Below are 72,089 nucleotides of genomic sequence, written 5' to 3' on the forward strand. Positions count from 1 at the left end.
CGATATATTTAATTGAAAATATTAGATATCATGCAATTGTAAAACTCACTTGTAAAGGGATCTTCGAGGAAAGATTGAGGCATCTTTGAAACTTGATATTCGAGGAAGCCATACCCATTCCATAGTAATTCTAGTGATGCCAACATTTCTATTTTTTGCGGTTTTAATTGTCAAATGCTCTCTTCTTGTTTTTTTTCTTTGTTTTTTCTTTTGCATTGAGATTAATTCTTTCCCTTATTAGGTGTTAGGCATAATATCAATACCTGAATCGATTTTTGAACCTTTTTTTGTAGCATTTCCTTAAATTTGAACCTATGTAATATTAAAGGAGGAAAAAAAATACTTTTGGAACTAACGTCTCAAAGGTAACTAACTAAGTATAATTCTGTAAACAAATATTTTCTTCTTAAAAAAAATCTTCATCCGTAGAAATGGATTTCTCGTAACTAATATTTCTTCACAGAAAATTCATAGGTCAAATGAAGAACCTAAAGGTGGATTCATGGTTGTGAATTTCATTTGAAGTTCATCTTTTAGTTTATTCCATTAGCCTAGTCTTTTTGTAAAACAACATTTGATGTTGAAAGTTTATAAATATGTAATTTTATTTGCTTTTTTTGTTTTATAGAATCAATTTGTTGGTTAAACTTGCAATTAATGATGATAAGAAAAAGCATATAGTTATAACGGGCACTTGTATAATTATGATATTGTATGATAACATGGGCCACAAAATTTAAGGTGGATATCAAATTTACTGTAGAGGGTCAAACCCAGGGAGCGGAAACCCAAGAAGCAGGAATGAATGAGCATGGAAAAATCCAGTGAGGTTCTGGTCATGTGTGGCCTTTAAAGAATCTTCACCTCTATAATTCCAACCCCTTTTAACACATGGTTAGAAGGTAGCTTGTGGACTGTTGCTTACGGAAGTTTCAGGTTGTGTTGGGGCGTATGTTGTCGGGGACACTTATAGTGTATTTTAATAGGGTGTCCTAAAAACAAATCATCTCTACCGAGGTGAAAAGTCAAGAGTGAGTCCAAACAGAGTGTCCAAAATGTTGGCAGATTCAATTCTATGCGAAATAAATTGATTGCAGAGTGAGTGATTGTTGAGTTTCCTCTGCTTCGCAAAACTAATGATAAGGAGCTGTAATGGAGTTAAAATCCAGCATGAATATATTGACGAAAACTCTACTGGAAAGACACAGTAGGCAGTGACAGTTCATGAGATAGTGTCAAATTTGGCAACATTAACCTATACGAGCAGTGGACTGATGCAAGTTTGAACTTGGATGATGGACAATCCAAGGCAGGAAGCAAACACAGTAGATTCGGCTGCATAGAATGATAGTTACGCGGCAATGTAGTGAGTTGTTACGACAATTATGATCATGGCTTCAAGGGGGGAATAGGTGTCCAGATCATAGGGGCATGACTGCTGAACATGGGAGCATGATTGGGATTGCTCCTCAAAACACTAAGATCATGGGATCATGGGTCAAAACCAACCACTAAGTTCATAGAAAGAAGGGGGAGAAATCACTCGCAGTACATGGCTTTACCTCCTCCCCACTAAAGCTGACACTAAACGTAACATAGAATCCTTTGCCAACTTAGTTGAAAACCAATTTAATTGCAAGATTAAAATTCTGCGAAGTGATAATGAGGGGAATTCCACATGAAAGATTTCTTTCATACCAAAGGAATCATTCACCAAACTAGCTGTGTCGAAACACCCCAATAAAATGGGATTGTAGAATGCAAACACCAGCACCTACTTAATGTTGCCCGAGCTTTAAGATGTCAGGCCAATCTTCCCCTTCAATACTGGAGTGATTGTGTCTTAACTGCCACATACTTCATTAATCACACACTTAGCCCCTTGCTTAAAAACAAAACACCCTTTGAACTCTTATTCAATAAATCACCCACTTATGCCCATTTAAGGGTATTTGGTTCTCTTTGTTTTGCTTCCACTCTCTCCCACCAAAGAAAGAAATTTGAATCCCATGATCGCATATCTGTTTTTCTTGGATACCCTTTTGGCATAAAAGGCTACAAATTGCTTGATCTCCAATCCAATACCATTTTTATATCTAGAGACGTCACCTTTCATGAATCAACTTTCCCATTTCACTCCTTACCTCACCTCTCCACTAATGCATCTAACAGCACAACATGTGTTTTCACTAAACCATTACCTGACACTCTTGATTTTCCTATCATCTCTTCTCCATTTACACCCGATGATTTATCTCCTTCCAACATACCTCACATAACTTCACCAGCACTAAATGACTCTGTCATCTCCACAACAGACCCCTCATTTGATTCTCCATCTCACACTCCTGTTATTCTACCTTGTTCCTCTCTTGATTCAGCCCCTCGCAGAACCACCAGGGTCAGAAGAGCACCACAATATTTACAAGACTTCCATTGTAACTAGTCCTCACTTGTTGTGCCTTCTTAATCATTGTCCAAGTCTGAGACTTCAAACACCGGTAATCTCTACTCATTGGCAAACTTTATTTCTTATAAAAAATGTTCCCCATTATTCACTGCTTTTTCTAGCTCTATCTTCATTCATACTAACCCCATCACATACAACCAAGCCATGAAACATCCTGGCTGGTGCAAAGCCATGAGTGATGAATTGCTTGCCTTGGAACAAAATAACACCTGGATCATCACTGACTTACCTCATGGCAAGTCAACCATTGACTGCAAATATATTTACAAGACTAAATTTCATGCTGATGGTACTAATGAGAGATTGAAAGCCAAACTTGTAGCCAAGGGTTTTATGCAGAAGGCAGGTATTGATTATACAGAGACTTGTTCTCCTGTCATAAAGCTTGTTACTGTCAAGGTCTTACTCTTTATTGCAGCAATCAAAGGATGGTGTCTCTTACAATTTGACGTCAACAACGTATTTCTTCAGGGTGACTTGAAAGAAGAAATATATATGCGCAGGCCGCCTGGTTATTCTGTAGGACGCACCAATCAAGTCTGCAAGCTTCTCAGAAGTTTATATGGACTCAAGCAAGCCTCACGCTTCTCTATTTCTCTCATTGCCTTTGGTTTTACACAATCCAAAACTGATTATAGCCTATTTACTAAGGTGGATAACAATTCATTTATTGCCTTACTAGTTTATGTTTATGATATAATTGTTGCTGGAAATTGTTCATCGTCCATCGAATCCGTTAAATCCTTCCTACACAACCAATTTAAATCAAAGACCTTGGCTGCTTATGCTACTTTCTTGGCTTAGAAGTTGTTAGATCCTCAAAAGGTATTCATTTATGTCAGAGAAAATATGCTTTAGACATTCTGGATGATTCAGGAACCTTGGCCAGCAAACTCCTCAAGCTGCCTCTTGAGCAGAACTTTAAGCTCAGCAAGACTTCTGGAGATCCTTTATCAGACCCCCAGCTCATATCGTCGTTTTATTAGAGGCCTTTTGTATCTCACAATCACTAGGCCGGATATTTGTTATCCTGTCTAGGTCCTCAATCAATAGATGGATACACCTACCAGCATACATCTAGCCACAACTTATCGCGTTCTTCATTACATTAAATCTGCACTTGGACAAGGTATTTTATTATCTTCTTCTTCACAGATTTAACTCAAAGCCTTATATGACTCTGATTGGGCTTCCTGCCCTGACACTAGAAGATCAGTCACGGGTTATTGCATATTCCTTGGAGACTCTCTTATTTCTTAGAAGTCCAAGAAACAATCTGTTGTCTCTTGCTCCTCAACTGAGGCAGAATACCGTTCTATGGCTTCCACTTGCTCAAAACTCACTTAGCTTCGATATCTCCTTCAGGATTTCTGTATTTCTCATCCTTAAGCTACTCAACTTTACTGTGATAACCAAGCTGCTCTTCACATAGCTGCAAACCCAGTTTTTCACGAACGGACAAAACATATTGAATTGGATTGCCATCTCATCCATGACAAAATACAGGAAGGTCTTATCACCACTACTCATGTTGCTTCTCAAAGTCAACTAGCGGACATCTTTACCAAAGCTCTTCCTTCTTCTATTTTTCAACAGCATTTGTTCAACATGGGAATAGTTAATCTCTATTCTCCATCTTGTGGGGGGATATTAGAGACCACATCAACAGCATGCCATTTAGCATGCACCAAGCAACAACCTGTAACAAAATTGCAACAGAATAGCCAGCACCACGCCAGCAAAATAACAGCAGCACAACATGCTGCAACCGAATGAATTATTTGTAATTATTCCTTTTTTGTTTTTTGCTTATTTAGTTGAGGGCCTTTTATCATAAGAAAATAGACAAAATAGTTTATTAGATAAACTGTGTATAAATAATATTGTACACGATTATTCTTTTTAAGCATAATACTAGAGGTTCCCTTATCCTTCGTGCAAAAGCTCTCTCTCTTGTCTTTTATTTCTTCCTCCAATTTGTTACATGGAGAGATTTCAAATAACCTGATAGATATGAAGTGAATGAATATCAATACAATGTTAAGGATTCTCTTACATTGCCAATTTGAAGCTACACAACAAAAGCTTATTATTCCTACCAAAAAATTATTATAACAATTTTAAAAGAAGCTTTTAGCATTCAATGCAAATTGAATTTCGAAATCAACATGATTGTATTATTATTAGTTTTTTTCTTGCAAGAAGAAAAGGGAAAATCTCAAGGTTCTCTGTCATCATTGTCCCCTGGCACATAGCTTATTCTACATTCAACACTCAACCGTAACATAATTTTGAAAGAAATATAAGCTTACCATTTTCAACTGCCTATTATTGCCAAAATATTCAATTGTAATTATTAATTCCAATTCTTTTAGCATAGATAATCTCTCTATTTAATTATTTAGACCTGAAAAACCCAAACAATTGGCATAAAACATGTTCTCAACAAATTGAATCCAATTATGCTCGCACATGGGTACAGAAGAGCTTGCTAATGCCTTAAAGAGCTACGGACATTCAAGAACTAAAATGTAAGTTTTTTTTTTCCAGCATCATTTTTTATCTTCTAATTATATAGTGTTTTGAGCCTACTCTCTATTTGCATATACATAAACAATTAATTACTGTATTTTCAAAATTTAATACTCATTCCAAACACTTTTGGATGTTGTTTGTACAGGGTTTTGATTTCTCACTAATTCACAGCATGGTTTGCTAATGGGGTTTGTAGCAATTTGTACTTAATGCTTGAAGTCTGCAGGAAATTTTTGTGCATGAAAAAGGTTAGTTCTCTATTCTGTGTTTATCCTGGCTAATGACAGAAAGACAGTATTGTCACATGACTTCTTAACTGTTTCATTGTCTGAAATTTCTGTTAAGATTTATTCCTTTCAGCTCTCTTAGAGATTCTGCTTTATGTTTGGTGATAATTTTTGCATCAAATCACTTCAAAATAACTTTCCAAGGTATGCTAGGTCGATGTATGTCTCACATAGACAGAAAATTATGCAGATCAGATCATTATATGCTGGAAAATTACAAAATGATTTTTGTGATCGCAACCACATATCAAACTGCTATATATTACTATAATATAGATCATCATGATTTAAAGATTTTGTTCATAAATCATTAATAGGATATTTAAGTGCCGGAGCTGGAGGGGCCAAAGTGTACAAGTACTGTGTTTGATAGGCATCAGGATGTTATGCAATTCTTTCCTGGCTATACAAACTAGGTTGTCATATTTATATCGAATTATAATATCTTGAACAGTTGTATAGAATACATATTAATGAATAAAATGCGTGTAGATTGCCTAGTTGTTTTTGTGTAACCAACATTATGTGTGCATGATTTTTAGTACTTCGTCTATCAAATATGACAGTATTTTCTTCTCTTGTGATCACAGAATTCAGGCATTCAAAACTTTCAGAGGCCTGATATTTTAATATATTCGGACATGAATTTTCCCTTGAAAGGTTTCTGCTCTTATTGATCTTACTACAAAATGTCTAACAGGAAATAAAGATCCAACACTAATTAAGCAGTAACTGATTTTTTTCACTCTCTGTTATATCTTGTAGTTTGAGCAAATGCCTCCAAAAGAGAAACCAAAGGAGGGCTACACCCTTAAGGTGACATCACCTGATATTGGTGGAAGGACAGTCATAGGCAGTGACAAGCTTACTCTAGTTGAACAAAGACAGTTTCTTTATGTCAGAATTGTGAGAGCCAATGGCTTGCCAGTGAACAACATGACTGTCACTTGTGTCCCTTTTGTCGAGCTAAAGAATGGAAACTACAAGCGAATAACTAGATGCTTTGAACAGACCTCAAACCCAGAATGGAATGAAGTCTATGCTTTCACAAGAGATCGCCTTTGGGGTGGGAGATTAGAGATCCTGGTAAGGGATAAAGAATCTGCGGTTAATGAGATTATTGGCTGTCTTTCCTTTGATTTGGGCGATAATCCTACGCGGTTTCCACCAGATAGTCCATTGGCAGCACGGTGGTATAAATTGGAGGATCGCAATGGGGTTAAGGTTGCAGGAGAGTTGATGTTAGCTACATGGATAGGGAATCAAGCTGACGACGCATTTTCTGTTGCTTGGCATTCTGATGCAGCAGCAGTTAGCGGGAAAAGCGTGACAAACATTCGTTCTAATGTTTACCTCTCCCCTGTGCTTTGGTATTTAAGAATTCAAGTGATTGCAGCAAAGGATTTGGCACCTGCAGACAAGAACAGGAAACCAGAAGCTAACATCAAGGCTGTTCTTGGGAACTTGGTTTTGAGGACTACAGTTTCAAACGATAAGAATCCGGATCCTACTTGGAATGAGGAAGTGATGTTTGTTGCAGCAGAGCCATTTGATGATCATTTAATTTTAAGTGTGGAGGACAAGATGGGAGCTAATAAGGAGGTATGTTTAGGGAGGTCTGTGATTCCTTTGCACCAAGTGGAGAAGAGGTTGATTCCTCAAGGCATCGGTGCTCAGTGTATTAATCTCGAGAAGTATGTTGCGGAGGGTGAGGAGAAGACAGAAGTGAAGTTTGCCAGGAGACTTCATCTGAGGATCTTTTTAGATGGTTTATATCATGTTTTTGATGAACCAACTTACGACAGCAGTGATTTGAGGGCAACATCTTCCAAGCTACGGCCAGAGAAAATTGGGGTCTTGGAGCTAGGTATCCTAAAAGCTGAAGGGTTGCTACCACCGAAGTCCAAGGATGGTCGTGGAACTACCAATGCTTATTGTGTAGCGTAACACGGGCGGAAGTGGGTTAGGACAAGTACTATAGTAGACAGTTATGCTCCAAAGTGGAATGAGCAATACTACTGGGATGTTTATGATCCATATACAGTTGTTACCATTGGAGTTTTTGATAACTGTCATTTACAGGCAGGGGACACGAACGATGGGACGGGTGATCCAAGACTTGGCAAAGTAAGGATTCGGTTGGTTATAACCATGAAGGGTGTAGCTTAATTGGTCAGATCCTAAGTTTGTTCTTTAGAGGTCACCAGTTTGAGTGCCACAAACTTCAGGGTCACTGGAAGTTTACATAGTCGTTAACTTTATGGTCTCGGTGGATTAGTCGAGGTACGCGTAAACTAACCCGAATACTTACAGTTAAAAATAAAAAAAGACGATTCGGTTGACTACTCTCGAAACTGGTAGGATTTATACACATTCCTGCCCGCTTTTAGTCTTGCAACCTAATGGATTGAAGAAAATGGGAGAGCTTCATTTGGCTGTGAAATTTAGTGGCAACAATTGGATCAACTTGTTTCATACTTACTCACAACCTATGCTTCCTATGATGCATTACCTTCAACCATTATCAGTCTATCAGCTTGATAGTTTAAGACACCAAGCTACTTATATTCTCTCTTCGAGGCTTGGCCGTGCCGACCCACCTCTAAGGAGGGAGGTTGTGGAGTACATGCTTGATACAGGTGAAAATAGATGGAGCTTGAGAAGAGCAAAGGCAAATTGTGAGAGAGTCATGACATGTTTGAGTGGAATCGTTGTTCTTTGGAGGGAGTTTGATCAAATACGCCATTGGAAAATTTGGGGCAAAAAATGAGGGTAATTAAATTGTGAATGGCTTCTCCTGCAACCATTCAAATCCAGCCACTGTGTGTGTGAGTAAACAGGGGAGGGTTTTGTCGATTTTATTTGATTTCCACTCTGTTAATCCTAGACTACCGGTCGATATTTCAAAACCCTTGTAATTCCTCTGTGTTAAACTTCTTGTTTTGACATCACTCGTGTTATGTTAGTGTTTTTTAAATTTCTTGTTATATTGTCTCCTATTCTCCTTCTGATTGCTTGTTTTTGGCATTCTGTCTGATTGCTTGTTTGTTGGTTCATAAAGTTCAGTTCAAGTACTTGGTTCTTGTTACAGGGACTCTTATGCAATGAGGCCTCCAAGACTTCGTGTTGGCATTCCTTCCATTCCTCAAAATTTCCTCTGGAGATTGCCTGCTAAAACAGATAGCATGCTGTAAGGAAAACATTGTTATGATGTTCTGTGGGCCAATTTTTTTTTCTTCTTCTAACATTTCATAACGTCGTTAACAAGCTCAGGTGCTGCATTGTTGCATGAAGCAGAGGGCACTAACCTCTGCTTATTGACAATGGGTTTTCAAAGTCTTAATTTAGGTGTTGGTATGCTTCCTTTATCTATAGGCACTTCCACCTCACATTGTTCTCCCTCCGTATTTCTCTTGCTGACAATATTCTTTCTGGTCTCTACGTTCAACACCAATAAAAATCACTGGGAAGCAGCAGCTTCAAAAACTGATAAAGAAGCTACCACAAAAAATCTCAGTTGTGCAAGACTGTTCACCATGGAAAGCCAGTAGGAATACATTACTGTGATGAAATTTTTGCCAGGAGCAACCGGTGAAGTGCTTACAGCGAAACGTTGCTCATTGATATGAATGTAACTTCTAATACTTCCAATATATTTTCCTTAAAATAGAATCCTTCGTTGGATTATGCAAGTACTGAAAATAAATTATTTAGATATGGAACTTGAAGAATAACATAACACTATCCGCTCCAGCAATGAAGAGCAACGCTAAGCAGTCCTGCAACATTACTGGATAAGCACTGTTTTAAGAAACCGATTTTGCTCCCGCACAGGTAAATTCATCATCAAAACCAGAGTCTAGAACATGACCTTTTCATGTATGAGATTATTAATAACTTAGAGAACATCAGGAAACAAATAAGGCAGATGTAGTATTTTCTTTCAGATTTCTTTTCTAGAAAACAATTATATATTATAGACAACAATCTCGAAAAAAAAAATCTTTTTCAATACCTTATAAAAATCTTCAATTTTGCCAAAATTTTAGCTACAAACTCTGAAAGTATTAGCTCATCCGTGCCCAGTCAAGTTTGAAGGGTATATAAATCCCCATCACACATCTTATGAAAACACATAATCCTATAGGAACATTTTTCTTATCATATGCAATCTAACATTCCAACAATCCAAGAGAACTTAAACTAGATAAAGACTAGAAACCAAGAAACAGGGTGATTCTTTGACCATTGTAAATGACACCAGTTGAGCAACTTGATATCCCAAAATTCAAGATATGTAATTAAAAAATTATTTAGTGTTTGGGACGGTAGTTAATAATATAGTATGTTTATTTTGGTGGACACAGACGTGATAGAAAACATTTTCTCCAAAGTGATCCAAACATCATGAGAGGTTTTGAGACCAACAAATTGTTGAAGAACAGATTCGAACAAGGGTGTTTAAAATCAGCTGATCTTTTTCCAAACAAAAAATCATAGGTAGGATTTCGTGAAGGGGCATTGGTCGGGGGAGTTTAAAGATTTTGGTGGAGCGAGAGAGATGCCATTGACGAAGCCATAAAGTTTTTGGTAATGAAGGTCGGGAAAAAAAAGTTAAGTTTTCCATGAGTTTGAGAATAATATAGTGGGTGAGAGGACTTGGGGCAGGGGAAAATTGAGACATCGTGGAGGAGGTAGTAGAGAAGGAGGTTGACATGGTTGAAAAAGAGATCTTTTTTATGTTGGAGAACGTCGAATCAGAGAATCTCTTTCAAGGACAAGACTTCTTGTGGTGAGAAGAGAGAACAGAAACCACGATGGGTGTTAAGAAGGGTCTTTCTCTTTTAAGCTGTCAACAGGTAATAAACAAGCTTAATTTATTCTAAACAACATTATTAAGAGATTTGTAAAATCCTAAAATATCATGGCTTCATAATTATGTTGATTTTTATATTGATCTGCTCTACTTTATCCAAATTCTGTAGATTTTCAGGCCTCGAAGTTAATGGAGTTAATGGGTCGGTCTAAAAAATTCTTAGCCCGGTCTATATAAGCAAAATCCATGATGAAGAACACTAGACAATACGTGCAAGACGAATTCTTCTTCTTCCCTAAAGCAGACGCCTAATCACTTTTGATAAACATCCTCTAGAGTTATATCTTTTGATATCCATCCCAGGAATCATTTGGTTGCTCCTAAATCTTTTGTATCAATAATCCTATCATGGATATACAATAGTAAATACCCAGGTGAATCGTTATACAATTTATTGAAAATAAACACACTGGTTATACTTCCTTTTATTATATCCATTATTAATTATAAAGATGTCGAACCACTTACAACATATTCAGATGGCAGACTAATGTTAGGTTTCCCCCACACTTTTCCGACACAACAAAAACAATAATTTAATTATTTTTTTAGGTATTTTAAGGATTATATTAGACAATCTAGAATCATTTAACGTGTAAAAAAAAATTACCTAAAAATCAAATTTTCTTTTTAAGATTTGATCAACTTTTGAAAAGTTGAGTTGTCACAAACTATAAATCATCCAAGTGTCCAGCCTATAACAATAATCCATACAAACCACTAGTAAGAAATTTTTTAAAACCCTTTTATGAGAGAGAAATTGTTATTTCTTAAGTACTACTCTTTTTTTTCTCTACCCCGCCTATATGTACAAGTGGAGTATGTACAATACATTTTATTTTAGAAAAGTGAGGCATAACATTCTATTTATATGGAAAATTTAATAACCCTGTAAATGACAAAATATCATTTTGCCCCCTGAAAAATATCACAAAATTTTATTTCAAGATAATTTTAGAAATTTATTCAGTAAAATCCTCATTCTCTTACACTTGATTATGTTTAATTTATGACCAATAGTTCTTAATATACTTGACCTATTAAATTCCTAATAAATTTACTCAAATATAAATCATAATCCTAAATAAACTAGGATTAAATAAATTAAATAATTTAATTTTTTATTAATTCAACAATTGATTGATCTATATTTGAAGATTGATTATACCGTTTAGTAATGTGTCATGATCCCTCAAATATTAATAAAGTCATATGTGGTTTGACTTAATCTTTTAGTGAGGAGTTTCTTAGTGTAGTTATTATCTTTTCATTAAGAATGTTCTGAATTACATATTATAACATGAAGTGTGTCTGTTCTATCAAATCATGTTTGTTCTTAATACCATAATTATTAATTCTTTGAATAAGATTTAAAACTCTTTTTAAATTTCATTCTACCTTGCGCAAGGATTTCACAATCAATACTACATGAGAACATATGAAATATTTTTTCTAATTTATTTAGTGTGGTAAATCCTTTCTTCATCACTCAAATACCTTCATATAGTTCATGATATACCAAATAGTTACTCATTTGTTACCATTGATTAGAACAACAAGTAGTAAGGATTAAAACAGGATGGCCACCAATCTTGCTTTCCATGAGCATACCAAGCATATCGAAGTTGATTGTGATTCTATTCGAGAAGTCGTGGATACTAAAGTTATTTATCTTCTACATATCTTTGCTGACCTTCGAATCATTGATGTGTTTATTTCTAGTTGGAAAAGTGATGCTTCTTCATCACTCAACGTCAATTTAAGGAAGGAATTGTTAGTGTGGACCATCTCATTAGAATCAATAATTTCCATATAAATATTAGCTATTTATGTCAAGAAAATAGTTGTCAATATTTATGTAATTATAGTGTAAATAACTTTCTATAATTAGGGTGATATTATAGTTGTTAGTAGCTGATTTTATAGAATGTAAATTAAAATTATTTCTATTTAATGAAAGCGACCCTCATGGAGAATAGTCATTCAACCAATATGACAAGAAACTATTGATAGAAATTCTTTGTTATAGTTTTCATCAAAAATCAGCAATGAAAAGTTATTTGTTGGTGTTTTCATTGCTATTTTTCAACTTAATGTGTTTGGTATTGTGGTAGCTTTTGTGGTTGTGGTTTGAAAAAAATTGTTTTATAAAAAGTACTTTTGGTTGAGGTTGGTTTGGTATTTATATATGTTTGGTTAAAACTGTGGTTGAAATTGAGGTTGAACAAAAAGTAGTTTAATTTGTTTGGTTAAAAATGTTTTTCAAATTAAGGTTATAAAATAATTTTTAAAAATATATATTAATATTGATGGTTTTTAATTTAAATATTGTAGATTTAACTACTGTTATTACATCATGAAATAAATAATACTTTATATAAAATAATTTTTATTGTTCCATTAAACTATCTATAATTTCATCACATATGAAATACATCCGACAAGAACTACAGTTTTCTTGGTTTCTTAAGAGCGCAACAACATCAGGTAAAATATAATCAGAAACAAAATTGGGATTGCGATCAAATTCTGCAAATGCTATGTCATCAAGTGATCTCCGTCTAATTTATGTAGTGATACTTTAAAATGTTAAACACTAGTTTTTCGAATAAAACACAATTAAAAATAAAAAAAATTAATTTAATTTTTTTTTATTTTACTTGGTCAGACTCAGTTCAATGTATTTAACTCTGGACCGAACCGATAAACACTAGTTTTTCGAATAAAACATAATTAAAAATAAAAACTAAAACTTATTTTTTTATTTTACGGGGTCGGACCCGGTTTAATGCATTTAGCTCTGGACCAAACCCGATCCAGTCCGGCCGAAACAGTGAAGAATGACTTCACTGTTCATTTAAGTGAACAGTGAAAAGTGAATTAAGAGTGGAGAGTGATTCACTCTCCACGGGAAAAAGAGGAAAGTAGCCTTGACCTGCTTTTAACGACTCTGCATTTTAAATGTAATTAATGGTGGGGTCCATAAACAGTAAATCAAGTTTTGCCATCAATTTCTAGTTGAAAAGGTGATGTTTTTTAATCACTCAACATCAATTTAAAGATAGTTATTGTTAGTGTGGACCACCTCATTAGAATTAATTATTTTCATATAAATATTAGTTATTTATATCAAGAAAATAGTTGTCAATATTTATGTAATTATAATGTAAATAACTTTTTATAATTAGGGTGATATTATAGTTAGTAGCAGATGATTTAATGGAATGTAAATCAAAATTATTTTTATTTAATAAAAGCAAATAATAGTCATTCAACCAATTTGACAAAAAACTATTGATAGAAATTCTTTATTATAATTTTCATCAAAAATCAGCAATGAAATGTTATCTAAATTCTTTAATGCATATTTCCATATAAATTAATGATACCTTCATAAATTAGGGAATTTAGATTATAAGAGAATTGAAATGAAATAAAGTTTAGAAGAAGAATTAAAATAAAAACTAAATGTTGCAGTGAAAGTAATTTTATACTATTAATTTGATGCAAATCGGATCATAAATTATTTATATATATAATTAACAAGTGTCCGCAACGTGTCTTTCTCTCTCTTTTTCTTCACAGTAACTTTATCCTTGACTTCTCCAGAACAACCATTATTCCAACTTTTCTGCCATTTGTTTTTTCAATTGAAATTGTAATTTAGTATATTTTTAAAATGCAATTAACTTGAAAATATTAAATTAATATTTTTTAATGTTTTTAGATAATTTTAACATGCTAGCATTAAAATAATAAAAAGTAAAAAAATTAGATTCTTCTTTTAACATTATAATAATTAATTCATTGATAAAAATAAAGTAAGATCTTTATTCTGAATTTATTTATTGGATTTTTTTATTCAATTTATGAAAGTATATATTCTAAAATACATCATTTTCGGTTTAAAAACCGCATAATTGCACAAAGGCTTGTACTAGTAGTTAAAATTATTCACGTGTATAACCATATATTAATTCATTTGAAGATTCTAGAATATATTTCTAAATATTTTCACCCCAAACTTGTAAAAATTTTCCATATTTATCATTAATTGGGCTACGAGTCTACATTATACCATTTACATTCGTTGAGACTTTCCAAATTCAGACGCATTTTTAATACCAAATTTAAATAGGCTACTTCAAATTTCATTAAATTATATACTAGATGTTGTTGTTGTCGAAGATGAATCTTGTGTTCTTAAAGCTTTATTGTTCATCATTTATGCAATTAGGATGTATGGAATATAACTCCTAAGATTCCAACAACAACATCTTGATTTAGATACACTTCTAGATCAAGGTCTTTGACATCAAAGAATATGAAACTCAAATATCTCTCAACAATATGAACCTAAGCTTTAGATTTGAGAGGAAAACCAAAACATAAAATGAAAATAAAACACTAAAATATGAGGTGATGAAGAGTGTGTAAAAATCTAAAAAAAAAACTTGATTTATACTCTTCATCCACCCCTTTTTTTTATAGTGAGTTTTGGAAACTAAAAGGTTGACATATTAATTTTTACCATTATCAATTATTGATTAGCCATTATAAATCAAGAAATCAAATCTAGAAAAACAATAGTTCTTTCAGTGAAAAAACCAAGGGTTTTTTAAGTTTAATTTCTTATTCACTTATAATTTGTTTATTTAAAACAAATTTCCAACAAAAAATATTCTTCATTTTACTCTCTTATATTAAACCTTGAGACTAGCATCTAAAAAGAATTTTTTTTTTTTTTTAACATACCAGACTGACACAAGGTTGTATTCATAAGATAAATTCGAAAAAAAACTTGATTTTAGTAAACATGTAAGTTGATTTAAATATACTAGTTCTTATCATCGATTCAAATAAAAATAAAAATAAAATATTTAACTAAGTAATTATAAGTTTAAATTCTATTAACTATATATAAATTATTATTGAGAGCTCAACAACCGGTTTAAAAATTTGAATTGAGATGCTTTTAATATTTAATTCATTGATAAAAATAAGGTAAGTCCTTTATTCTGTATTTATTTATTGGATTTTCTTTTATTAAATTTATATAAGTACATCCTTCCGCTACCTTTTTATAATGAAAATTATTCTGGAGATACAACATCTTAAAATTAGTTTCCATCAATGATAAAAAAAAAAAAAAAGTTTCTCAATTCTCTCCGAATTTAAAATTTATTGTTTTTGGTAAAATGCTAGGGTGAGAAAAAAATATTTAAATGTCGACAATTTAATATTGGATGGGGAAAACTTTTATACTTCGCGTATTCCTCTTTTTTTTCTCCGATTCACAATATCCATCACAAAAAGAAAAAAAACGGGTGCAAATATGTGGTCGCAGATTCATTAAACGGTGCAAAAAAAAAAAAGAATGGTTCATGATAAAAGACAATCACTCCTTTATTTCTTGAAACTTTAATTTTATTTTGATATAAACTGAATAAATAAAAAAATATGCAAAATTATTGTATTCTCTTGTCCCTATCTACAAATCTAAATCTACAAAGTTCGCAGAAAATATCAAACCCAAATAGTCCTAGGATTTTTCAATTTATCAACGGAATATTTCGTCGGGGATTAGATATTGAATTTGTGGTAATAAAATTAAGAAATCTAGAAAACTATGAGAGGAAAAAAATCTGATTCACCTCATCTTTGTAAAAAGCCTCAACTTCTTGCACCAAACTTGCCAAATTAATCCTCGATTCAAGCAAAAAGTTGAAATTAAAACAGTTTATTCTTTAATAATCAATAAACAATTTAAGATACGAAAAATTAGGTGAAAAACAGGAGAAAAAAAACATAAAAATACAAAAACATCGGCATGGGTTGGCCTCGGTGAATGATGGTGATAGAATTTGGAGGAAGTGACGTGTGTTCGTTGGTGTTTCTCTCATCCATAACCTTATAATGAGAGAGATTTAAAATTACTTTATTTTGTGTAAAATATTTTATATGAAAAATATTTAGTGATGTTTGATAAATAAAAATAAAAAATATAGTAATAATGAAATAATGATAAAGCAGTGTTGAGACGAAACAATGATAATGATGAAATGATGATAGTAACGAGAAAATAAAATAGTAAAAATAATAAAAATAATGATGATAATAATGATGATGATAAAGACATTATAACAAAGAGATAATCCGGGATAATTAAATTATCTATCAAATCTCTATTAAAAATTCAACTTTAACGTTTCTTGACCTCCTAGTACTTCATGCTTAACATATATCCTTCATTTTTCCTAACCGGCCCCCATCTAAAAGCCGACCTGCAGGTTGCTTTCAAATTTCAAACATCGATCAATCCATGATTCCCATCGCATTGAATTATTTGCGGGCCTATGCATTTAGTGCTTCAAACCACCTGCGAAGTTTGCATCTTTGATCTATTTGGCATCAATGTTTCATGCTCCATATACAGCACAAAAGACCTGCCCTAGGACAGCAGATGGGGACCAATTTATTACATTGCTCGATAATGCACATCGTGGTCCTTCCTTTGATAGCTAGAAATTATAGCCAAGCACAAGAGCATGGTGCCCACTTTACTGAAATCATGTTGGCTACAGCAAAATGTGAGGTGGAAAAACAAGGGGGGGGAGGGAAAAGAGGAGAAGAATTAGATGCCAAAGGATATAATAGTATGGGAGTCGTACCATGAGCATCTACTCGTGATAGACAACTTTGAAAAATCGATCTGGATTTTTTTCACCTTTGAATAATACCCTAACAATGCAAAAATTCACTTTGTTTGATGGGAGTAACTTTCAAACTGTTGTTGGATGCTAATATTTGATATGAAAAAGTATTAAATTTATAAAAAAAATTTAGTATTTTTATATGATATATTTTGATGTACTAATATCAAAAATAAATTAAAAAAAAAACTTATTTTAAAATATTTTCAAGCCAAAAACTATTTTGAAAAGTATTCTTTTTTGTTTATAGAAATGAAGAATATTATAAATAAAGCGTTCTCATTAAGAAGATGGGGGCTACAAGATAAGAAAGATTACTGGGGAGATTTTGAAAAATATTCTGTACAACAATTTCAAATATATACTCAGATATTTTTTATTTTACACACTACAACATTATCCAGTTTTACCGACGGATTAATTCCGTCGGTGACAGCAATGCAATCCGTCAGTGAAAACAATACCGACGGTCTCACCGACGGTACAATTCACTATTTGATATTTTTTTTCTTCAATTGAAGATAAATTATAATATAAAAATTAATTGAAATTTTAAAATTTTTTATCTTTGATAAATAGTTAAGAATCAATAATGGACAAACAAATTAAATGAGATAGATAGAGTCAACCTCTGAATTTTCTCACATGAAAGATCTTATCCTAGCAAACAAAAAAAATAGACAACTTTTTTTCATGAGTATATAATAATTAACAACATGATTAAAAAAATAAACTGAAATTAAGCTACAACACCCCCCCTGCTGAAATTTCTTTAGCATGCCTATCTCTAAAAAAAGCCCTCCTTAAGATTCAATCCCCTTTCCTTCTCTTTTTTCTTTTAGGATTAGAAAAGTTCTAAATTTTTGTTTACTTATTTAATAAAAGTCCAATAAAAATAAGATCTAGGTTTGATTATTTTATGCGTAGATCTGAATTACTATCTAGATCTATGTTTAATAGATGTTTATTTTGTGTATTTATCCCTCTTGTCGAGGTTTTTTATTCCAACTTATTAGGGTTTTAGTCACTTTGAATAAACATTTTTTTTATTGTTCTAATTGATAATTAGAGAATTTTGATACTAGTTTGTGGATATTAATCTTTCATTCATATAACATGATAGTGTAAGATGTTTTCTCTCGTTCACTTATCACCATTTAAATTCATGTATAAATTAACATATGATGCAATAAATCCTTCTAAGGATAATCCAAGTTTATGAGTTTTAAAAAATTTAGCTTATCATATAAACTGATGAAAGTATAAGCTACTTTACATATGAGACTTCATTATTGATGTTTCTAACAACATTTTTATTAAATACTTTTCAAATAATAATTTTTTTTTTTTTTTTACTATTATAAGATGAAAACAATGATGTATCTGAATGTTTTTCAGTTTCCTTTTACTTATAAACATGATTTTTAAACTTTAACAAGAGTTTATCAAGAATAAGTCTTGAATTACGATTTAGATAAGTTAATTTAAGTTAACTCAATTTTTTATATATATAAAAAAATAAAAATAACTCTATATTAAAAAAAATTAAAAAATCAATGAATTTTGATCCAATTTTAACTAAAAAATTTTCCAAATCACAAATCAATCTAATTTTTTAACCAATGAATTATGTTACTATTTAATTTCCCTTAAAAAAAAAAAAAATAGCCAGGCCTTTCAGCATCAGATGCCAAAGGATATAATAGCATGCGAGTCGTACAGTAAGCATCTAATCGTGATTGACAACTTTGAAAAATCGATGGATCATCTGGATTTTTTTCCCCTTTGAATAATACCCTAACAATGCAAAAATTCACATTGTTCAGACAAAGACGTTTTTTATTCTTCAATTAACTATTTGATTTTTTTTCTTGAATGGAAGATAAATTATGATATCAATGATCACAATTATTAAAATGTGTTTGAGAACGCGGTGCAAACCACGTTTTATCAAAATTTAATTTTTTTTTACTAAAAATAATTTTTTTTATACGTTTTTTATGGGCTGATCTAAAAAATAATTTTAAAAAAATAAAAAAAAACATCATTTTAATGTATTTCGACACGAAAAACACTTTGAAAAACAACCGCAACAACTCTCTCAAACAGAAACATGAACAGTCATATATATTTCCTTTTCAACATGATAATGGAAATCCAATAATCAAACTCTATATATCTATGAAAAGTTATTCTCCAATGACTTTGCTCTAACAAAATTGATAGGATTTGATTTGTGTCTAGCGGCTACATCTGTAGTATTCTATCTTCCCACTTTTTATGATTGTTTTTCATTGAAGGATGTTTCAAGATATTTATCTATTTTCAAAATGAAGCACTTTAAAAGATATGGTTTTTCACCTTTATCCTCAGTTGTTTAATCAAATACAATATTATTTCCAGATTTCAGGATGTCTACATTTTCCAGTACATTATTAACAAAATATTAAAACATGCATGTGGGGAAAGGTTCCCCCACCACTATTTGACCGAGAGTGTCGCTAAACTTTTTTTTTTTAATTTTACCAAATGATGGAGAATTTAAGTTGATTTGTTAGAAAATTGTAAGATTAAAACATAGGGTATTAAAGTGAAAAAAATGACAAAAATGATTAGCTTTTTTGAACTTTTGGAAAAATATTAATTGTAGTCCTCAAACTTTTTGACTTATGAATATTGGGTCCCTCTAATTTTTTAAATTTTAAAAAAAATCAATTTTAATCCAAAATTTCATTTTATTTTTATTTTTCAATCCCTGCTTTAAGAGAAGGAAGAGAAAGTCATCGGATTTTGATGTTAGAAAGAAAAAATCCTTGTTTTACTGATTCTGACTATCAAAATGGTTGATCTTGATGTCAAAGGGTTCTATTTAGTGAAAAGAGTTTTACTTAGGTATTTTTTACCTTTAAATAGTCTAAAAACATATATAAGCTCAGGAAGATTTTTTATTTTGGATTTATTTTGAATTTTTGTGTGGTATTTGAGTTTTTGTAGTGCATGTATGGGTTTATCATAGTATCTATGGTGTTTTCATGGTGTTTTGGGTAAAATATATATAAGACCTGATTTTCTAGTGACCCTTGATCGCTGGAAACTAGACTAATAGACGATGTTTCATCCACCCCCTACCATTAACAAAATAAAAAGCCTAGCACACAAGCTAGGCCATTTTATGGGTCAGACACGTGGGTAGGCCGACACACCTAGCTTGTTTCATCATTATCATCATCATTTAATGTGTTGTTAACCCCTTAAAATAAAAATTAAAAAAAAGATACACCATTTCATCGCTTATGTTTTTAAAATGTTTTTTTTTTATTTGACTTGATTTTTTTATGAAACATAAAAAAATTAGGGTTATCTTTTATTTTAGTCCCACATGCAACCTTTTTTTTTGTAAAAGAGCAAATTGTTGTTTGATAAAAAAAATAGCATACACATGGTTGGCATATAATTAAATGAAACATAATTTTAAAAACAAAATAAATTAAGTTCCATGAGGAGCATAATCTAAATTATAGATTTGGCAGGTTAATCTTTATTAACTAGTATTTTTTTTTATTTTTTAAATTAAATATTTTTATTTCTAATTTTATTCTTTAACTTCTCTTTTTCATTTACAATTAAAAAATGCTTGGAAAGAGCCCATCTATTTTTTTAAAACCAAAAACAAATACTAAACTCGCGATGAAATACAGATCAAATGGCTAGTAGTTTTGATAACGTTTGTATAATAGACAGAGGAATAAATAATTTGTTGATAAATAATGATAAAATGATCAATAATGGACAAACAAATTAAATAAGATAGAGGGAGTCAACCTCTGAATTTTCTCACATGTAATTAAGTTCTTATCCTCGCTAACAAAAAAATTAGACAACTTTTCTTTTATGAATATATAATAATTAACATGTTAAAAAATAAACTGAAATTAAGCTAGAACACTCTCCCCTCCTTTTCTTCAAAGCCTTGAAATTTCTTTAGCACGCCTATCTCTAAAAAAAAGCCCACCATAAGATTCAATCCCCTTAATTTCCTTCTTTTTTTTTTTTTTTTCTCTTGGGATTAGAAAAGTTCTAAATTTTTGTTTAGCTGTTTAATAAAAGTCCAATCGAAATAAGATCTAGGTTTGATGATCATTTTATGTGTAGATGTAGATTACTATCTAGATGTATGTTTAATGGTGTTTATTTTGTGTATTTATTCCCTCTGTGGGGGTCTAATTGTATTCCACCTTATTAGGGTTTTAGTCACTTTAAATAAACATTTTTTTTATTGTTCTAGTTGATTCACTACAACATTTAATAGTTTTACCAACAAAATTTTTCCGTCGGCGTAAAACACATATTCCGTCAATAATTAATTTACCAATGAAATCACTGACGGAAATGCTCCGTCGGTGAATCTTTCATCGGTAATTTTTTGTCCGTCGGTAAATCCATTGGTAATAAAAAAATATTATTACCAACGGATTTACTGACGGAACAGACGTATAGAAAAATTACTCTCTTTATTCTGTCGGTATATCACTCACTACTAGAAATTCGCTAAATACCAACGGATTTACCGACGGAATAGTTCTGTCGGTATTTTGAGGTCGAAATTACCGACGGAAAATTTCCGTCTGTAATTACCGACGGAAACTTTTCCATCCGTAATTCAGTCGGTAACTACCGACGGAAAATTTCCGTCGGTAGTTACCGACTGAAGTACGGACGAAAAAGTTTCTGAATTTAAAAAAAAGGCGGGTCGCTGACGTGGAGGTTTTGGCAGGTTATTTTTTTCCAACGGAATCACCGACGGATTCAAAACGACAGCCCGTATAGTGCCCGTACAGTGATGTGACCGGTTCGCCGTTTAAATTGCCGATGGAATCACCGAGGGATTTGAAATGGCAGATCCGTACGGTGACGTGTCTATGTTTCCGTCAGAATCACCGACGTAATAACCGACGGAGTTTCCGTCGGTGAAACCGTCGGAAAAAGTTAATATATGACAGCTCTGCCGACCCTCTCCTCCCCTATTTCTCCTTCTTCTTCCTCATCCCAACTCTCCCCATCTGCAAACAACCAGCCCCCCCTCCCCCCCAAAAAAAAATCTTCCTCATATCAGCACAATAAGTTATATTTCTTGAAGTTTTGTGGTCACAGCATCCATGTTCTGATTTACCGACGGATTTTATCAATTTTTGTAAGTAATTCTATCTTTTTAAATTTTAACATTTAATTAAATGTCAATTTTATTGTTTTTTTAGTATATGTATTTTGTTAGTAGATGTACATGTTTTATTGTTATTTCTCAAACAAACTTGTAGTATATGAATGTATAATTTTATACCTGTTATGGTTTGTTTTAGATTTTGTAAGATTGTATTTGTTTGTAAATTGTTATTTCTTTATGGAATTACCGAATTACATGTGCTATTTTGAAATAATTAATAGCTTGCTTAATGGGCCCGTTTAAAGTTTTATCAATGGTACTATTGCGGAGTGGTAATTTTTGTAAATTTATATATTTTAATTCGTATGGACGTTGATAAATGATAATGAATATTTAATATTTATGAGAAGTTGTGATTGGTTTGTTGGATAATCTCGAGGTAAAGTAATATTTTTGCAAGTTTATTTACCTAACCTAGTTAATTAATACATGATGTCATCATAATTTTATAGAGGTTCGATATAAGTCATGGATGATCGTTCATGGATGTATCGAGATTCACCCCAAGGATTGCGGAGGATGGATTATTGTAACGGGGTTCAGGGTTTTATTAATTTCGCAACATCTATTCTCAGAAATTTTACTAGAGGCGGTATTAGGTGTCCATGCAGGAAGTGTGAAAATAAAAAGTATCTGCATCAAGATGTTGTAATGATGCATCTTCTACACAAAGGGTTTATGGAGAATTACTAGTGTTGGTATGCACATGGAGAAGTATTTGTTAGCGAGAGTGAGAGGAGAATGGAAGAAACGGTGGTTGGGTCTACTTCTAGTGCTAGCAACGTGCATGAAGCGGTAAATGACAACACTAATCCTTACAGAAATATGGTTATGGATGCAATGAGAATGAATCAAGGTAATGGCAGTCAATGTCCAATCGTAGAAGAAGAACCTAATGCAGATGCAGCTAGGTTTTTTGATTTGTTGAAAGATTTTGACGAACCATTATGGGATGGCTGCACGAACCACAGTAAATTATCGGTCGTAGCACAGGTGTTCACCATCAAGTCAGATCACGGGTTGAGTGAGGCCGGGTATGACAAGATTATTGAATGGGAAGAAGCATTTTACCTGAAGGGAACAGGCTGAAAGAGAACTTCTATGCTACGAAGTCCATGATGAAACCCCTCAGTTTAGGATACCAAAAAATTGACATGTGCCCTAACTTCTGCATGTTATACTACCTTGAAAATGCTGAGATGACCGAGTGCATGACATGCGGGCATTCCCGTTACAAACCTAGAACTGGCAGGGGAAAGACTCTAGTGGCATATAAAAAACTTAGATACTTCCCGATCACACCTAGACTGCAGAGGTTATTCATGTCACCAAGGACTGCTGAGCACATGACATGGCACCAAGCACACCATGCGGTTGATGGAGTGATGGTTCATCCTTCTGACGGCGAAGCGTGGAAACGCTTTAACAGTGTTCATCCTCACTTTTCAGCTGAATCAAGGAATGTGCGTCTTGGGTTGTGTACAGACGGATTCAACCATTTGGGTCATTTGCTGCTCCTTATTCTTGTTGGCCGGTCATACTCACAGTTTATAACTTGCCACCAGGAATGTGTATGAGGTCGGAGTTCATGTTTTTATCTACTGTCATAACCGGTCCAAGAAGCTCGGGGCGGAATATAGATGTTTGTCTTCGACCGTTGATTGATGAGTTGGCGCAGTTGTGGTCCTCCGGAGCTCTGACTTATGATATATCGAGGAAATAAAATTTCCTTATGAGGGCGGCATTGATGTGGACTATTAATGATTTTCCAGCTTATGGAATACTTTCTGGTTGGAGCACGCATGAGAAACTCGCATGTCCATACTGCATGAAAAACAACAAGGCATTCACGCTAGCAAATGGAGGTAAAGCTTCTTTTTTGACTGTCACCGTCGCTTCTTGCCACTTCATCACAGGTACAGAAAGAACAGAAAAGATTTCTTTGTTGGCAGAGTTGAAAAAGATGTTGCATCCCCGCGTCTTTCTGGTGAAGAATTACATGATGTTATCTCAGAGTACGGTGACATTGTGTTTGGCCTTCAATCAGGTAAGCAAAAGATTCTGGTTTTGGTTTGACCCATAATTGGGTAAAGTGAAGTATCTTTTTTGAGCTTCCTTATTGGAAGACCAATCTGCTCCGCCATAACCTTGACGTCATGCACATCAAAAAGAACATGTTTGAGAATATTTTCAACACCGTCATGGATGTGAAGGGGAAGACAAAGGACAACATCAAGGCTAGATTGGATATAGCTTTATACTGTAACCGTAAAAATATGGAGTTGGTTTATGATGAGTCACGGGTCGCAAAACCAAGAGCAAGCTTCGTGTTAGAGAAAAACACACAACTACTAGTCTACAAATGGCTTAAGAGTCTGCGTTTTCCGGATGGACATGCATCGAACATATCAAGGCTGGTTAATATAGAGGACTGCAGATTGTATGGAATGAAGAGTCATGACTGCCACGTGTTTATGCAAACACTCATCCCATTAGCTTTTCGTGATTTGTTGCCAAAGGGAATATGGGATGCACTCACGGAGATCAGTCATTTCTTCAGAGATATATGCTCTAGCAAGTTGAATGTTGATCACATTGAGAGGCTTCAAACGAATATCATCGAGACACTATGCAAACTTGAGATGATATTCCCTCCATCATTTTTTGACTCAATGGAGCATCTCCCTATACATCTACCGTTCGAGGCAAAAGCTGGAGGACCGGTCCAATATAGATGGATGTACCCATTCGAATGGTTAGATATTACAGTTGCAATGTAATTCATATATAAAAGTATTTTATATGTTTTTCTTAATTGAAAATACTTGATTAATATTTCAATACAGGTACTTGTTTAATCTCAAGAAAAAGGTTAAGAACAAGGCGCATGTTGAGGCTTCGATATGTGAGGCCTATATTGTTGAGGAGATCTCAACATTTATCTCGTACTATTTCGAACCTCATCTGAGAACGAGAATCAATCGCGTTCCACAGCATGATGATGGCGGTGAAGTGTCTTCCAGTGGGAACTTGTCAATATTCTCCAATACTGGACGACCCACACCTAAAAATGTCGTAAGAGGAAGATATTTGTCGGAAATAGAGTTCAAACAAGCACACAACTATGTTCTATTTAACTGTGATGAGCTGAGACCTTTTATTCAGTAAGTTTATACTAATTAAACTTTGTTAGTAATATACTATTAATTATATATTGTAATATCATACACTCATTATCACTTGCAGGCAACATCGTCAATATTTGCTCTCCAATAACTCACAGCTGACCGAATCCCAGATCTTTCAATTACAAGATGAGTAGTTTGCCACGTGGTTCAGAACACATGTAAGCACTATCACAAACTCATTCTAACTTGCAAAATTATTGTACGTATGCATGTCATTACGAGATTCTCGTTCATTTACTGTTTATTGATGTACATTACATACAAGGTTTATCAAATGGGAAGGAGTGCACCTAAGTCATTGTCTTCACTAAGCCTGGGGCCTGAAAGAAAATGTAAGTGCTACAACGGGTATTTTGTCAATGGATATGTTTTCCATACTGAAGAATACGGGCAAGGAAGAAAGACATACAACAGCGGTGTTTGTGTTAAGGGATCCACTAGTAGTGAGTTAGAAGTTGACTACTATGGTAGATTAGAAGAGGTCGTCGAACTGCAATATCATAACGAGTAGAATATAGTGTTTTTATTCAAATGTTATTGGTATGACACGACTGACAAAGGAATCAGAGTTGATCCACACTATGGTCTGGTCGAAATCAACTCAAAAGCTAGACTCCGCAACATAAACGATGTCTTTGTTTTCGCAAAGCAATGTCAACAAGTTTATTACACATACACCCCTTCATTTAGAAAGGATCGATCAAGAATTGATTGGTTGTCCGTTTTAAAAACGAAACCCCGGGGTCGTGTCGAGGTTGTTCAGGATGAGAACGAAGACACAAGTGTGTGAGATGAAGTCTTTCAAGTTAGTGAGGTGGTTGAACCATATCGAGTTGCTCCTTCGATTGAATTGGAAGAAAATTCAAATTTTCGTGTTTTCGATGATAGTCTTGTTGATGTTGACGCAGAGGAGTTAAATTTTATTTTGAGCTCTAGCGGACAACCAAATATCGATGAAGAAGATGATATTCATATTGAAGATTGCGATGAAGGTGATGACAATTCAATTGATGACGAAGAAGAAGAAAATTTTGACTAACTACCAAAATGAAGCCCTATGTAAAACCCTTTTTTTCATGTAATTTAGATTATGAATGATATATATATATTTTGAAACACAAAATATTTATTACTTGAAATAATTAGTTGAAATGCCACAATTATGAGATAATTACTTGAAATAATTATTGATCATGGATGATATATTTTGTGACATGAAATAATTACTTGAAATGCCACCACATCATCGACGGCCACACCGACGGACTTAGTCCGTCGGCATTTCACAGAGAGTTCGAAAATAATTACTTGAAATGCCACCACATCACCGACGGACTTAGTCCGTCGGCATTTCACAGAGAGTTTGAAAATAATTACTTGAAATGCCACCACATCACCGACGGACTTAGTCCGTCGGCATTTCACAGAGAGTTCGAAAATAATTACTTGAAATGCCACCCAATCATCGACGGCCACACCGACGGCCTTAAGTCCGTCGGCATTTCACAGAGAGTTCGAAAATAATTACTTGAAATGTCACCCTATCACCGACGGCCACACCGACAAATTTAAATTCGTCGGTAAGTTGTCGGTGGGTCAATTTTATCGACAAAATTACCGACGGACCGCGCGAATTTCAAAGGGTTGTGCATTAAATGCGCCTCTGACCGCATCATCTTGCCGACGGACCACGAAAAATATGGAGGGTCATTAAAAATTTTGGTGCGAAATTCAAAATTTACCGACGGATTTTTAACACATCCGACGGAATAAATTAAAATAATAATTAATTTTATATCCGTCGGTGAATCCGTCGGTAAAATTGCCATATAAGTTCAAGTGACCGCCCATTCAGTTCATTTTTTCTTCTCCTTCGTTTCTCACCTTAAGAATTTGATTTTTTTCCTCTCCATTCTTCAAAGCTTTCACCTCTAATCTCTAGCAAGTTTTCTTCATCTTCTTCATCAGTTTAAAAGGTTAGTCTTTCCTCTATTTCATTTTACTTTAATAGTTTTTTTTTTGCTATTTTTTTGGTTATTTTTTTTGTTTTGGTGTATTTTTTGTAATGTAGATAAAGTCTATAGTTTTTTTTGCATAATTCATTGCTAAAGTCTATAGTTTTTTTTTTTTAATTTATTGAATATTTTTTATTGTTGTATTGGCATAATTATTATTAGTTAATTTGTTGAATATTTATTGTTAATGTTGAATTTACCATAGAATTAGTAATTGAATATGTTGGAATAATTATTAATTTTACTTTATTATTGCATGATTTGTGTTTAATTTTTTCCATTTATTTTGATTGTTATTCTAGAGTTTTTTTTTAATTTATTGTTTTGTTGTATTGGCATAATTATTGAATAATTTGTTGAATTGTAATTCTTAATGTTGAATTTACCTTAGAATTAGTAATTGAATATGTTGGAATAATTATTAGTTTTACTCTATTATTGCATGCTTTGTGTTTAATTTTTTCCATTTATTTTGATTGTTATTCTAGAGTTTTTTTTTAATTTATTGTTTTGTTGTATTGGCATAATTATTGAATAATTTGTTGAATTGTAATTCTTAATGTTGAATTTACCTTAGGATTAGTAATTGAATATGTTGGAATAATTAGTATAGATTGGGTAAATTGGTTGTGGCTATTGTTAATATGTGCAGGTTTGTGGATTTAGGTAGTATCCAGTATAGGGGAGGTGCTGTCGAATTTTTTTTTTACATTTGAATTTAATTACATAATTATTTGTATCAAATTGTGTAGATGCGTAGAACGAAAACCAGAGTTGGTCGCTCAAGTGCGGTCGCTGCTAGTTCGTCTAGCAGCGAGGATGATATTTCCTTAGGTGCCGCTAAAGAAGAGGCACCTACACCACCTGCGACGTCAACCGATGCTGTCTCTTCCAGCGATACTTCACAGCGTAGAGGCGGCGTGCCTTCGCAGCGGAATCAATTTAGCCGCAAGTACGAGGCACAGTGGAAGGACGACCTTTCGATGTAAGTTTGTTAAGGTTTTAGTTTTTTTTAAAATTACAACATAATTTATGAAGTAATCACTATTGAATTTAATTCATTTATTTTCAGGTTCACAAACATTGAAGCCGCCCGAGTAATATCATCGGCGTTTAAATCGTCGATGGAGATTCCATTATTTCAATGGAGTCAGATATCCAAGCATCCTGAATGGATGCCTCAAATCAATGCATGGTTTGGCAGATTTCAGGTTGGTGTTAATTTATAATTTTCAGCTTATTTCTAATAAATTATTAATATAATTGTAAATAAATTATTGTTTTTATTTAAACTTGTTTATTTATACACAGCACAAATTCTGCTGGGACAGTGAGCATAACACTGTTGTGAGGAGGGTGTGGGAAAATCACGCGGCAACTAGGTAAGATCGAAAACAATACAGGATTTTTTTTAGACAAAAATTTATGTTTCGAAATGTAATTTTTGGTTGCGTGAAGTAGGTTGCGTGATTTTTGGTATGAAGCACAGAAAAAGGCAAAAAAAAACCGCGAGGGATAGGGGTTTCCATGGCTGGAACGATGTTGCGGTTTGGAGGGATTTCAAACCGATATACATCCCGAAAGATATATGGCCGCACTATCTTGAGCACGTGACGTCTGAGCGGTTCACACGACGCTCACAGTCTGGTGCTGGCAACCGGAATCGGCCAATTCATGGCGGGGTGACAACGCACACTGGCGGCTCCATTCCGTTTGCTGCACATGCGAAACGGATGGTAAGATTAATTTAAATAAAATATATCGTTAAATTCAGTTGTTGTTAATATATCTTTTTTCATTATAGGCTGCGTCTCTTGGACGTGAGCCGAGCCCGATGGAGCTGTTTGTGGAGACGTACGTGCGGAGTCAAGACCGCCAGAAGGGGGCGCAACAGTTCGTTGATAACCGTGCTCAGCATTTCGTGGTATGTTTGTTCAACCATTTTATTTTGTAAGTTATTATGTAAGTTATTATGTTTATTGTATTGAATATGATGATTACTTTTTTTTTTATTTTCAGGAGACCTATAATAATCGGTTGAGGGAGAGATACGGGGACGATACTTTGACCCATCTGGAATTCGATCCGGATTTGTGGATGGAGGTTGGCTCGTCAGGTGGACCCGATAAAAATCGGGTTTACGGGCTCTCCAACACTACGGCCAACAACTTGCGGTCGACCCGTAGTGTTTCAACCGTTGGGAGCTCCCAATCAATATCGAGCTCCCAATCTAAGGAGTTCGTGGTTTTGCAGCAACTCACCGAGAAATACGATAACCTAAAAGCGGAGTACGCACAACTCAAAGCGTCTCATGCACAACAAAGAGCAAGAGCAGAGTCTGAGCAACTCAAAGTGTCTCAAGCACAACAAAAAACGAAGTATGAAGCGGCTCATGAACAGCAAAAGGTGGCTTATGAACAGCTTCACGAAATGATTATGAAATTGTCAAATAGCGGAACATGTGCGCCTAATCCTTTTTGGCCGTATAACCACCAGCCTCCGCTAGGATCTCCTCCTCCTCCTCCAGCTCCATCATCTTTATATTAATTTGTAATCAACATTATTTACCTTTAAAACTTCATTTAATATTTTTCTTGAAACATATTCAGTTTGTAATGAATATTATTTAACTTTGTTTTTTTTTTTATGTTTAATATAAATTTTATTTGCATAATTGGTTTGTATTACAATTAATTTATATAGTTTTATATTATATATCCTAAATAATTTTTTAAAAACAAATTAAGAAAAAAACTATTACCAAGGATTTTACCGACGGATGAATTCGGTCGGTATTTTAAACACTCACCGACAGACTTACCGACGGAATTAATCCGTCGGCATTTAACAGTAGCTTCCACCATTACCGACGAATTTACAGACGGACATATTCTGTCGGCATTTCATACACTCACCGACAGATTTACCGACGGTTATTTTTCGTCGGTCAATCACAATATACCGACGGACTAAAAATCCGTCGGTATATTTCAAGCGGGAATCTTTTTTTTTGGGGCGCAAATTCCGTCTGTAAAACCATCGGCAAATGGTTTTTTTGTTTTTCCGACCGATATAGCGACGGAATGGGGAATCACCGACGAAGGTAAAGCCGACGGACGTAATCCGTCGGTGATGACGTCGGTAAAAAAATCACCGACGAACTTCTAATCACACACCGACGGAATGTTTCCGTCGGTAAAACTGTGAAATGTTGTAGTGACTCGAAAAATACCATTGGTAACTCCAACATTTTTAAAAAAATCCATTTTATAAAATTATAAAATAATTAAATTAACATAAATCAACACTCTATAATATATACTCAAAATGCTTGGAAAGAAGAAGAAGAAAATCAACTCAAACAAATTTGTAACAAATAAATAAAATGAAAAAATAAATTCAACTAAAAAAATTCGTATGAAAAAAATAAAGTTGCGATTGCTAAAAATTTAAAAATCTTATAAATAAATCAACTAAAAATTGATCTTATATGAAAAAAAAATCTCACAACAATAGTCATACAATTATTAAGAACAAAAACAATTAAAAATAAAAAAAACAAATATAGTGAAAAAAAATCATGAAAAAAGAAGAGAAAAGAAAAATCTTACCTTAATGTAGTTGCAAGTGAAGCTAAGGAGAGAGAGAAAATTCCGTAAAGCATATTAATTAAAAAAAACTAAGAGCATAAAAGAAGAAGACATACCCGAGCATAGAGAAGAAAAGAAGGAGATGAGGAGAGGAGAGAAGAGAAGAGAAAGAAATAGATATTGATGTTTTTTACATATAGGGAAAAAGAAGAAGAAGAAGAAGTAGAAGAAGAAGAATAAGAAATGAGTCTATCTCTTGTGAAATAAAGGGATTCAGGCTTTTTATTGCGGCGCGTTAACAACGGTTTTACCGACGGATAATTAAATATTGATATTTTTTAATTATTTCATCGGTAATTTTTTCTGTTATATTTAATTTAAATTTTCAATTTCATAAAAAGATTTCAGAAACCGCCAACAATCACCGATGATTTTTCAATCCGTCGGTGATTCTGTCTATAATATTTAAATGAAAATTTTAAATTAATTGAATTTTTTCAGAAAACAGCCAAATAACACAGATGACTTTTCAATCCGTCGGTGATTTTGTCCGTAAAGAACAACAATAAACAATGCAATTGGAAAGTGAACAGTTCTGGAGCTCTCTGAAAAATACCGATGGAATTTTCCGTCAATGATTCCCTTTATAATTGACATGATGAACAGTGTTCACAGTTTATCAACAAATTTACCGACGAAATTTATTCTATCGGTAATTCCATTGGTAAAAATAACACGTCATCATTTTTTTTTCTTTGTTTTATTTTTTTTTCCACTATAATTCCCTCGGTATATACCGAGAAAATATTTTCATCGGTAAAATCACTCGAAAATTTACCGACAGAAATATTCCCTCAATATTTCTATTTGTATTTATCGATTTTCTGGTAGTGATTAGAGAATTTTGATACTAGTTTGTGGATATTAATCTTTCATCCATATAACATGATATAACATGATAGTGTAATATGTTTTCTCGTTTCACATATTACCATTTAAATTCATGTATAAACATATGATGCAATAAATCCTTGTAAGGATAATCCAAGTTTATGAGTTTTAAAAAACCTAGTTTATCACATAAACTGATGAAAGTATCAACTACTACTTTACATGTGAGATTTCATTATTGATGTTTCCAACAACATTGTTATTAAATACTTTTCAAATAATAAGATTCAATTTTCATCTTATTTGTTGTACTATTATAATATATATGAAAACAATGAGGTATTTGAATATTTTTCAGTGATGGAATATAATTTTTCCTTTCACTTAATATCATAATTTTTAAATTTAATATGGGGGTTGATTTATGGTAAATTAATTCACGTATAAAAGAATTAATCTAAATTGACTCGAATTAACTTAATATTTTTTATTTTATAAAAAAATAATATCATGTTGAAAGAAAAAAAAATTAAAAAAAAAAAACTAAGTTTTAACTGAACTTTTTATATTAATCTAGATTGATTCAATTCAAATTTATAATCAAATTACACTCCCTATTATTTTGAAAAGGGACCTAGTTAACGGGTACCCGCCTAAAATAATGGTTATGAGAAGTTAATTAATTGAAGAATTTGTTTTTAGCCAAACAATTGGTGGCAACATCATTAATTTCTCGATCGCAGCATGGTTGCATATTTGAGAATCCCATAAAAAAACTAATGGCGTGACATCCACCGCAGATTTTACAACAATCAACAGATCAGCTGGCCTTTAACATGGATAAACGATACTAATTAATTCCTTGTTTTGCATATAAATTTCTTGTTTTTTTTTACATAAATATATATATTTTTAATTTTTAATTTTATTTGCCTATATTAAATTGATTAAGAATTAAATTTCGTATTTTTTTTATATATGTTTTCTATATAGTTATCGAGATCTTATAATCTCGGTAGCGAATTTGACAGGTGAACTTGAGTTTATCTAAATCAATCTAATATGTTGTTGTTTTAATATTTAAAAGTATATGTTATCTTGATTTTTTTAGTCAAACTTATTTATATCAGTTATGTATGTTATTTTTGGACTTATTGTTAGAGAATAATATAAGTCATATCCTGAGATCTCACTTAACAGTTTAAACTTTTGAGTTGAGATGGTTTTATGACATGGTATCAGAGTCTTGATGACCAAGCGGTCACGAGTTCGAATCTCACCATCCTCATTTATTTGATAAAAATTAAGCACAAGGTAAAGTGGGTCTGTACAAGTTTCAAGCCTAAAAAGTTTTTACTTGAGGGGGTGTATTAGAGAATAATATAAATCATATCATGAGACTTCACCTAACAGTTTAATCTTTTGAGTTGAGATGGTTTTATAACAAGCTGTTAATTAAATGAGATTTCAGGATATAATTTATATTATTCTCCAATAATATTAAGTTGATTAGATCATATAAAATCAATTCCAAAATAGTTTAAGTTTTTTATACTAAAAACTATATTAATAAATATTTATATATTTTTTTTATACAAAAAAAAAATCTGATCAGTCATGATGCTCTACGAGAAAGGATTTCATAAGTACAATCTTGGAAAAAACATGCACTTAGCTCTCCTCTTAATGGTGACCATGTTTAACACCTTTTTACTATAATTTTGGAGTTGATTTCCAAATTTTTCTATATAAATTTCTTTATATGGAAAATATGATTAATTGCAACCATGTTAACACCTTTTTACTGTTTTACATTAAAAAAATCTGAAACAAGGCAGTGGAAGGAAGAGTATATATATGTATACTGCACATATACAGCGACAAGTACCGTACAAGGAATCGAGTATATAGTTTTTAAGCTATAGCTTAAAACTTAATTAGCCTTCACTAGTATTCTGATAAGGAATAAAAAAAAAAATGAAGAATGTGGTCCTCACACAAAGTTCTTCTCCTTTTTCCACCTTATTTATCAAGGTCTTGTAGCTTCTTGTTTGCTTCATATCTTTTGTTTTCTTCTTTTTAGCTACCCTTCTATTTGTTTCTGAATATGGAAACAAGCAGAGCTGAAGGAAAGAGGAGCTTGAAGGAAATAGAAGATGAAGAGGAAGAAGAGGATGATGAAGATATTGCTGGAGGGCTAGGGTTTGTAGATGATGACAAGATCAAGAAGAAAGGAAAGAAAGGATCTAGTGGTGGTGGGTCGTCGTCAATGCTGCTGGTTTCTTGTCAAGCAGATAATTGCACCTCTGATCTGGCTGATGCCAAGCGATACCATAGACGCCATAAGGTTTGTGAGTTCCATGCCAAAGCTCCCTTTGCTCCCGTCAATGGACTGCAGCAACGCTTTTGCCAGCAATGTAGCAGGTGAAACCCTAATTTTCCTCGTTATTTCCAACACTTCAAATCAACTGCACAAATTATTTTTTCTATCCTTCCAAGAGTGGTACAAAAGAAACAAAGTTTTAATCCCAATTAGCTCTACCTACCTATCTATCTATCTATATTAAAAAAAAAAAAAAAAAGCTAATTTCTCAAGCTAGTTTTTGAAATTAACATTTTCTTTTTTTTTTTATTGTGAAATTAACGATATTTTCCATTATTTATTGTGGCTCAAATACATGACTGTTTGTCTTGGTTATGAAGATTTAAACTTAAATTTAGACTTTTAAAGGAAATCTAGTATCCCATTAATTAGCATGAAAACAAGCCCAAAATCGAGATATTCTCATAGCTAAATGGGGGTAGAGATCTGTGACATAATTCCTCAAATTATAATTTAGAACTTTCTATTATTTAGTTGTGATGTTGAAATTAGATTTTAAATGAATGTAGGGATTATAAAATATATTCATAAAAAAGAAATTATTCATTGCATCCAAATGAATATCATGAGGAAGTAATTTCTCCTGAAGAATTTCTCTTTAATTCACCAAAAAGAGAAGAAGAAAAAGAAGAAATTCCCCCTTCCTACATAATATGAAGAAATTAAAGAGAAAAATATATATGTTTTTATATGATGAGTTTACCCCTGAAAAAAAAGATCAAATATTAACCTAAATATTACCAAAAACATCTCCCCATAAAAGAAATATAGTATTAAAATCCTTGTGTCTTTTTATATTTATGCTTGGACCCTGACCCTATTTCCCCTGAAGACTAAAGAGGAGGTTGGAAGTTAAAACTCCTCTCCCGTAACTAAGAAGGAGGAAGAAAAAAGGAAAGAAGAGATAAATTAAGATTTGACTAATTCAAATATGTTAAAGTCTTGGCCTCCTTATTATCCTTAGGAAAATAAAGAAGAAAAAAAAAGAGCATTAATTTTAATTTTTCACTAAATAATTAATTGGATATGATGAAGCTTTCATTCATTAAGGTTTTTTTTTTTTTCCAAAATATACTTGCATGATGCTACACGAACATTAAGGAAAAACACCAAAAAATACGTTAGGTAATATATTTGAGGAATTATTTTAGTGAGATTTACTATTGGGTTTCTCATTAAAATCACAATTCAATGGCTCATAATTTTAGAAAAGTCATTTTCTTGTTATTTATTTTTTATCCGTGATAAAATTGTATACTTTGTAGGTGTTTTTTTTCTGAAAAATAAATATTTTGTTCAATTTACTCTTGAAATTAACATTATATTAAACATTTGATTTATTTTTGGAAAAAAATGTTATTAATGTATAATGGATTTGTGGTTGTTGACTCTTTAAACTCGTGTATAGTTTTGTATTTGAAAATGAATCTTAAAATTCATGTTGAACAATTAAGTTATTGGTTGATATTGTGTAGTAGGGTATTTTTTAAAAGAGTTTTTTTTTAATTAAAAATATATTAAAATGATTTTATTTTAAATATCAGCTCATTAAAATTATCAAAATTATTCAGAAACACCTGAAAAAACATAATTTGATGATTTTTAAGATAAAAAAAATTTAAAAACATTTTAAAAAATAGACTGTAAAGCAAAAATTAGGAACTGGATTGCTTTTAAATATTCAAACCTAAGTACGTACCTAACTCTCTTTGTTCACAAGTCACGCATGACAATAGAGTGGCCAAAGGATAGGTATGTGAGCTGGAGATCACAAAACTACCATAAGTCATTAGAGAAAGATTAATAAAGGGGCACACCACAAAACCCCACTCCCATTAATGTCTGTCCATTCTTAATATTACTCTTAATATCCTTGTTAATGATCTAATTAATAACCTTAATTAGTCAATATAGTAATTAATTATTCCTAATTTGACAAAGTGTCTGTGAGTCGCCTTGATAGCATCTCAATTTGTCCACTTGACGACTGTGTTTTTCTTCTGTTGCGAGTAGAGAGTTCTGGCTAGATTTATACTCAATAATTGCTCACAGACCACTGCAAAATTAGCATCTAACTTTATGAATAACAAGCTACAATTAATGGGGTGGGGGTGCAGCAGCTGTGTCCTTTGAAAATCACCATTGCACAAATTTGCATTCAATATCGAAGTCGTATACAACATCGAAAGATGAGTTGAAATAGACAACTCACTTGTATTCGTACACTTTCTTACTCACACACTTGTTTAATTTTCAGCATCAAGATTGAGTATTTGAAGAGGTGTATAATATAATATAATATAGTATAGTATAGTATAATATAGTAGTATTGTATAGTATAGTATAGTATAGATAGAAGCTAGAGTTTTCATGATCTAAAGTTATAGATATAAGCTATAAAGAAATATAGTGAAAATCTAAATCTAGAGAGAACCCTTTGATGTTTTATAAAATCTGAATAAGAATAAAATTAGATTTTTTTATTTATATTAGTTTTAAAATTTTAGTATCGATAGTAATTTTCAAGTCTTGTTTGAAAAGTCTTTTTAATTTTTTATTATTATGAAATTTTAATTCGATAGCAACATAACTTGCAAAATTTATTTTTAAATTTTAGCTCCATTTAATATATAATTTGATTAAAAATTATGTTTGATTTATCAAATTGTATTTTAGATTTTTTTTAAACTCTTTTAAAGTTAAAAATCTTAGTTATTAATGAAATAATATAATGAATATTATTATGCCAAGAGTATGAAAGAAATTTCTCCACATTCGTATCCAAGAAAAATCTATGAATATGTAATTATTTATTACACAATTTTTTAATCATATGTTTTTATTTAAAAATAATTTAAAGTAATCTTTAGTTTGTCCCTCTTATCTAAAATATCACTCCATTAATTATTTTCGATCATTGACATAACACGTAAATATATAAATCATGTCAATAGAAACTAACAAAAATATATTCTAAGTTTTTGAATGTTTGCAAATTAGTTTTAATTGGACTAATTAACATAGATATATCATAGAACAGTAATAAACTAAAGGTTAGATCGATTTTCTGTATTTTATACAGTAATCGAATGGTGTGAGGTAGTTTTAGCCAAGAATAAAAGAATAGTGCCGATGAGCTTCCAGTTCAGTGACACTAGTGCTCAAAACACCAATGAAATCCCAAGTTCGACTTCGTTGTGAAATAAAAAGAAAGTTACTTTTCATATAACTCAACCTCTTAAGCATGTCTCTTCGAAATGGTGCCTGCAGGTTCCATGATTTATCAGAGTTTGATGACAGCAAAAGGAGCTGCCGGAGGCGTTTAGCAGGGCACAATGAACGGCGTAGGAAAAGCTCGGCTGAATATCAAGGAGAAGGATCGAACTGACAAGAGTTGTGATCTCTCAGGAGTGCTGGAGGAAGGCTCACTACATAAGAGGGAGACAATTACGTATTATTTCCCCCATAAAGTGCCTCTTCCAAGCATATTTAGATTGGTTAAAATATCTAAATATGTGATCATTGCCATGCTCTCTCTCTTCTGTCAATCCTTAGCTTTCATATTAATTATAATCTATGATCTGTACTTAATTAATACCATTCAATAAATGGATGCCATATATATTATTTGGGTGACGAGAAAGATTTCAAATTTCAAATTTTGTACTTTTTAATCATAGATATCTGGATTAGTTTCTGGATTAGTTTACGTACAAATTAATCTCTCAAAATCTTGAAATTAAAAAAAAAATAACAAGTAATAAATGTTGAGCCATGCTAAATTGCTAGCCTCCGAAGATCGGAATTTTTGCCGACGGTTGAAATGCAAGTAAAAGAGCAGGAATTACACCAAATTATCTTCTTATGGCAATTAATTTCCACACGACCTAGGGGGTGTTTGAAATTGTAGTTTTGTTTGGAATTGTAGTTAAACTGTATTTTTGAAAATTTTTATTTTTTTTAGTTTTAAATTAATTGTTTTTGATATTTTAACGTGATAATATAAAAAATAAACCGTTATTATTTGAAATTCTCTTCAGCCATGGATGGATGTGACCAAAGGACTACATCCTTCCTAGAAACATGACTTGCATAAGCATATCTCCAAACTGAGGACAGGATTAATTCACGACCTTCCTATATAGAATCTGTAAGTAAGGAAAAAAAAAATCACTACCTTATCTTTCAGGCAGCAATATCAGAGCACTGATCGTCTTGAAGAATTACTATTTGGAGCTCAAAGATTCAATTAAATCATCCCCGGTGCAATCTAGAGAACTTCATGCGTCAAACCCAATAATGGTGATGCAATGAAAAATTAGAAATCCTTGGTAGCTAACTGCCTCTTCTAGTCACGATTTATCCCCTAGCATTTTCATGGCTAGCTCCCAGGTGACTATTGCAGCGGCATTAGCAGGAAATGCTCTCACTATTGTCGGACCGAAACCTGTATAGCATCCTTTAAGTCCAGCCCTGCTGTAGATCTATCAAAAAAAGGAATTAATTTGGGTTCTTTGTTTTCTTAAAAGAACAGTATTTTATAGTTTACTGAACATCGCCCTGGTATTAGAATTAGGGAGAGCTATTGAAATCAACAAAAAGAGAGGAACAGGACGTCTTACAGAATTCAGAACTGCAAATGGATTTCTTGTGGAGCTTTTATCTGGAGCTGTCTGGATGATAGTTTTCGCCACATCCAAGGGCAAAACAGCAGACCAAAACTGGATAGCATCAGAATGAAAAACTGAATCAAATGACTTCATGAAGCACATTAAACAATTTTTTTCAATAGATGCAAGATATCAGCATACTTACAGCTACGCCACTAAGGCCACCGGTCACAATTCCGATCCCCATGTCAGTTAAATTGCTGTGGTCAGATAAAGTGGGTTTCAATTGTAAATGCATGTAATAACGGACATACTCATAAACACTAAAGAAGACAGCACTTCCAATAGATTCTCTCAACAATGTTGTAAAACCTCCACGAAAAATGCCTGTAACCTGAAAGGTTATCCATCAGCTAAGACTGCATCATAAATTTAAGCTTCTAATAGGCAGAGGGTTTCCTCACCCCTTCATTTTTCATTGTTTGGAGGGCACAATCAAGTGGGCTACTGTATCTACTGAACTTTGGAACCAAGGAGTCAGTGCCTTGAATTTGCATCCTACACTGAAGAAACATGGTTTCACAATAATGCTACAGAAGGAAAAAAACAGAAGGGAGACGGCACTCCGTTATATATGAAAGCCACAACTGACTTACTTTTACTAGCTCTGATGGGCATAATACAAAACTAATAATAGCTCCGCCATATGCTGCTGATGGAATTATTACTTGGGGTCGGGGCACATCACTTTGACCTCCTCCCTTCACGAGTAAGAAAGAGGTGATAAACAATCACATGATAGATTCAAATCTCAACAAGACTTCAAAAGATATATATGCACAAAAAGGCTCTTCCAACTAACTTTACACAGACCTGCAATGACTGCTTTGTTTGGGAATAAATGCCAAAAAGAAGGGAACTCTCAAAAGCCACTCCAACAAAAGATGATGTTGCCCCTCTATACAGTCCTTTAACCTGTCAACAACAACTATCACCTAGCTATCCTTTCAAAAAGAATAATGTCAGGAACATGCACTATAATTCATGAGATGTTCTACTAAAGCAGTGTATGACCTAGAAGCTGTGCAGCAAGGATAATTACAAGATATTTTAATCGACTTCCAATGACAGAATGACTAAAAGCAATAAAACAATGTCAGGGACCAAAGAGCAGAAGCATGTTGCTGAAATTTATGAGTTCACAGGTGAACTAACATCATCAAACCGAAAATCTTCTCACTCACAGATTTTAACATGAATCTACCAATCATGCAAATAACCTTGGAACAAATCAGTAAGCAATATCAGTAAAGTCACCAAACATGGGAAAGGCATATTCCTACAAAATTCTACCCACAAACGATTTTGTTGAATTCTTCAGATCAGAAAAAAGTATGCAGCCTATCTTCGCATAAACTGATACACGAACTTAATCTGGCATAAACATAATTGAATATTTAAAAATTTCCACTTTATCAATCTAATTCAACTTAGAAATCATTGAGTTAATTTTGTGCTTCGCAAGAAAACGTTAAAAAAGCATACTCCTTCAGTCTGTAGTATCCTAGCCGTGCAATGCAAACCATTCTTGTACTTAATCCCATGTGCTTCTGTATTATGTTTCTGTAGCATCACCTAATAAACACAAATACGCACACAATTCAGTAACAAACCTTTGTCAAAACTACGCAAAAACTCATTAACACAGACCAGTAACCATCAACAGATAGACCCATATTCACTACCCCTTTAAGCATCCCCACAAACTCCAAATCTAAAGCAACAAACGTTATGATTGCCCACATCATAAAATTTCATTTTAAACAAGTTTTGAATCAAAAGACTGAAAATTGATAGATGGGCACCTGTGAAGCACTTACCTTGACAGTGTCAAAAGGGTGACCAGTGATAACAGTAGCAACACCAGCAAGTAAACCGGCTAAGTATTCCTTGTAAGCGAATGTCTCTCCCATTTTTTGGTTTCTCTTTCAAATCTCTCTCTTTTCTCTCTAAACCCCTAAACCTCAAAAGTAATTAATTAACAAAAAATCATTGTCCTTAATAGACTCGTAAAAGTTGGGTGGTTGTCCTTGTCAGCGACCAGTCACCACACTACTGTTTTCATGTCTAAAATTGGTGTGGGAATCTGTGGCCGCAAGAGAGGAGAGATTGCCCAGAAATGTGCAAATTACAAAGAGATGGTGAGTGATGGGTCTTCTTATTCAACAGATACAACCAAGTTGTGGGCTTTTGACCGAGCACTAAAAAAATTAAATATATTTTTATTTAAATATTAAAATATTAAAATATTAAATTTACTTTATATATTTTTATTTAAATATTCAGATTGTAAAATATTAAATTTACTTGAATTTACTCGATTTACTTAAATCAATGTAAGTTCTTTAATTTAAATTATGAGATCTTGATAATCATATAGAAAACAAATAATCATTAAATCAAACTCAATTAACCCAAAATTAAATAATGAGATTAAAAACAAAATTCAATTAAAAAAATAAGTCGATTTAACCTGAGTTAACCTATCAAATCTTAGTCATGAGACTGGAATAATCGCATAGAAAGAAAATTAAAATAAATTATGAAGTTCAATTCTCAATTAATCTAATGTTGAAGGATGAAATTGAAAAAAAAATTTAAAAAAAGACACGAAAAAAACACCTGAGTCAACCCGAGCTAACCAACCAAATTCGTGATTCAAGTCATGAAGTCGGGATAATCTCATAGAAAAAAACTGAAATAAATTAGGAAACTTAATTCTCAATCAATCTAATATTGAGGGATAAAATTGAAAAAAAAATTATAAAGAACAAAAAAAATTTAGACAACTAGGCTAACTCACAACTTAGATTATGAAACCATGATAACCCTATAGAAAGCAAATAAAAAAAATTATAAAATACAATTCTCAATTAATCCGATGTTGAAGGATTAATTTAAAAAAAATCAATTAAAAAAACAAAAACATATCCCAAGACAACCTTGGTTAACTTGCAAATCCGGATCATGAGACCAGAATAAGTCCATGGAAAAAAATATGGAATCAAATTTCCAATCAATCAAATGTTGAAGGATGAAATTGAAAAAAAAATATTCAATTAAAAAAACACAAAAAAAAACTTGGGCTAACCTGGCTAACCCCCATAACTCGCAATTCGAGTTTTGAGACCATGATAACCTCATAGATAGTAAATAAAAAAAAAATGGCATCAAATTCTCAATCAACCCAAATGATGAAGGATGAAGTTGAGAGAAAAAGAAATGATTAAAAAATAGAATAAAAAATGAGTTATGTCAACCCGGTTAACCTGTCAAACATGAGTCATAAAATTGGGATAACTCCATAGAAAATAAATCATGAAGTTCAATATCCATTAAACCCAACATTGAAGGATGAAATTGCAAGAAAAAAAAACATTTTATCACCAAATTGTAAAAGGCCAAAGCATTTCACTATTCATCAATACAGTGAAATGTCAAAGCCTTTTAGTATATGTTAATTTTATAATGCTAGGATTAATTAGTAGCATCCTAGTTAATTTTTTAGTGCATTTTAAAGAAATAAAAAGATATAATTAGAAGAGAAAAATCTAAAGTGAAGATATTATTATCATTTTTTACATGTCATGAATGTTATATTCTCTTTTCTTTTTGTATATATTTTTATGTTCAAAGTGAAACCCAATAAACTAATTAATAATATAACATTATTCATAGAAATTTTTAGAAAAAAATTAAAAACTAACAGAGACGTAAAAAGATTTTGAAAAATAATATAACATTGTTGAGAATATCATTTTATATGTGTGTGTATTCTTTATAATTTATATTTATATTTTATTTATTTAAAAATTAGAAATAAAAGTGATTGGCAATATTATTATTATATAATTTTTACTTTATTGTGAAAAAAAAAACCCATTAAGGAGCCTACTTGGCCGGTGATGAAGCTAGCCTTCATTAGTTTTTTTTTTTTTATGCGTGTAGTTTTTCTTGATTTTTCTAGAATTACATTAGTATTGTTAACCTTATTTGTTTTATTTTTAAATTTTGTAATGTTACTAATGAATTTCTCTTTGCATACTTTATTTTAAAGAGAAAAACTCGAATTGCGTCTTGGGTTCAATTTTATTTTTAAATACATGGTATGACAAATGGATAGAAGACTAGGTGTTTGAAAGTGTGATGACAGTTGTTTTTCAAAGTGTTTTTCGCTCGGAAATGCATTAAAATAATATTTTTTTATTTTTAAAAAATATTTCTTGACATCATCAACACATCAAAACGATCTAAAAACACAAAAACAAATGAAGTAAATAAAAAAATAAAAAAATAATTTTTTTCAAAAACGTTTTTGAAACACAAAAACAAACAGGTTATTGTAGGACATAAACTCTTAATTGATAAGTGGCCTACAAGTCCTAACATTTATCTTTTTTAATTGGGTTTCAATGGTCTAATGTCACTTTAGGTTCTTTAGAGACTTTTTCTCTCTTTAAATACCCTCATTAGAAATGATTTAAGGACTAGGATAATAAATATCCTTAAGTTATAAATAAATGGTAAACTCGTTGAGGGAATACTAGGGTGACCATGGTCTTTTCTAATTGTGCAAGCTTTCTTATTTTATCTAACTCTTTGTTTTTTTATCTTTACCAATGATTATTATTGACACTTTCTTATCATTATTGACATTTTCTTATCATTTTTTCTTACAACTATTTAAATCAACCCTAATCTTCTATGTCTGATGAGTAAGCAACTATGTCAAACAATGACAAGGTCTTTGTAAATTCAGACAACAAGATGCTTCATGTTGTGACTATTCAAGAGAATTCCTCTCAAATCCATATTAAGCTAAATAGTGTGGATTATCGTGTTTGGTCTAAAATCATGGAAATGTATATTATCGGTCATATGAAGAAAGGCTATATTACGAGAAGGGATCAGGTGCACCTACTGAAGATGATTTTTGATGAATGGGAAAGCCATGATGCTCTAATTAAGTAATGGCTTATCAACTCCATGACTCCTAATCTTATGTCACACTTTGTTCGGTGTTAAATGGTGATGGATGTATGTGATGCTATTAAAAAGAGTTATCTTGATATATCAATTTTTTCTTAAATTTATGAACAAGTAAAGGAAACCTTTCAATTTTTTCCAGGGTGGCAGATCTCTCATTAAATACCATAATGAACTAAATTTTATTTTTATAAAAATTCATTATTAAAGGCTTAATAATATGAGATGCCAAGTAGTTGTTTGAAAAAAAAAAAAAGATGCTTGGAGATCGAGTTTATATGTTTTTTATAGTACTTTATTATAGTTTGGATCAAGTCAGTGGTCATGTCCTGACTACCTCTTCTTTACCTATCATGGAGAAAGTATAGTCCTTTATTCATTAAACAGTGCAGGGATAGATTATCATGGATACTAAAGATTATATTGAGGCTTTATCCCTAGTCATTTAGAAGAGCCATTTAAAAGAATAGTTCTCAGTCTCTCTTTATTTTTCATATACTTATCACTACACTCATTGTAACAGTACTAGACATATAATATATGCTAAAAGAAAAAAAAAATAAAGTACTCCAATATTGTTATTACTAACAATTGCAATCTTTTGTTTCTCATATATTGCGAGAGTTTTATCAAGAAGGTAATTCTAGTTTAGGTTTTATTTTTTCTATTAATAACTCGTGTTATTGATACAAAGGCTATTAATCATATAACTAAAAATTCTTCTTTATTTCATTAACTAATGTCTTTACATGTCAAGTTTATTTAGGTTGATAAAAGGCTCTCATGCTAATTATTAGGGTCAATAATTTCTCACTCTCTCCCACACTTTTCATGTCTTATATTTTACTCGACCATACTCTTCCTAATAATCATCTTCTTCTTATTAGCCAACTTACCAAACATCTTAACTATTTTATAATCTTTCATTCTACCAATTGTGTTTTTTATAACAATCTCATAAAAATAATGATTAGCACTAATAGGGAGAGAAGATAATGTAGAAGATAATAAGCATAAATTTTGATCCAACTATTATATTAGGCTAAATTTTTGCTAGAAGTATTTAGAGACCTTATTTCCCTTAAAATTAAAATCTCATACCCATAGGAGTTTGGAAAAGCATTCAAATAAGGCCATAAATTACTATTCAGGATTTGTTATATTTTTTCTAATTGATTTAAGTTTTTTTTTTCTATTTGGAGTCGAACTCTTTTATTACTTTTCTAATTTTTGTTTAGGACTTTTTATTACTATATAAGCAGCCTAGAAGTTCTTGATTAGAATATTCATATGGTGAAATATTCAATAATAATATTTTGAATTAGGGTTTATGATGGATCCCTATTCGACATAATTTTGTATTGCTTGTTTTTATTGTCTTTTTCATGTTGTTTTTGTTTGTGTCTATTGGTTTCATAAGCTAACGATCCTTGGTAGTTATTTTCTTGTTGTGTGCTACTAAACAACCATGACTAAAGAGGTCATATAATAGAATATGCTCAAGCAAGAGGGGATGAGGAGGTTCTTTTTTAGGGAAGAGATTTTTAGGAACTGATGATAAAAGACAAGTGGAGACAAATTATACAATTAACCTGAAAGTTGGTAGAAATTATGAGACTAAAGGATCATAAAGAGTGACAAAGAAACTGTAAGACTAATTATTAGGAGAAGATGAAAGAGAAGATGAAAGAGCACTTTTTTCCGTTCAGATATACTCAAACTTTATATCAATAACTCCATACATTGAGATAATGTAGGAGAACTATTAATGAATACACTAATAATTTCTATAAACTAGTGGCTAGGAATGATCTGTCACAAATGGAAAAGCGGTTTGTTGTCAAGTACCTAAATGAATTACAACGATTTATCCAGAACATGTTACGTTTGCAATCTTTATAGACAATTTCAAAAGCCTATAAATGGGCTTATACTTTGGAGAAATAATAGGTTCCTATTATAACTAATAGATATAGCTTTTGGTTTAACTAGAATAATAGGGAGTTATACACCAACAAATAAAAATTGTTCATTCAATGTATATCAGTAGCTAAACAAACCACAAGTTAGGTTTCTTGATCTAGATTTGGTTTTAAATTGAAGTTTTTCGGATATGGTGAGTTGGTACCTTGAATTATTAAGTGTCATAAGCTAAAGAGTCATCCGAGTAAAAATTTATTTGTAGAAGAACTTAATAAAGGAGCATGTGATCTTGTTTATAATAATTTAAATGACAACATAGAGGTTTTTCAAAGTGATGGAACCTTAGACATTTTGAAAAACATGTTTGCTTCTAAGAGTGATTTAGGTAGGGATTGGTTACGCACGAGTCTCTTCCGTTTAACTTATACCATCAAAGACAAGGTATGTGATTTGATCATTGATGATAGTGGTAGTTGTGAGAATATAATGTCAGTAAAGATAAAAAAAAATTAACTCAAGACAGAAAAACATCCTAGGCCCTAGAAATTGAAGTGGCTAAATCAAGATAGCAAGGTAATCATGGATGAACATTATCTTGTTCCTTTTTTCTATAGACAATAAATGTTTTCATATGTTTGGTGTGATGTGGTATTTATAGATGCATGTCATTTACTATTAAGTAGACCATACAAATATGATAGGGATATTGCCCATAGCGGACGACGTAATACATATATCATTAATATGAAAGGGAAGCATATAGTATTACCGCCTAAAAGAAAGGTGGTAGTTGTTTAGAGCAATGGTAAGAACATGTTGTTTTTCTTCCAGATTATAAAGAAGGAAGGGAACAAAGAAAAGAACGAGATTGTGGAGAATCAAAATGATGTGAGAAGGGGTACAATGTGAAAAATCCATTAACGACTAGCAATGGTTCTGTAAAGATTCAGAGTACTTTATAAATTGATTATTGGCCCACTTTATCTAATTCGACTAACTATCTCAAACTCTAATCAATATGGATTTAACAACTAAATGACCCTTTTATGATAGATTTGTTGGTCTCATAGACTATGACAAGTGGTCTGTTATAAAAGAGAGATTGAGAGCAGTTGAAGTAAATGATATGACTGACCCTATACGAGTAGCTGAAGTTTGTTTGGTTCCAAATATTATGGTAGTGAAGGAGTTCAGAGTGTTGGATTTCATTAAGTATATTTGGCTAGAACACTCATCTCTGGTCATACTGCAACATAAGATGGCTAAAGTTATTCACGTTGATAAAATGCTAATCTATTTCTTTCAGGATAATCTCACAAGGTTCGCCTTGAGCTGGTATATGAGACTAAATAGTACCAAGATTAATAAATGGAAGGATCTGGTATATGCCTTCTTAAAGCAGTATATATTCAATTTGGAAACTACTTATGACAAAACCAGTCTGATGGCTATGGAAAAGGGAGACCAAGAGTCTGCAATGGTATATACATAAAAATAGTGAGATAAGACAACACATGTCTAACCTTTGCTAATAGAAACAAAAATGGTGATGTTGTTCGCCAACACCTTTAAATTCGTATATTATAAACATCTGATGGGAAACTTAGCTCAACAATTCTTTGATACTGTGAGGATTACCAAAAGAATTTAACAAGCTATCAAAATGGGAAAATTAGAGGTCCTATCATGGGTTCCAAAACAATGACAATAGATGAATCAAAAGATGGCTCTCAGGTGGGAAATATTAGTTATGTGGACCAGTCAGGTCTTGTTGTAGTATCAACTACTCAAATGCATTTGTCAAATATTAACATACATCTGCCACTCGAGTTTGTCTACTAGCATCTGTTAGACTCCGGATTTGTTGCTCTAACTCCATCAAATTCTATACAACCACCATTTTCTAGGTGGTATAATCCAGACGAGAGATGTGAATATCAGATCAAATCAAGGGCTTAATTACAGGGAGAGTGACATGAAATATTTTTTTAAACGCATAATTTTATATTAACAAACATATATTCTAATCCAACCGTTTGAACTTGCTAAAAAATTTCTAAAAGATTCTAAAGGCCTAATATATTTAGGGTTAAAATTGCATACCCATAAGAGTTGGGGAAAGCCTTCAAATATGATCTAAAAGTTATTGTTTGGGCTTTGCTAATTTTTTCTAGTTAATTTAAGATTCTTTTTTTTATTTGGATTAGAAATCTTTTATTATTTTTTCAATTTTGTTTAGGACTTTTTACTAATATATAAGCAACCTAGAAGAGTTGTAATATAGAGTTTTTTATGAATTTTTATATGGTGAAATATTCAATAATAAAATTTTAAATTAGGATTTGTGGTGTGATCCTATTTGATTAAAAAATTTGTTCCTTATTCTTGTTTTGTTTCTTGTATTATTGTCATCTGCATGTAAAAGGAGTTATGGTAGTGTATTATGAGTTCGTTCCATGTCTTCAAGTAGAGAAAGAGAAGTGTAACATGGGAAAAAAATCTTTTATAGCATTGTTGGTTGGGTCATCCTTTGTTTTTGTATTTAAAATATTTATTTTCTAAGTTTGATAAGGAAAAACATTTTATGATAATTCTATTTCTAGCTAACAATATGAGTAATGCATTTATGCTAAAAATCATTGTATTCCTTTTAAAGTAAATTTTAATAAAAGATTAAAGTTTTTTTAAGTGTTTATATTGATGTTCGGGATCTTTTTTCTACCCTTACTACTTCAAATCATAAATATTTTATTTATTTTATTAATAATTTCACTAGGCTAACCTGGGTTTATTTATTAAAATCTAAGAGTGACATTATACATGTTATTCCTTAATTTTGTAAAATGATTATCACACAATTTCATTATTAATTTCATGTCTTTCGTTATGACAATGGTCATGAGTTATGAATCAATCTTTTGCATTTTTTTTAAGATTCATAGCATCCTTTACTAGACAATTTATCTACACACCATAATAGAAAGATATAGTACAACATATAAACCATAATCTCCTAGAGGTAGCTCAGGCATTAAGTTTTACTATGTATGTTCCTAAACGTTGCTATGTTGATATTGTCATGACTATTGTCTTCTTTATTAATAGGATGTCTACCTATATTATTGACCATAAAACTTCTTTGAGGATGTTATCAAGGTTTCACTTTATTCCTTCTACTCTTAATCTTCGTCCTAAGATTTTTAGTTAGGGGTGTTATGTTTATATTCATTTTTTTCATTGAGATAAACTTGATCCTCGTGCTCTTTAGTGTGTTTTTCTTGGTTACTTTAATTTTCAAAAGAGATATAAATATTTTCATCCTTTTATAGGTAAATACTATATGTTTATGGATGTTTAGTTCTATGAACAAGTATCTTATTTTTCTAGGAATGTGTCTCTCATTCCTCTTTCGTGAGAGATTAGTAGCAAGGAAGAATAACATTTATAGTTGGTGGAAAAGACATTGTTGATTTTAGGAAAGAAAAAAGATTAAGTTATTTTAGATGAAGGATGATCTTTTTTTTTGTAAAAGAAGTTGTATTTGAACCTGAAAAAGGTAGGCCCACTTAGTTATTTTAAAAGGGTTATACATAAAGAACAAGAATATAATTGTCAAGCCTTCACCTCTACCTGACTCTAGTACTCCTCTTAATGATATTACCATGCCATCAGATGACTATTTTGAAATTGACTGTGAGGTATGTGTCCCTTTTCTCTATAAATTCATAACATGTACCTTTAGAGTTTGTCAACTTAAGATCATAAATTAACCATCAAGATAGGAGATATCCTTTTCATGTTTGTAAAGAGCCTAATAGACTTGGTTTCTTCATAACATCTTTCAGTGTCATTTATCTCATATTTGATTTTATCTCTTATCATTATCTGTCTAAGTCTCACTTATCTTTTACCCTCTAATTGTCTTATATGCCTATTCCTAGTCCTTTTCATGTAGCTCTTGGAGACCTTGATTAAGAGTTTATTGTGGTTGAGGAAATAAAAGCACTCTAAAAAAACTCTACTTACAAGATAGTCAAGTTAACTCAAGAAAAGAAAACAATCAATTGTAAATGGATTTTTATGATGAAGTATAAGTCATATAAGATAGTTTACAAGTACAAGGCTAGATTGGTTGTTAAGGGTTACACTTATAATTTTGATATTGACTATCAAGAAACTTCTACTCATATGGCTAAGATGAACATTGTTAGAGTTATACTCTCTCTTATAGTTAACATGGATCGGCCATTATGACAACTTGATATGAAAGATGTCTTTCTTCACAATGATCTGTCGGAGGAGGTGTATATAGATCCTCCTCTAGGATTTATACTAGAATGAGGTAAAATATACAAGATAAAAAGGTGTATAGACTTAAGTAGTCATTAAGGACTTAGTTTGGCAGATTAAGTCACTCAATAAAGGGTTTAGGGTTTAGTAGATCACACTCTCTTCTATAAAATAAAAGGTGATGATATTACAATTCTTATTATTTATATTGATGACATGATTGTTACATGCAATGACATAAGTGTTATAGAGAAGCTTCAAAACTACTTGATCGAGGAATTTGAGATGAAAAACTTGGGACCTTTAAAATATTTCTTCGGCGTTGAGTAACTCGATCCAAGAAAGGACTTTTTCTTTGGAAACAAATATTAGATCTCCTAGCCGAAACTAATAACTCTATCTATAAACTTATGGATACTTTTATTGAGATGAATCATGGTCTCGCTTTCTACTTACATTAAGTCCCAACAAATAAAGAGAGGTATCGAAGGTTGGCAAAGTAGCTCATCTATCTAACTCATACAAGACTTGACATATTATATACAGACAATGTTGCAATGAATCATATCTTGACTTACCTAAAATTCTCTTTAGGTAAAAGTGTTATGTTCTCCTAACTTAACACATGGATATTTTGGTATATACTGATTTTGATTTATCGATTTAGATTCTAGGCTTATTGTGTAATTGACTTGCCTAAATATTTGATATGTATTCTGCATAAATACCTCTTAGTGTAACAACATTTAGCCTAATTTCACTCTTCAATTACAAGAAAAGAAAATAGCAGAATTTTGTTAATATCAACTGACTAACCTAGATTTGGGTTTTACAAAGCATGTTTTATTTATTTATTTGATACATTATGACTTCTATATTTGCCCTACACGTGTACAGTCCACGTTACCTTAGGCTGGATAATAATTCGAGTTATGTATAGAAATTATTAGATATATCAAGAATTATTTTGGGTCTCAACTTTATGCGAAAAAAAGAAAGAAACAATTTCAAACCTACTGAATAATTAATAGTATTTAGCATTTGGTTTAGGCTTAGTAAGGATAACATATAAATTTCCTTCTTCCATCTTAGTAAGGAGAGACCACGGAAGAAACTTCTCAAGAAAAAACTATGCACGAAAAGCTATGCTCTGATGTGCGAAAACTGCAAGGAGAGCATTTGGAATATTGAACGAAGGTTTTACACATTTACACCAGGACAGTCTAATCATCTATTCTAATAAATACTTCAGGCGCAAGATCAAATTGTCGGAGAAAATGAACATAAATTGAAGGAATTCCTGCAACTGATATAAGAGGTGTTTAGGGCAACTCTGACCTAAAATTGAATCGAACTATGACAAAAAGAATTTCAAATTTGGAATTCTAATCACAAAACATAAATAGCATACAGAAAACAGAGAGGGATAGTGCTGTTTAGTGTACAGCAACATTATTTGGCTGCCTTTGAATTTCTATTATGTTACAATCCTCGACTTGCAGGAGCATGCTTCTTGAACCATCCACTCTTCATTAGCCTGCCCCTGACATGTTCATCCTTATCCAGCTCGCAATGTCATAACTTACTGGGGAAAATCACGTTTGAAATGCTCCCGGCCTTGCCTAGTTGAGTTGACCCTCTAAAAAGCTTGTCTCTTTCAGCAATGAATTTGGCAAATCTAGAACCCTTCACTTGTTTCTCATTATCTTGCAGTATTGACTCTGGCAGAGTAGACAAAGGAGGGGTTGGTTTGGGGGGGAGAGGTGGCATTAATGCCCATACAGAAGAAAGGTCTTCATTTGGTTGGTCAAGATTTTGCAGAAGTGCTATATCCCGCATTTCTGTCGTGAGAAAAACAAATTTGTCAGCATCCACAAGCATGCTTTACCTTCATATACTACAGCCAGAAACAATGCGAACTTGCAAAAACAATGAAATGGATAAATTCATCTTGTATCACATATCAATTTGATCCTATAGTTGCTATATAACCCAATACTCATTCAAGGAAAGACTATGAGTTCCATAGAAACACAAATTTTAATAACCTCTATGAAACGTGATTTTTTTATTAAAAAAAAAAAAAACAATCTTTTTGGTGTTTGTGGTCATTAATTAATGAAGCATATCACTCTGCAATGATGAGCTTGAGAATCTAAATAATGTGGGAATACAGATTAATTCATTTCATGATTGACATGTTCTCAAAGCCAGTGTTTAGATGAACAACCTTTTGCAAAATCAAAGATAGGCGCCAAAACTGCACATGGAATGCTGAAGTTCAGATGTGGTATAACTGTTCCTCCACCATGCCTTGCATTGCTATACCAAGAATATATCTCATTAAATAAAGAAGTATATCTCTCATTAAAAAAGAAGTTCAATCTGCAAGAACTGGAGAACTTAACTAGGAGAAAATGAAAAAACCAAGAAAGAAGACTTGCTTGAGAGCTCATAATACAGAAAATGTGTTCCCTCCATCAAATTAATAACATCTATACTGCAAAAATATGTTTTGACCAATGCAGGTACGTCTCGTTATGTCTTTCCTGTCATTTTTCTGTCACGCATACCCCATCATACCAAGTCCATAAGCAACCAGCACAAACTTCAGATGGATTATATAGACTCATACCAAGAGGAAGACAGTTTCCATTGTGGCACAATAACCAACAACCAATCACATTGAACCATTTAACAACAGCAAAAAGGAAAAAAAACAATAAAGCAACTGTACCTGGTAACAAGTCCAATCATATGACCTTCTGAATTAATGACAGCACCACCACTACCACCTGGGTGGACAGCAGCTGTTGTTTCAAGCATTGCTGGAATGTGTGAATTCCTTCCTTGAAGGGATTGACAATATGGGGGTGCCTTTGTTTTGACTACTTTTGATACCACTCCGGAGCAAACAGAGGGGGAAGAGCCTTGAAAATTCAAGGCATAAACAGATTTATCAAAAAGCATGAAGTAAAGCACAAAAACAAATCAAGAGAATCTTCAAAGTTAACTAGATAATGGAAGTATCAATTCAGCAGAAAGCCAAAAGCAATAAATGATATGGACTCATGAGCACCATATGGATTTAGAACCATAGCTGTTCTCAAAAAAAAAAATTCAGTGTTCTTGTGTTATATTTCTTGGCAGCGCGCGCACATAACGATTGAAAAGTTATAACCCAATTCAGAAAGTTTCTAAAGCTGGTTTGGAGGTTAAGGCAACCTATCTTGACATACAGTATATCATACAACATTTATTTAATACTTCATAGAAAACAAGATACACTTCATAACTAAAGCAAGTGATTCAAACAACAAACTGCATTGGTAGAGAGATGATCTTACCAGAACAAGTTAAGAAGTGGAGGGGGATGGAATGTGCATGAAATGACACTTTGGCTTTGGGTAGGCCGTCTATTATGACATCATGCATTAGTTAAAGTCCAGCATGACAGTACAAAAATAATTTTTAAACAAACCATTTTGAAAGTAGAACTCAATTAAGGATGCACTGGTAGCAAAGTAGGCTTCAAGAAGGGGAAAAGCCAGAAAATGTCTAAAAGAGTAGTCGATCACATTTATTTATAACAGCTACAGCCAGATTTTTTAAGTTCTTCAACTGGCAGAGGCATAGAAAGACACAGGTATAGAAAAATAATTGAAAGAAACACTCCTGAAAGAATAAATCTAACAAGAAATATATAAGGCAATCAAGAATTTACCACATCGGGGTCCAAAAAGTCCATGTCCAATGATATACGCCTTCGATCCCAGAGATGGAGATTTGAAATCCACTTTGGTAGGGCAAAGCTGATCTGGAACATGCTCAAGCTGCAGAAGGGCAACATCCAATGGTCCCTTACAAACATACACTACTTTAGCATCGCACCAAATCCAAGGGTCAGCATGGTCCAAACGAACACGTATATTTCTACTGCCTTTGTAAGACAAACTCAATTTGTATCCCTTCCTCTCATCAGCCACCAAAGAATCCACAATGTTCATTGTCTTTGGTGGCAACCTCTGACTCTTCCTGTAGCCATCAACTTCACTATATCTAGAAAATTCCTTGGGTGGAAAAAAAAGATCCTCTGATTTGGTTCCATCTTCTCTACCATTTACAGTTGTTTTCCCAAATCTCCAAGGTTCTAACAGGTGAGCATTTGTGAGTATCAGACCTTGATCGTTAAGCAGAACCCCAGATGCCCATACAGCTTCATCAATGGTAATAAGACAAATAGAAGCCATAGCCTTCTCAACTGGCAGTGGGGAAGGGCGATGAGAATTATGATGCTCATATTTGTAAGGGAAGGATCCATCTGACTTAGGGCTGTATGCATTCCCTACAGCATTTAAGTTTTCCTTATTAAAATGAATCCCTTTTTCAGCATTTTGAGGCTCCTTCAGCAGCAAGTCACTGCAAGCAGTTGCAATGGCTTCCCACGGAATCACCAGCTGTCACCCAAGGCTAGAATTTGTGTGATCTGTTAACTATCAGATAATTTAAACATTCAAATTGAGAATTATTCCAAGTCACCTGGATTTCAGCGCCGGTACTCTTTTGCCTCAATGGTCTAATCAATATACCAATGAAATCTGAATTTTCACCAAAAACTGGACTACCTTCCATTCCTGGCATATTTAGTGTCAAAATGGATTCAGAATTATAAAGGAAGAAAGAGCCACAGAAAACATGACAGAGAAATGCTTGCACCTGGAAGACACCGAAAGTCAGCCATCAGTAATGATATGTCAGATGATCTGGGAGGATAGCAGTTGGCAATGGATCCCACTGACAAGCTGCAAATATCAAAAGAATTTGACAATGAAACTCAGGGTCTGCATGAGGTAGCAATACTGCAATTGAGTGCAAAGGGAATTTTTTCTAACTACACACCTTGTATGCACACAGACACATTGAATCCAGTTTAGTTTCAGGAGGCTAGATGACCACAGAATATAGATATTTCATTATCTGTTCTACACTAAAACATATAATAAATAAATGATCTCCTTTGGTATTAATGCTCTATATCAAACAAACTAGAAGTGCCACCTATATGGCCATTTAAGAATGGACGTTGCAAATACCAGATTTATGTGCTGTATTGTGCTTTTGACAAAAACAAATCATCAGAAATGAGATCTAAGAATCCAAACCAAGTGTAGACATTAAAAAAGATGGTAAAACAAAGAATAATACCTGTTAAAGAAGTGGACAGGTGAGAGGATGCCGAAAGGAGAACCCACCGCTAAAAGAAAATCCCCCCTTTTTCTTGATGCCAATATTTTAAAGTTGGGCAGATCCTAAATGATAAATTCCACGTCTATATTATATAACGTAGATGTATAGAAATTATAACAACACAAAAATCATGTAGATGGGTTGTCTAAGGTGGCATATAAAAAGGAAACAGAAAAACAAAAGGTACACTTTACCTTCAAATGTAAGAAAACACCAAGAATAGCAACCCTTGTGGTCAATCTGCCCATAATACTTGGATTGCTAGATCCTCCCCTTGCATGTCTATGGCTCTCCACAGTAGAAGCATTTCCATGCTCAGTCTGAGATGATTGATTCAACATTATTTATCCCATATATCATTAGTTAAAATTAGATGTAGATAGTCCTTTGGAAAAACATTATCCCTTGCTAACCTGTGTCTGGCCAACATCCATAAAAGGCTGAGGACCGCTCTCATGTGAGGCCAGAGACCAACCAACCTCCCATCCATGGTCCATCGAGCCTGAAGAAGCTTCAACAAGTGATTGAAGAGCAAGGGAAGATACAGGAACATCAACCTTCATGGAGAATTGATCGATTAGTAACATGCTGTGTAGCAGTAATGAGCAAGAAATTTAAACATCTCAATAACATTGAACACCAGTATGAAGTGCAATTTCCAATATTGGAAACAAGAAGCATTTAATATGCTCAGTTGACAGTGCTGTTGAAGTTCCAACACAAACATAACATCCAGTAATTATCAAATTTTAAGATGCATTTGAAATCTGGCATACATGAAATTGAACATCAATTCACTCCCTACCTCTATACATCATTTAAATCTTACTGATTGATAATGTAAACTAAGGCTATCATGGAAAAGTAAAATTTGCATGGAATCAGTTTTGGATCCCATGAAAAACAACAAAGTTGAATTTTTCATTATCATTAGCCTTCAAATACTGTAAAAACCATCCCACAAATAATGAATTTGCATGCCAAACACAGCCAAATTCATGTCCCAGGGCAACCAGTATCATACTTAGCTATCACATGCATTGATGAATCTAACAAAACCATCATGCTCCACTTTACTGAAAAAACTACACAGCAAACTAACCGAAAATCAAAATCTAAACTTAGTTGGCTAGTGTCAGATAACTAGTTTTCAATGCTGTTACACAAGCACAAATTGATTCTCTCTGAGGCTTCTTCAATGTTCAGCTAAACAGATAACTCACTCAAAATGCCTACCAATCTAATAAGTTGTGCACTTAGCCAGCAAGGGGCGCCTTTATCCAAAACCCCATCTTCATCTTTCCTCAAACCCAACTTTCCCTGCAAGATAAAACACATTAACTCCAGCTACTAATCACTTCAACCAAGTTAACAACTAGCACAGTATCATCTCATACCTCTACCATAACATCAACATGAGCACCAGGAATCAACTCGGGTGGGCCCTGCAATCAAACAACAATCCCCGCAATTCACCTAAAAAATCCAAAAACAACAAAACAAACCCAATTACACATTAAATATAAGTAATTCAAACCTGAGAAATGCCCTCTCTGTGTTTTGATGACAAAAAAGGCTCAACAACAGAAGCAACTGTGACTACCATCCCAAGACCCTGGCTTTTAGCCTCCAAAATCCGGTTAGCCAATTCAGCATCATAAAGGGTGTCAGGTAATAACAGCCCAGAAGCTGAAAGTGTTGTATTGCCAGAACTACACGTACCCAGATAAAGAAAATTCAATAAGAACACATTGAAATGAAAAGGAAGGCAATTTTGTAAACCAAGATAACATTTTTTAAAATAAATTCACTCACTTAAATTGATGAAAAGCATGTTTTCGCATCTTTAGTCCTTTGGGGTCCTAAATAAACACACGAAAACACACATATTCATTGTCAACCTATGAAAGCACAGATTTGTGTATAGGTGATTGAGGGACTTACGGGGCCTTGGATTCTGACCAAGACAGCGAAGTTACGGGCAACATCTACGATTTCAGGCAAACCCATGAGGTTGTTTTGCGTAAGAACGAGGAGAGTTAGTGACTTCTTAATGTGTTTTTCGATTGAATTGGACTTCAACTGTTTCTGTTGTGTTTTTGCTCGTGCGGAGACTGAAGAAGGATTGATGACATCAAATTTTAGAAATTCGAGGTGCAAGGCAATTAGTGTAATGCAATTAAATGTGTAATATAATGAACACATTTTTATTTTAGTCCTATATTTTTTAAAAAAATCATTTTAGTCTCTATATTTTATTTGTATTTATAATTGGTCTTTGTTTGAGATTTTTTGTCCTTATATTTTATAAAAATTATAGTTTAGTTTTTATAATAAACATTTTTTTTTTGCAATTAAATTTTTACATGATTACTCTTAATTATATAATGGTTTATTATATAGTTTTTTTATATAATGCTTAAATGTAATGGATTATTATGATTGTAGTCCTCCACCACATTATAATTTAAAAAATTGATCAAAAATAGAAATGTAATGGATCATTACATTACATGATCTATACATCTAATTTAACATGCCATAATAGTAAAACGAATGTAATGATACGTAATGCATCCAAAATCTAACACGAGTCGTGGCAATTAGATTATATATATATACACACACACACACCAAATCTTTGATTTATGAAACAACTAAACCATTTTGTTCTGGGCCTTTTCTCTTAAAAAAATAGGTAAATCTGCAAGAAATTTTTCTTTCGAAAAGGGCTGGTTTGAGTCTTCGCAGAGCATAACACGGGTGAGAAAAGTGTTTTTATACCACTGAAAATTACTAAACTTCTTGCATCTAAGATTGGAGAGGAGTTCAGCATTTTTATCTTTTAGATGGGAAGGATCTCTTACAAAATGTAAAGAGATGGTTAAGATGAGGGTTGATACAGCATTTTGGATAGTATTTCCAGATGAGTCAAAGATAGGTGTTTGTTCTTCAATCATTTGGATGGAATTTAGGATTTGGAGGTGTTTAGCTTCGGTGAGATGATAATCTCACCATCCTTTTAACTAGCCAGAAAAACCAGCTATAAGAAATTCGGCTATAACTTTATCGGGAGTGTCAGTCTGGGTTTTGTAGACATTGGTTATCATGGTCATTTGTTGGAGGGTGTTTAAGATGTAGTATTTTGACATTCCATCTATATTCCATTCATAGAGTGAGGAAGCATTATATTTGTGTTGGTTGATAATTGTAGGTTCATTTTGAATGGATATATTTGGGGCACTAAGAGTTTTGGGGTTTCTCCATAGGAGTTTTATCAATCTTGGGAATTTCTTTTTGGAAGATATCATCATTTGAAGTTTGGATAGTTGTTTGGTTATTTTGGATGGTGTTTATTTGGTTTGTGGAGGTTGACAAATTGTTACTGACTTCAGGGATGTCAGGTACAATTAGGGTTAAGGCCTTAATTTGGTGAAGGTGGTCTTTTAGGCTTTAAAAAAGTCATTTTTAATTTGGAGTTGTGTTTGGCTTGTTATGGTGATTTGATATGGTGTTGAAAACTAGGTTTTTTAGTCTGAGGTCTGTGGGTTTTGTAGTGTCAGCAGGGTTGACGATTGTCTTTGGATTTGTTTTTTTTATTTTGGTTAGTTGTTTGCTTATGATATTGAGGTTGGTATTGATGAAGTTGTTTGTAAAAAAACAAAGAAAAAAAGAAAAAAAAAGTAAAGGGTCAAGCACACTAGCTGTCCTCTCTTTATTTTTATTTTTATTTAAGTGACAAACAATAAGTAGTATATGATATAATTTAACAAATATGCATGCCCCAATTGGATTCATATGAATATCAAATCACCATAAAAAAACCAAAGTTTATTTTTAAAAGTGTTTAGATAATTATTCTAGTTTTTCTTATGTTTCTTTAAATATAGAGTTAATATTTAGATATACTTTGTTATTTGTTGGTTATATTAATCTCGTTCTTTGCGATTTTTTTTTCCATTTTATGTAGAACATTGGTGATATTTTTTATCTTCCACGAACAATGCTTGGTAATGCAATCCAATCCCTACATTAGTAGTGTGTTGTGATTTTTTTAAAAAATAGCAAGTTATAATTTGTATTATTTTGTTTTGTTTGAATGTAATATGAGAATGATAATTTGTTTGCACCTTAATCAATATCAATGAAATTGCTAGTTACAGAATAAACCAAAACATTTGGGGGAAATGAGCAGTACAATTTGCAATGTTCATTTCCACTATTTTTATTTTAGTCATAGAATTTTATTTTATTTTTGCAATTTTATCCTTCCAAGTTATACTAGCATGGTTTAATCTGTTAAGATTTTTTCACTTTGCTTGCTATTCAAATATATAAAGTGTCGAAGAATATTATGATGATAAATTAAAGATATTTTGCAAAATAAAATTATAGGTTGTAGTAAAAAAATAATTTAAAGAACAAAGACCAAAATATACAAAAAATAGAGACCACTATTGAGAAGGCATAAAAAAGTTTAGTTTGGTCCCTATAATTTTGTTCTATGCACTGTTTAGTCTTGAAATTTTAAGATTTTATATTTTATTCTCAAACTTTATTATTATTTTTTTGGTAACCCGGGTGTCCGGACCAGCTTACGTGCACCACAACTAATCCCCGAACCCACTAAACACCCTGCAAGCCCAGTAGACAGGTAAAACACCGCGGGGGTAACAGACGTGCACGCTGAGACTCGAACCCAGGTGACAGAAACAAGAAAACCTTGCCTTTACCGCTGGGCCACAAGTCTCGGAACAACTTTATTTTTTTCTTGTTCTGTTGAGATGGAAGAGTGAACTGTTATAAAATATTAAAAAAACAAACAGAGTGCTCAGATGACCATATTTTGACCAATAAAAAGTCGGTCTTGTGCCTATGATATTATCTTTGTGAGAGGAGATTAATGGAGGTGATATTGCCCTTTATCATGTAGAAAAAATATATTAGAGTCCATAAAGCTTTTTTTATTCATTTATTTTTTTATTTTTTTGAGTTATTAGAATGTGTTTTGAGGTTGAAAATGAATTTATTAGGATTTCTATGATATTTTTGAGGTGTTTACAGGAAAGAAAAAGATGAAAAATATATTTTTGGATCTAAAAACGAACACTAATAAAAAATTATCTTGTGAACATGTCGTTTGTTTTAGGAAAAAAATACGAGTCATTATTCGTCGTTTCCATGAAGAATAATGAACTAGATGCACGGGGCTAGCCTCTTTATTTTTTATTTTTTATATAAATTTTTAATTAATACTCTCTTTTATTTGTTTTAAAGAATTATTTAGTTTAACTTTTTTTTATGAACCAGATGCACGGCGCCACCTGTCATAATCAATATTCAAATTCATTCTCTCTGCAATTAAGAAAATAAATAAATAAAATTCGTATATTATTTTTAAAAAAACCATCAAATCTTTCCTGTTCATTCGTTTTGTAGCGAACCCATCAAGTGGAAGTGTGAGATTTTTTGTATATATTGTATTATCAGCATAATCCTATTGAGTATCACTAACATCAACTCTTTATTTGTTTTCATCAGAGTTTGACTTTTCTTTCATTTTCTGGGGAACCAAACAGAAGGTTAAAAATATATATTTTTTAAAAATTATTTTAATGTATTTATAAATAAAAAATATTTTAAAAAACAATCACTATTAAAAAAAAAAAAAAACCACCAAACACCATCTTAATTTAATATTTGACAATTATATTATATACACCAAGTAATAGAATTTTCAAAAATAATTATATAGTTACTTTGCTATATATTAATCTTAAAAATAATTTTTAAAAATAAAAAAATATTATTTTGATATATTTCTAAGCAAAAAACACTTTGAACTACAACCGCTACCACAATACCAAACAAGCTAGAATCTGTTTGAGAATATTATATAGCATTTATTCTTTCAAATTTTGATTATATTTTTTTATTAAAAATATTTTTATATATTTTCAGATCATTTTGATGTGTTGATATTAAAAATAATTTTTTTTTAAAAATATTATTTTAATATACTTTTAAAAAAAAAAACATTTTAAACCATATTATTATAATCACATCTTTACAAGTTTTTCCCAAAAATATTTTCATATTGTTATACAAGATCAACCTTCAAAATGAATAGTGTTTTAATCCATCACATGCAACTAGAGATCACAATAAACATCCATGGATCCGGTTTGACACATCCATATTTGAATCTAAAATTATTATTTATACCTGACTCGAAACCAAATAAATATAAATTTTAAATACCCAATCCTGAATCATACTGGGTTTCAGATATCCATAACCCGACCCTAACCCGACCCGACCACAAGCCCGAATAATATAATTTCACAGCTGAAATTTGAAAATAAGAGAATTTTAGTGGTGATTGGCGCAGATGAGAGCGCCTTGTCTAGATCTGGGAAAGTGCAAACAAAGTTAATAAAGATGAAGAGAAGTTTCCGCAGCATTAAAAATCAAGAGAGTGATGGCTCCATGTGTTATATTCACTCGAATGTAGATGAGACAGATTAATTGAAGAAACAAGACTCCTTTGTCTCTCTAAATGCAAATTTTGCAAGCTACAAGTACAGCATCTAGCACCTTGAGAAGTTCTTCAAGCAGGCTCAGGACGCATCATGCCTGGAGCACAAGACATGAGGAGGACGATCTGCAAAACTGTGAGCAGCATAAATTCATAGAAATTAACGCTACAGGAGGAATAACAGGAGCCTTTAGCGCCTGTTATTCAGATCACAAGCCACTGGAGAAAGAGTGAGAGGAAGGGAAGTCTGTCCCTATGTATATATATTATTAATATAGGTGTTTCAAAACAACTTAATAATCTCATGAATTTTAAAATTAATGACCATGTAAATATTTAATAACTCTAAAATTTGTGAAACTCGAATTGGTGACTCTCTAAAAAACAAATCCAGACCCTAACAAGTTGAGCTACACCTCTTAAAATTATATATTTTATTTATATACAACTTAGTGTAAATTTAATTTTTTTGCTTTAAGGATGTTAATATATTTTAGGTAATGGAAATTTAACCCGAAACTTGATATTTTACGCTACAGTTTTATCTAAATCCGTGATAAGTTAAAATTTTATTTATTTATTTGAGTTGATACACATTAAATTCGAATTAAATTATCATTACTATATGCAATTTATGAATGAATTTCTTTTTCACCCCAAATATACTTATTTAGACATTGCGAGTGTCGTTCATAATTTAGAATTAGTCCATATATTTTGGATGCACAATATTCATATACATAGAAAGAATCTAAATTGTATAAATAAATGGGAAAAAATAGACACAAGTCCTGTAATGCAATTGGCACGAGAAACAGCCTCTCTACCCATCCGTTCTTCTCGCTCTCTCAAACGAAGAAAGGTCAAGCCAAAACCTCAAGCAGTACTCCATCACCACCTCCTTCCTTTTTCACTATCTCTTTCTTGTCTCCTCTCTATAGAATCAAGAAGCAGCAGCACCCATTACCATTAAGCAAAGCGTCACCGATAAAACAAAATCCCCTTCAATTCTTTTGCTTCGTTATTAATATTATTATTATTATATACATTGGCTTTCAAGCCAAAAAAAATGCCAGCCCAGAAACGTTCCTACGAGACCCTCCAGAAGGAAGATGATGCTCTTCTTCGGCAGCAGCAAGACCACACTAACAACAACCATGAACAAAAGCAAGAGCCTCGAAGCGATATTGATGATGACGGTGGTGTTGGTGAGCGTACGTGTGCAAATATTTCTACGATAACAACAAGCACTAGTTCTCGCTTTGTGCATTTTGTTTTGGATTCGATTACGGTTCTTGGCTAAGTATGTTTTCCTTTTCTTTTGCTCTGACAGAATCCGATCGAAGCCAGCCTTCTTCAAATATTAACGAAGACGTGAAAGAAGAGTAAGTTTTTCTTGTTTTGGATCGCTCTGTTTTATCGATTATGCTGTTTCTTTTTTATTTGAGATCTTCACTTTTTGCTTCTTTCTTACATTTTATCAGTGTATAAGTTAACAAGCTTTGTGGGTTTCTCGAGTTTTGTCTTGTCTTTTCTAGCAATGGCTAGCTACCTATAGTTGAATTCTCAACCGCGAATTTCTCTAAGATGGCGTGGGGAGTTTGGTGTTGGGTTTAAAGGGTTGTCGTGATTTTGGCTCCAATTGGTTTTTTTGCATGAAAGTTGGTTTCTTGTGTTACCATATATGTGTTGCTGGTTATAAGACAATTGCAGTAGCTACCTATAGTTGAATTCTCAACCGCGAATTTCTCTATGATGGCGTGGGGAGTTTGGTGTTGGGTTTAAAGGGTTGTCGTGATTTTGGCTCCAATTGGTTTTTTTGCATGAAAGTTGGTTTCTTGTGTTACCATACATGTGTTGCTGGTTATAAGACAATTGCAGGCAGTTTCGTTTCGGGATTCGTTTCCGTGGCTGGGAATTTTGTATATGCTGGGTAAGATTCCGGTGTTTGCATGTTTGCTGGGTTGTTGAATTTGCATATATTTGTTCGTCTTCCCTTTGAATATGAAGCGTGAATTTGCCTGTAGCACTTTGTTGATGTGGATTAAGTTAAGTGAAACAAGTAACTGATCCAAGAAATGGTTTAACTGGCAGCATCATAATTACGGATTAGCTGTTAAGCAATTTGATGGATGATCAGTTCTTGTAATTTGAGAGTCGAGGAATCATAGTGCTCTACTTGTTTATTTTTATTTTTGCCATACCATGTGGAGCTGTTGAATATATATGCATTTTCCAAGGAGTTGAATGATGATACTGACAAAGCTGCAAGCATATGAGTTGTGCAATGCTGTCATAATTTTGAACTCTAAGTTATTTATTTTGTAATTTGATGAATTTTCTTGGTATATAACATTTCTTTTCTTTCTTTGATTACATTTTGTATACCGAATAGTTTGAATTTTATTTTTTTAACCTCGGGATTTTGTGGTTTGGGATCTGATGAAATGCAATTTTCAAATGGTTGCCGTTCTTTTATTGATTGCATAGTCTAGACCAGCATGCAATCTCATGTTTGTAGTGTATATGTCAACAACTTGGGGAAAATTATCGATTTAATAAGTGAGATCTACAAGCATTTTTTATCTGTTACTATGACATTTTAACTTAGATTGGTGTCAGTTGTATTATACCATGCATTTCCTTTTGAAACTGAGATTTGTACAACAACGAGTAGCTATTACTAAAGTCTATACTGAATCGCAGGTGCATATTAGAGGCAGAACTCACAAGTCTGAAATAGTGTCTGCAAAATAAACTTTTCCAGCTAATTTTACTACTGCAGGTCCTATAATGACTTTTGGCTAAGTGAGATTTTAGATGCTGTTCAATTTATTATAGTCTTTTACATGTTTACTTACCCGGTTGCTGATGCAACATTTTCCTGGATGCTTAGAATAGAAAGGAAACATGTGCTTAGCAGAAGGCAACTGTTTTTTTTATTAAAAAAAAAAAAGGGATTCTAGATTAGAGCATAACTTTAGGATTTCAGCATTCTTTGGTAGATTTTCTGTCATTAAAATCTTGGAAGGATTTAATATGCATTCAAGCATTTTTCTTCTCATATTTTGCATAATTTTTACACCCTAATAGTTTCGACTAATACTTCAGTTGAGTTCATTTAAGAGCAGCCATGCGTACTATGCTTTTTTCCATAGATAATGTGCTACTAATCAAGTTTGATTTTCATAAATATCCCAGGCATCTGAAGTAACAAGTTTGAGAATAATTCTTATGCATGAAGAAAGAAAAAATTATTGCCGAGCACTAGACATCAATGATTGGCTGTGAATATGCTAGTGACTGACATTGTTTGTGCTTACACCTGTTTGTAGATATGTTGTAGTGAAGTTGTCGGAGATACGGAAGGAAGTGCAATGCCCAATCTGTCTAGGTATGATTTTAGGGATTTTCTTTAGTATCTTTGAGATAACATTTGATAGATTCTAAATTACAAATAGCAAGATGTTATCTGCTCTTTAATAATTCTTTAAGAAAAACTTTTCTCTAGGATATATAAATAGCACAATGATTTCACTAATTGCTTGTAAGCTCATTATCTCATATATTCTATTCAAAATAGCTACTTTCCCTTATTTATATGCAAGCAGAAATGTTTATTTATTTTTATTTTTTAGAAAATTGATTTCTCCTTTTTTGTGTGCAGGGATTATTCGTAAAACAAGAACAGTGATGGAATGTCTGCATCGTTTTTGCAGGGAATGCATTGACAAATCTATGCGGCTCGGGTACCAAAATCTTGTTTCCTTGAATGATTCTTCCCCCCTAATGTCTCTTTAAAGGAGGCATTCTGAAATTAAAAATCCACCTTATTTAAATTGTATACCAAAATTCACTACAGAAACAACGAGTGCCCAGCTTGCCGCACACATTGTGCCAGTCGTAGGTCTTTGAGAGACGACCCAAATTATGATGCACTAATTGCAGCTTTGTATCCAGATATTGACAAATATGAAGAAGAGGTAAATAGGATCCTTCCTAATCAGAATCTGATTCTGCATTAAAATTTGGAATTCAATTATTAGTTGCTTGAGTATCTGTGGTAGGAATTGGCTTTCCAAGAAGATGAGAAGGCACGTAATAAGGAGGTGAGATATTCAATTTTTGTTTCAAGTCTTTTTGTATACAGATTCTCATTCATTCATTCTTTAAATTTCTGGTGAATTTAATTTACTACACCAAAGAATGCTACACAAGCGAAAGACTAAATCATTCTTCATGTGTGTACATGCTATATGATAGTCAATAGCATGACTACACAAGCAAAAGACTGATTTAATTTACTACACCAAAGAATGCTACACAAGCAAAAGACTAAATCATTCTTCATATGTGTACATGCTATATGATAGTCAATAGCATGACTACTGCTCGAATGGTCAAAACATGAATTGTAATTCAACGCTTTATTATTTCTATGTGGATCCAAATGTCTTAGTCTTTCATGTTTCTATCAGGTGTATAGTGCCCTTTTACTTGACTTATAATACAGATTTTTGATGATACAAGTCACTAATTTTGCAATTTTGAGGTTGGTCTTTTAGGCCTCACTGGTGAATCCTTCACAGTAAACTTGCCATATGTCTTCTCCCAATTCATTTCTTAAGAGTATTTAATATCGAGCTTTATTTGGACAGATCCAGGCTACCATTGCCCAGACTTTTGATCGACAGGCTGAAGCTCTGAGTAGAAAACGGTCAACAGCTAAAGCGACAGCAGCAGTATTTGCAAGGAGAACACCAAGTCGATTTCGAGATGCCCACTCAAGGGGAAGAAGAAATTATCGAATAGCTGAACTTCAAGGATCTGATGACAATGAAGATGCAAATGGTGGTGGAGGCAAAGATTCATCATCTACTGATGAGCACAGTGCAGAAGTCAAACCAAAAAGATACAGGAGGTGTTCAGCTGCTTTTAATGCAGATGGAAGTGGTGGTGAAAATGATTCAGAAGTGAATAAAGAATCTGTGGGGGCATCTGCTGGGCTCATTAGCTCCTCAGAAAGGCTTGCCTGGGGCAAAAATGGCATGCGGAGTCACACCCGGTATGGCAGTGCAAATGGCAGCAATGTAAAAAATGCTCGAAACAGTCGCATCTCTAAGTTAGCTGATTATCTACGTAACTTGGATGAAAATGATAATGAGGTAAAGTTGATCCAGGGCTGGTTTTGTTGTGGACTAAATAAAATGAGGAACTAAGGAACTTATTTGCAGCTTTAAACTAGATCAAACAGTTTCGTATTCCAAGTCACAGACTCTGCATCTAACCTTTATGACTGTCGACTTTGTGAAACTATTTTGTTTCTAGATTATTATTTCCCCTTGAGCTCTCACTTTACTGCTCTGAAACGATTGACCTGTTTTCTTTAATTTCAGTTGGATATCAACCTCATGCTTGTTTCTTTTGATGAACAAAGAGTACCCAGTTTGCAGCGCCCATACCTTTGCTGCAGGCCAACTTTGTCGATTAAGAGCCTGTGCCAGGTAATTCTTCTTCCAACCCAAAACCTGTTTTCTATTAATGACATCTCATTTTATTTTAAGAGCTCCTGTTGCTGCATTTAGAATTGGCTATCCATTCTGTGTTGATTGCAGTATGTTGCTTTCCAAACCTCTTTGCAAGCCAATGAAGTGGAAATATATTTGGTCCAAGATATGAATTCCAAGCTCGACTTTTCACTCTCCATGAGTTCTCCAGTTTCTAGACATGGTATAATCGATCCATGCAAAGATAAATTGCAAGTTTTAGAACAACACGAAACTTTGGGAGGACTTAAAACAAACAATTGCATTCATGGGCACCTGGTGAGCTCGTTTTCTTAGTTAACATCTACTATATCCATGCTCACATGCAGATGACAATAGTTATATGAGCACCGTAACAAATATTTTATTTTGCTTTGCCCCCCCAGCTTCTGGCTTATCAGAAAAAGCCGTGAAAGTCCGAATGGTAGAGACATCACCTATCAACTGTCATGGATACCAAGTTTTCTACATCTTGCTTTACACAGGTATAGATTTAGATACACTCACAACAGGGAACTCTGTCGGGTTTATCTTTCTCAAAGCGTGCACGTTCATGACCATCTGACATTACAGAAATCATAGTAATTGTATAGGTTTATTTAAACATGAATGAGCATTTTATAGCAGGAAAATGGTGTAAGATATCCAACCTTGTTCGTTTAAGGCTTTGCCATCGACTACATTCGTTCTATGTGCAATGCTGTGATTATGATTCTTTACTGCTGCATTATTTCCTAGTTATTTTTATTTTTCTTATTTAGTTTAAGAACTTTTACAGTAAATGAATTCTCTATTAACTCTATAATTATTTATTAGAATTTTTATTTTTCAGAATTAGGGTTTTGGCTTATGAATAATATAAATATGATTGGTTAGTTTGTTTTCAACGTAATTTGTATTTTAATAAAAAGTGTTCTTCGACTAGCTCCTTTCTTCTTCAATCTTACCCCAAGTTTCCAAGTTGCACTTCTCTTCTATGTCCCATCATACCAACATTTTCTAGTGCATCTTTCATTATGATTTAAGAATTTAGTAGTTTTACATTAGCCCAATGATGAGACCTGCAATCCTGATGTGATTGGAGGATGAAGATTTTGGGGTTTTTTAAAGAACTAGCAGAGTTTGCAAAAAAAAAAATATATATATATATATATATATATATATATATATAAAATAAATTTTTAAGGTCTCCATAGTAGTGGCTACAAAATTAAAGGTGGAGGATTTTTGGTCTAAAAATATCCCTAATATCTAAAAAATACTTCTAAACCCCAAAAAATCAATTTAACAAACAAAAAACCTCAAAAAAGTTTAAAAATATAAAATTAATCTAGAGAGAAAAAATTCTAGACCTAAATCTACTCTTTCAAGTAAGATCATGGTTCAAAACTACCATCATTAAATCTTTATTATCAAATTAAATTTGTTAATACCAAGAATAACGAGTTTTGTCTGGTGAGTTTTTCTCTTTTTTTTAAGTTAAATATTGAAAAATAAACAAAATATACTTTTGGATTAAAATAAATAAAAATTATCGAGAATTCAAGATTAGACATGTATTTCAATCCCATTTCTTTTAATTTTGTAGCTGTACCATAATTTTAAAACTAATTTAATATAATTAGCTATAAAAATATTCAATTGAAATGAAAAAAAAAAAAAAACAGAAAATAAAGCAAAAGGAGGCCAGGTGATCAGTGAAGCACCCTAAAAAACTCATTTCTTGTAATAGAGTCCTAGATGTTCTTGTAGTACTGAGTCTTTGTCAACATATAGTTTGGATTAACTTTTTTTTTATGAATATTTAATTACAATTGCAAATTATAAAAGAAATTAAATCACATTATTGTTCTCAAGGATTCAGGTTCATTGTGGATTGCTACGTGCAATCCACGATGGTTTTTTTTTTTTTTTTTCATTTTGGTCAATGAAAGAATTATACAATAAATGGTCATTGAAGTTGATGCTTCGTAGAAGATCTTTCGTCTTCCTATGTTAGAGGGGCTTTCATTGCTTTGTTGAATCAATCAATTAGAAGAAAAAAGATATTTTTTTTTAATTTTATTATTCCACTTTATATTGGTATGGTTTTATGTTTTAAAATTTGTTTTGATTTCCATATTCTAATGTATATAAGATGTCATAAAATATTTTGATAATAAATTAAAAGTTGATATTACAAAATAAAATTCTAAATTAAAGTTAAAAAATTAAAACAACAAGGATCAAGATTAATACAAAATAACACATTTCTATTTCTTTTTTACTGTTCAAAGGGTACAATATACTTTAATTTGCCTTGAAGTTTTATTTTTTTTTCAAATTAGATTCTTTGTTTTTTAGGTTTTTATATTTAAACTCTAAACTTTATTTTTGTCATGTTTTATTTCCTTGATGTTCATGAAAGAAAGAAAAAGTCATTGAAAAAATGAAAGGAAAGAGAAAATGTTCCGTTGATTATATTTCAATTACTAAAAAGTTTGATTTTAATGTCATATGATTCGTTCCAAAGAGAACAATTCAATAAATGTGATTTTCCCCTTCAAACATCTTAGGAAAAGTAGATTGGGACCTATAAATTTTATTTTAATTTGGTTTGATTTACAATTTTTAAGTTCATTAAATGGTGTTTTAAGGTTGAAAATAGCTTTTATAGAGGTTTTTATGGTAATTTAAAAATGTTTTTAGGTTAACACAAGTTGAAATTTAGGTTTTTAGGTTTCTAAACTTCAACCCTAACTTTTCAACCATTAAAAATGGCCAAACTTTGAACTAGAAGATGACGTCTCATCTATTTATTTGTTTTATTAAAAAAAAAAGGAATGATAGTCAAGCTTATGGGCTTGGACTTCCGGGCCATGCATGCCTAAACTTTTTTTTTAGACCATGAACATAGGTTTGTCTTTCTAGGCCCAGAAACCCATAATCATTTTGTTAATTAACTCTTAATATTTCTTCCTTAAAATTTTTTAGTTTCAAAATAATTCTTTTAAAATAAATTTATTAAAATTATATTTAAAGAGTTATCCACTTATGACATAGTTTTATAAAACAAAATAGAGCTTTTATGGTAATATTAACATTTAATTAATAAGGAAATGGAGTTTTGGATTAAAAAGATATGTTGTCTCCTCTTTAATTCAAATCATTAGAATTGCTACAGATATTTTTTTTATATGTCATTACTTTTTATTCAATAAGCCATGTTGTCTAATAAAAGAGACATGTTATTGTAAAACATAAAAAAAAAATGTTACATTCATAAGAAAAAGTAATGTTGATAAAAACAAATTTTTTTTCTTTATAATTTTATTCATTATTTTTTATTATACATGTAATAAAAGGAAATGGAGTTTTCATGTAGAAATGACATAGTAGAAATGACATAATTGTAAATTTTGCTAATTTTGCTTATTGTAGCATCCTGTAGCGGTGATAAAATCATAATTTTTAAATTTTTTAGAAAACAAGTTTTTTTTTTATTATTTTTTCTCTTTATAGTTGTATTTTTATCATTTTACACTTGATCTATTTATCACCATTTTTTTCTTATCTTTATTTTTTTGTAATATGTTTTTAGTTTTTCTTTTTTTTTTCTTTATATTTTTTTTAAATATTTTTTTTATTTTTTACACTTTGAATATTTATCACTCTACACTTGACCTAATTATACTATTTTTTTTGTTCTTATCTTTATTCTTTTGTAATGTCTTTTAAAATTGTTTTTTCATTACACTTTTTTTGAAAAAATATTAAACAAAGACAAAGAAAATGGTGTTTCATTGTAGCAATTACAATATTGTTCTATTCTTCGACTACGTTAAAAATTAGCTTGAGATCTTACATGTTTTTATTAATGCATATAATTTTTATTATATTTTATTATATGTTAGCATCGACCTTTTGATTCACAATTATATTTTATTATAAGTTAACTCGTCAAACATGTGGTCTGGATCATAAGACTTGAATAACCTCTTAAAAAGTAAATTGAAAAAAACTATGAAGCTCGATTCCTATTAAACCTAATTATAAGGGATGAAATTGAAATTCAAAAATCAATTAAAAAAACACTAAAAAGTAACTCAATTCAACCTTAGTTAACCCGCCAAACACGTAAATCAAGTCATGAGATAAGGGATAGACTCATAAAAAGAAAACAAAAAAAAATCACAAATTCTAATTCCTAATCAATCTAATGTTAAAGGCTGAAATTGAGAAGAAGAAAAAATTCAATTATGAAAAGGAGGAAAAAAAGACTCGAATCAATCAAGTTAACTCATCAAACTTCTGATTTAGATCATGAGATTAAGATAACTTCATAAAAAGTAAATTAAAAAAAAAAAGATAAAGTCTAATTCATAATCAACACAATATTGAAAGGATGGAATTGAGCGGAAAAAAATTAATTAGAAAAAGGGAAAAATAACTCAAGTCAGCTGAGTTAACCTGTCAAACTTTTAATCCGGGTCATGAGATTGAGATAACCTCAAAAAAAGTAAATTAAAAAAAATAATAAAATTTAATTCCTACTCAACCCAACGTTAAATGGTGAAATTAATGGGAAAAGAGTAAATTATGAATACGAGAAAAAAATCAAGTCAATCAAATTAACATGTCAAACTTTTAATCTGGATTGTAAGACTGAGATAACCTCATAAAAAGTCTAATTCCTACTCAACCCAATGTTGAATTGGTTTTTCTTTTTAATTTCACCATT

At 32.2% G+C, this 72,089-nt stretch overlaps 5 protein-coding genes and 1 pseudogene across 9 annotated transcripts; 4 read left to right on the forward strand and 2 right to left on the reverse strand.

Annotated features, from left to right (window-relative positions):
- The first annotated feature begins 2,614 nt into the window (after nucleotides 1-2,614).
- On the forward strand, nucleotides 2,615-8,212 carry LOC18103047 (FT-interacting protein 3-like; annotated as a pseudogene).
- A 16,526-nt stretch (nucleotides 8,213-24,738) lies between these two features.
- Nucleotides 24,739-25,341, forward strand: LOC127903976 (uncharacterized). Its single transcript, XM_052445210.1, has 2 exons — nucleotides 24,739-24,857; nucleotides 24,949-25,341. Exons 1-2 carry the CDS (start codon nucleotides 24,745-24,747, stop codon nucleotides 25,268-25,270), a joined length of 435 nt encoding a protein of 144 aa, XP_052301170.1. The 5' UTR covers nucleotides 24,739-24,744; the 3' UTR covers nucleotides 25,271-25,341.
- An 8,385-nt stretch (nucleotides 25,342-33,726) lies between these two features.
- Nucleotides 33,727-37,828, forward strand: LOC18103048 (squamosa promoter-binding-like protein 3). The gene is made up of 2 exons (XM_006377325.3): nucleotides 33,727-34,210; nucleotides 37,440-37,828. Exons 1-2 carry the CDS (start codon nucleotides 33,894-33,896, stop codon nucleotides 37,555-37,557), a joined length of 435 nt encoding a protein of 144 aa, XP_006377387.2. The 5' UTR covers nucleotides 33,727-33,893; the 3' UTR covers nucleotides 37,558-37,828.
- Nucleotides 37,829-38,172: 344 nt separating this feature from the next.
- On the reverse strand, nucleotides 38,173-40,990 carry LOC18103050 (mitochondrial arginine transporter BAC1). The gene is made up of 8 exons (XM_006377327.3): nucleotides 40,660-40,990; nucleotides 40,325-40,414; nucleotides 39,653-39,754; nucleotides 39,436-39,540; nucleotides 39,244-39,342; nucleotides 38,985-39,173; nucleotides 38,792-38,890; nucleotides 38,173-38,653 (listed from the first exon to the last, which is right to left on the reverse strand). The coding sequence occupies exons 1-8, from the start codon at nucleotides 40,750-40,752 to the stop codon at nucleotides 38,522-38,524; spliced, it is 909 nt and encodes a 302-aa protein (XP_006377389.1). The 5' UTR covers nucleotides 40,753-40,990; the 3' UTR covers nucleotides 38,173-38,521.
- Nucleotides 40,991-51,303: 10,313 nt separating this feature from the next.
- LOC18103051 (glyoxysomal processing protease, glyoxysomal) lies at nucleotides 51,304-57,442 on the reverse strand. Of its 4 annotated transcripts, XM_052445211.1 has the most exons (15): nucleotides 57,230-57,442; nucleotides 57,101-57,147; nucleotides 56,823-56,997; nucleotides 56,683-56,730; nucleotides 56,522-56,605; nucleotides 55,699-55,842; nucleotides 55,480-55,605; nucleotides 55,244-55,347; nucleotides 54,755-54,840; nucleotides 54,578-54,672; nucleotides 53,763-54,495; nucleotides 53,386-53,454; nucleotides 52,776-52,968; nucleotides 52,269-52,360; nucleotides 51,304-51,879 (listed from the first exon to the last, which is right to left on the reverse strand). In XM_052445211.1, the coding sequence occupies exons 1-15, from the start codon at nucleotides 57,293-57,295 to the stop codon at nucleotides 51,614-51,616; spliced, it is 2,328 nt and encodes a 775-aa protein (XP_052301171.1). In that variant the 5' UTR covers nucleotides 57,296-57,442; the 3' UTR covers nucleotides 51,304-51,613. The 4 variants fall into 4 exon arrangements, with proteins under 4 accessions (XP_052301171.1, XP_024437329.1, XP_052301172.1 ...); XM_024581561.2 differs by lacking the exon at nucleotides 53,386-53,454; XM_052445212.1 differs by lacking the exon at nucleotides 52,269-52,360.
- Nucleotides 57,443-62,597: 5,155 nt separating this feature from the next.
- Nucleotides 62,598-68,088, forward strand: LOC18103053 (putative E3 ubiquitin-protein ligase RING1a). Of its 2 annotated transcripts, none has more exons than XM_024611831.2 (10): nucleotides 62,598-63,037; nucleotides 63,157-63,208; nucleotides 65,159-65,217; nucleotides 65,491-65,572; nucleotides 65,686-65,806; nucleotides 65,891-65,932; nucleotides 66,482-66,988; nucleotides 67,220-67,327; nucleotides 67,439-67,648; nucleotides 67,756-68,088. In XM_024611831.2, the coding sequence occupies exons 1-10, from the start codon at nucleotides 62,893-62,895 to the stop codon at nucleotides 67,780-67,782; spliced, it is 1,353 nt and encodes a 450-aa protein (XP_024467599.2). In that variant the 5' UTR covers nucleotides 62,598-62,892; the 3' UTR covers nucleotides 67,783-68,088. The 2 variants fall into 2 exon arrangements, with proteins under 2 accessions (XP_024467599.2, XP_006377392.3); XM_006377330.3 differs by having other exon boundaries at nucleotides 62,598-63,031.
- The last annotated feature ends 4,001 nt before the right edge of the window (nucleotides 68,089-72,089 follow it).

This window comes from Populus trichocarpa, chromosome 11 (genome assembly GCF_000002775.5).
Source record: "Populus trichocarpa isolate Nisqually-1 chromosome 11, P.trichocarpa_v4.1, whole genome shotgun sequence".
In the NCBI taxonomy this organism is placed as follows: Eukaryota; Viridiplantae; Streptophyta; class Magnoliopsida; order Malpighiales; family Salicaceae; genus Populus; species Populus trichocarpa.

Excerpts from the sequence above, each read along its gene's own strand:
- LOC127903976 (XM_052445210.1), top strand. The coding sequence starts at position 24,745 with ATGATATTCCCTCCATCATTTTTTGACTCAATGGAGCATCTCCCTATA. Across the intron at positions 24,858-24,948 it reads TGGATGTACCCATTCGAATG|GTACTTGTTTAATCTCAAGA; the intron begins GTTAGATATTAC and ends ATTTCAATACAG.
- LOC18103051 (XM_052445211.1), bottom strand. The coding sequence starts at position 57,295 with ATGGGTTTGCCTGAAATCGTAGATGTTGCCCGTAACTTCGCTGTCTTG. Across the intron at positions 56,606-56,682 it reads ATGTTGATGTTATGGTAGAG|GGAAAGTTGGGTTTGAGGAA; the intron begins GTATGAGATGAT and ends TTTATCTTGCAG. Across the intron at positions 54,496-54,577 it reads GTACCGGCGCTGAAATCCAG|CTGGTGATTCCGTGGGAAGC; the intron begins GTGACTTGGAAT and ends CTTGGGTGACAG.
- LOC18103048 (XM_006377325.3), top strand. The coding sequence starts at position 33,894 with ATGGAAACAAGCAGAGCTGAAGGAAAGAGGAGCTTGAAGGAAATAGAA. Across the intron at positions 34,211-37,439 it reads TTTTGCCAGCAATGTAGCAG|GTTCCATGATTTATCAGAGT; the intron begins GTGAAACCCTAA and ends TGGTGCCTGCAG.
- LOC18103050 (XM_006377327.3), bottom strand. The coding sequence starts at position 40,752 with ATGGGAGAGACATTCGCTTACAAGGAATACTTAGCCGGTTTACTTGCT. Across the intron at positions 39,174-39,243 it reads AAACAATGAAAAATGAAGGG|GTTACAGGCATTTTTCGTGG; the intron begins GTGAGGAAACCC and ends ATAACCTTTCAG. Across the intron at positions 38,891-38,984 it reads GTGGCCTTAGTGGCGTAGCT|TTTTGGTCTGCTGTTTTGCC; the intron begins GTAAGTATGCTG and ends GATGCTATCCAG.
- LOC18103053 (XM_024611831.2), top strand. The coding sequence starts at position 62,893 with ATGCCAGCCCAGAAACGTTCCTACGAGACCCTCCAGAAGGAAGATGAT. Across the intron at positions 65,807-65,890 it reads TTGACAAATATGAAGAAGAG|GAATTGGCTTTCCAAGAAGA; the intron begins GTAAATAGGATC and ends TATCTGTGGTAG. Across the intron at positions 65,933-66,481 it reads AGAAGGCACGTAATAAGGAG|ATCCAGGCTACCATTGCCCA; the intron begins GTGAGATATTCA and ends TTATTTGGACAG.